Source organism: Oncorhynchus clarkii, chromosome 16 (assembly GCF_045791955.1).
Source record: "Oncorhynchus clarkii lewisi isolate Uvic-CL-2024 chromosome 16, UVic_Ocla_1.0, whole genome shotgun sequence".
NCBI classification, from domain to species: Eukaryota; Metazoa; Chordata; class Actinopteri; order Salmoniformes; family Salmonidae; genus Oncorhynchus; species Oncorhynchus clarkii.
In genome coordinates, this window is record NC_092162.1 from 16,247,318 (window position 1) to 16,313,823 (window position 66,506).

General features: G+C 42.5%; 3 protein-coding genes across 4 annotated transcripts; 2 read left to right on the forward strand and 1 right to left on the reverse strand.

Annotated features, from left to right (window-relative positions):
- Positions 1-28,960: 28,960 nt before the first annotated feature.
- On the forward strand, positions 28,961-30,888 carry LOC139367470 (gamma-crystallin M2-like). Its single transcript, XM_071105687.1, has 3 exons — positions 28,961-29,018; positions 29,892-30,134; positions 30,562-30,888. The coding sequence occupies exons 1-3, from the start codon at positions 29,010-29,012 to the stop codon at positions 30,835-30,837; spliced, it is 528 nt and encodes a 175-aa protein (XP_070961788.1). The 5' UTR covers positions 28,961-29,009; the 3' UTR covers positions 30,838-30,888.
- A 1,109-nt stretch (positions 30,889-31,997) lies between these two features.
- LOC139368039 (gamma-crystallin M2-like) lies at positions 31,998-36,526 on the forward strand. The gene is made up of 3 exons (XM_071106570.1): positions 31,998-32,041; positions 35,331-35,573; positions 35,904-36,526. The coding sequence occupies exons 1-3, from the start codon at positions 32,033-32,035 to the stop codon at positions 36,177-36,179; spliced, it is 528 nt and encodes a 175-aa protein (XP_070962671.1). The 5' UTR covers positions 31,998-32,032; the 3' UTR covers positions 36,180-36,526.
- Positions 36,527-38,127: 1,601 nt separating this feature from the next.
- Positions 38,128-53,861, reverse strand: LOC139368038 (delta-1-pyrroline-5-carboxylate synthase-like). Of its 2 annotated transcripts, XM_071106567.1 has the most exons (18): positions 53,815-53,861; positions 53,482-53,616; positions 52,046-52,197; positions 51,725-51,874; positions 51,443-51,547; positions 51,179-51,337; positions 50,522-50,612; positions 49,840-49,964; positions 47,379-47,523; positions 46,551-46,624; positions 45,118-45,217; positions 44,653-44,873; positions 42,840-42,977; positions 42,412-42,607; positions 41,444-41,565; positions 40,271-40,457; positions 39,536-39,631; positions 38,128-39,446 (listed from the first exon to the last, which is right to left on the reverse strand). In XM_071106567.1, exons 2-18 carry the CDS (start codon positions 53,579-53,581, stop codon positions 39,241-39,243), a joined length of 2,367 nt encoding a protein of 788 aa, XP_070962668.1. In that variant the 5' UTR covers positions 53,582-53,616; positions 53,815-53,861; the 3' UTR covers positions 38,128-39,240. The 2 variants fall into 2 exon arrangements, with proteins under 2 accessions (XP_070962668.1, XP_070962670.1); XM_071106569.1 differs by lacking the exon at positions 53,815-53,861 and having other exon boundaries at positions 51,185-51,337; positions 53,482-53,610.
- Between the last annotated feature and the right edge of the window lie 12,645 nt (positions 53,862-66,506).

Consider the following 66,506-nt stretch of genomic DNA (forward strand, 5'->3'; position numbering starts at 1 on the left):
TAAGTTCCCCCCCCCCCCCCCCCCCCCCCCCCTGTTGCATCGCTGCCGGCACATCTGGTGTTGGATCGCTGCCAAGGTAAACTTAATACTTGAAAACTTTGTGGCATAAAAATATGGGGTCTATAAAAGCGGCACTAAATACTGTATCTGTATCTGACAGACGAAACTCTTTGCCGATGCTGGGGGTAGTACGGCAAAGAGTAGGCAGCTATAAGTCATAGATCACTGTCAGGATTTGGCCAGGAGAGAACATTCTACATGGTTTTTCATTCATAGCGTGGTGGGAAAAGGCTTGCGCTCTCTGCATGGCTGAAACATCTGTAAGCAGTTTCAGAGAGGGGAGCCCAGAGGAAAACATTTACCTAACAGAATACTAATTCTTTCAGGCCCTCGTGTCAGCACTTTGTAAATAAACAGGCACATATGTTCTGTTTTTTTTTTCAAGGCAGGTCTGGGAGAGCCATTTTGCCGTGGCAACCTGCTGTATCGACACATGGTCTTTTTGAGTGACATTACAACACTCTGTCTCCCTTTTTCTGCCTCCCTCTCTAACTCCCCTTAATCACTCCGTCTCCCTCTAGCGCCCCCGTCTCCTCTCTTCTCCTCCATGTCTTTGTATCAGGTCTTCGGTCTTCCCCATTCCAGCCCTCTGCCCTCCTTCAAGCATCTGTTCCTGTGTCTGTCCCTCAGTAAGCATACCCCTTTTCCATATCGTTTTTTGCCTCTGTTTCCAGACACGGTGTTAAACCTGTGCTAAATTGCCACACTTGTTACAAAACTGCTAGTATTATAAAAAAAACAAGCCTGATTTGAACATGTTAACGTCTGTTAACTGATTTGAACATGTTAACAGCAGTGGGCTAAATCAGGGTCACATAGAGTGATTCTTGGTAGTCTTCCACAAATCTAATTTGAAACAAAAGTATACACACACATGGATATGTGCTTAAAGAAAAGAAGACACCTGTACCATGTCAGATATAGAGTTGATATGTAATACATTTTGAGTTTGCTTCCAAATATTACACTTTATGTACATCACAGAAGACTGAAATATATGTTTTTTTAAACGTTTGACATAAAAACACCAGAATTTTGGCATTTAAAAAATGAACAATGTTAATTAATGATGAAATTATGAATAATATTAACATACCACCCATGAGTCCACTAGAGGGCGATATGGTCGTTTGACTGCAGGAAAGGGGTCTACACAAAAATATGATCAGCCTAGATGCTGGTACAGTTTGACATATATACTGCCAGACATTTTATCTGAATTCAACCAGACGTGAAATACAACCCCATCCCTCCCAACACTTTCCTGTCACCTAACAACAAAACATTTTTTAACGATGAATAAACATGTATGTTCACTTGCCTATAAAGTCAACAACCTCCCTCTGAGCTACACTTTACAAGCGTAAAGGAGCACAAGAAGTCTTCAGTGGCTATGAACCTCGGCCCTCTAGCACCTCCCTCTTTAACTCACCACAAAGGGCTTTTATGTTTCTGCAATGAGTATCTGTGCACCTTTTTTTAGGATAGCTGTCCTATATTTATAAGCCTGTCAGACACCACTACCCCTCTATTTTTCCAAAAACCCAGGCTTCTTATTTTGCATCTTGCATTGGGGAATTATTCTTGCTGGGATGCTTAAGTGTATAATACAATAGTGGGAGTTGGTGCAGGAATGTGCCTTCGTCCCACCCTTGTTGTAGCACGTTTTATGGTGCCTGATGGAATCCAAAGGGCATTACAATAAACTGAAATGAACCAAAGAGGATTTCCCTTAAATCACAGGTAACTGGACAATTGTCTTAATTCATCTACATGTAATTCATGCCAAAACGAAAACGGACATACAGTCGACCCTGGTTGATATTCCTTGAAATGAAGTGATAATACTGGACATATATAACACTGAACATACACAGTGGCATCTACTGTGAGGCACAAACCCAACACCCAAGCTGTTCACTTATACTCCGCCACGACAGGAGCCCAGTGAGGTCATACGTAAATTAAGACTGAAAATGGACATATGCAGTGATATTGGTACTATTGCTACTCTGACAGACAAAGGATGCATAATTCAGTGGGTTTTAAACTGGACCCGTATTTCAGAAGGGAGAGTAACTCTGTCTCCACATCACTTCTGGAGGCTGACATCTCTTTCACAGCGGTGTGATGGGGAGGAAGAGAAAGCAGTGCCGTGCGTACAGGTGAACCCACCAATAGGAAGGCAGCCCTCTCATGAATAAACGATTGCGACACGCGGCAATAATTTGCATCTGTGTAAAAAGTGACACATCAGCGCTTTTGTCTACAGTCTATCTAGGGGTGTTTTTTTTATATTTTTACATTGTTATTTTATTATTTAATAAAATAAAATGGCTTTCATTAACAGTGGCATTACAAAAGGTGTCGACTGACTCTGACTTGTCATGTCAAGCCAATCACAGTCTGTTCTCTGCTCATTTGTTTGTTACTGTAAGTCTATGCAGCGTACATCATAACAAATGCTGAAACAGTTTTGTCCTTGCCTCATCTGGGGTACTCATTTTTGAGGTTATTATGCAAATCAATACGGTTTTCAAACATGAAAGCTGACACGCCGTTTTTGATCTGCAGCAGAAATAGCATCGGTTATCAATAGCTAAAGCCTGGCTCGGCAGGTGTCATGTCAATAACGACCCGATCGATATGCGCTAGTCTGAGGGGGATTGAAACAGCAGGACTTGTGTAGGGGACTTTTTTGTATGAAGATTCTGAGGCGCCCTGCATTCAATGCCAAATCTCATCATTAACTGGGCTTTGCAGATGGACTACGCCACTGAAATGCCACTCACATTACAACAGGCTGACGTCATGTCTCAGCAAGGCAAATTCTTTTAGCTTTTGTATTGTTTTATTGTCATCATGTTCCTAGGAAAGTTAGGGCCTTTCCCAAGAGTGATGAACAGAAACAGACACAGAAGAAATTAAGCGCAGGCTTTCTCTATGCTTTCTCATTTCAACAATTGCATGCCATCAACTTAAAAACAGTATGTTTCTAGTGCCTGGGGCATGTTAATGAGAGAATCAAAGTATCTAAACATTTCATGAAAACACCAGAAAAGGCATTTTACATATCCCATTTAAATGTGTAATTTATTCCTTTTTCCTTTACTACGAAGCAATCTCTGGTTTTCTCTGGGGATTTATTTATTCATCCATTTATTTGAAAATTCTTTCTCCAGCTCTCTGGCACCTGACCTTTGCTCCATCAGCCTTCTCTTCTTGCAGAGATAGAGGATGAACGCTCCCTTAAGAGTGAAGGATTGTGGGTCAGAGACAGAGTTTGCAGAGGGCACTGTGAAAGAGCTGGGGGGGGGGGGCGATTTGAACAATGCAGAAGTGTTCACCAGGCAATCACACTGCGATAGCGCTCGTTTCTTGGGGTGATGAATGCTTATGAATGTTAAGGAGGGTTGTTACAAAGGGCTCCAAAATTACCCTGGAATCAAACATTGACCTTGTTGTGGTACTGGACCTTATTCAGAAGATGAGCATTATCTGCATTGAGTGCTGCTTGACTTTTTCCTTTTGCTCTCCTTTGAGAGGCCTTAATACAAATGTTGTTACTAGGGGCATAGGCACGGGTGAGGATGGGTGGGCCCAGGTCCACTCAATCATATTGAGAAATTATTATCATTTTATATATATTTTTAATGCTCTACTTGTCAGTGTTCCAAACGGAACATTTTGGTCCCCCTCTGGCTCGTGGGGTGGAGGAGATATTAGTGGGCTATACTCAGCCCTGTTTCAGGATAGTAAGTTGGTGGTTTGTTGATATCCCTCTAGTGGTGTGGGGGCCGTGCTTTGGCAAATTGGGTGGGGTTATATCCTGCCTGGTTGGCCCTGTCCGGGTGTATCGTTGGACAGGGCCACCATGTCCCCCGACCCCCCCCCTGTCTCAGCCTCCAGTATCTATGCTGCAATAGTCTATGTGCCGGGGGGTTAGGGTCTGGAGTATTTCTCCTGTCTTATCTGGTGTCCTGTGTGATTTTAAGTACGCTCCATCTAATTCTCTCTTTCTCCCGCTCTCCCTCCCCTCCCGGAGGACCTGAGCCCTAGGACCATGCTTTAGGATTACCTGGCCCGATGACTCCTGGCTGTCCCCAGTCCACCTGGTCGTGCTGCTGCTCCAGTTTCAACTGTTCTGCCTGCAGCTATGGAACCCTGACCTGTTCACCGGACATGCTAACTTGTCCCGGACCTGCTGTTTCCGACTCTCTCTCTCTCTCTCTCTCTCTCTCTCTCTCTCTCTCTCTCTCTCTCTCTCTCTCTCTCTCTCTCTCTCTCTCTCTCTCTCTCTACAACCACCGTGATTATTATTTGACCGGTTTGAACGTTTAGACATCTTGAATAACAATCTGGCCTATATGGCCATGTACTCTTATAATGTACTCCAGGCACAGCCAGAAGAGGACTGTTCACCCCTCAGAGCCTGGTTCCTCTCTAGGTTTCTTCCTAGGCTCCTGTCTTTCTAGGGAGTTTTTCCTAGCCACCATGCTTCTTCATCTGCATTGCTTGCTGTTTGGGGTTTTAGACTGGGTTTCTGTATAAACACTTTGCTGATGTAAAAGGGCTTTATGAATAAATTAGATTTGAACATTATTTGTCTTTTTACCTAAACACAGTACTTGACTTGAATTGAGTACCGGTGCTGAAATGTTATTCTGCTTGAGTTCCTGCACCTCCTATAGAATAGTATCTCAAAAGTATTGAGGAGTTCCTGAACAGAAATATAAACAGTACTGGCACCCAAAATGAGTACTGGCACATATTTCAGTCCAAGTCAAGCACTGGCCTAAACATGCATACACCATCAGATAGTAGTCATAGTGAGCAGGTGGGAGGGGGTGGGAAATATATATATATATATATTGATAATAATAATGATAATAATAGTAATACATTTCAAATTAAAATTATGCCTAAAATCTAGTGTTGAACCTATGTAATGAAGTTGAATTATGCTTGATTATTTACCAGGAAAAACAATAAAAACTAATTGTAAAAAATAAAATAAATAAATAAAATAAACAATCAGCTTATCAATTTCAAAATAATGTGCGGGTTCTGGCACGTGTCACTCCGCACTGATACCATGTGCAGTAAACAGTAGCTATCGCTGTATAGGCTAGGCTACACTGTGTAGGCTATTCACCATTAGCTAGCTAGCTATGACTCACCAGGCAACTTGGCTAACAAAAACAAGTAAAATGGTCAAACAAAGCTCACTGTTACATTTTTGTATTTGTTATTTGATATCAGTGATTCCACGACGAAGGGCCTCCAGTCCCCACTATATCAATCACTGATTACTGATCTAATCAAGGGCCTTAAAGGGATACTTCAGGATTTTAGCAAGAAAGCTCTTTATCTACTTCCCCAGAGTCAAATGAACTCGCGTATACCATGTTTATGTCTCTGCGTGCAGTTTGAAGGAGGACAGTTTTATTTGATTCAAAGACAATTCTAAAGATGATTGCAATAAAATCATTAAGCTTACAGATGATTTGATGGTCCAAAATAAAATCCACAACTGGGATGTTAGCTACTGTACGAGTTCCCGAAACAAAAAGCTGCCCAGCAAGGTTTGGGGGACTTGCATGCTACATCTACAGCGGGGAAAGCAGACCCCGTTAGGAGCAAGTCGGATTTACAGGCATTATGGAATGAGATATTGGACATACAATTTATGGAACTCAACAGTATTTTCAAAACGATTCATACTGGTCAATGAAGAAGGTCCCAGGTGCCTGTCTGCCCTGTTTGGACTCATTTGGTCAAATGACAGCGATACAGTCATCCAAGTACCCATTATGGCATTTCGGTGGAGGACGCAGAACTAACTATTTTTGAACAGCAGCTTAAACAAAAGGTACAAGAAGGTTGGTCGCTCAGTCAATAAAGCTGGCAATTTTTATTATTAGCCTATTCGCTAATAATGCGATAGGTGAACTTGATTCAACTGCCCTGCATGCCGGGTAGGCGAAGTGTTTTAAACCTTTTTATTTTTTCCGAAGATACATACTCCCCCCAGAGAGCTAGATCAAGTGTACCTGTAGGCATACCGCTGGCCAATCGGATAGCTTAGATCACCATGTCTACAGCAGCTTCTGCTACACAGCAATGTTCATAGTGACAGTAGAGCAGGCTACTGTAAGACTTCAAAACCATGCTTAGAGAGAGATTGTCAAAGAATACAGCGAAGGGGACAATGTTTTTATTCGACACCTTTAGAAATCATGAAACACGCTTCTCCACTTCGAGTCGCACTCTCTCCCTCCTTCCGCTGAGACTGACCATCAGTCCAGTAAAATATATATATATATATATATATATATACATTTATGCTCTGATGTGCCTCACAAGTAGTAGGCTACAACGACTGACCCATTACCAGTGTTATCATACAGCCTAGCTTCTTATTATGTATGAAATTAGGCAAATGCATGAAACATTATTTCCAGTCAACGTAAATAGCCTGTCATTTTTAGGAAGTACATTTTTTGGGGAAATAGAACTTTGCCCTGTGCTTCTCCACCCATGTACTATAGTTAGGCCCTATAGGGTATTGATCAATGAACAGAAATCACATAAAGCATTGCAGGCACACTTGATCTCCTGCGCCCAGCAGAGAATAGCACTCGGCTTGCAATTTGACTCAGAAAGTGATCTGGACTAAGAAAAGGTTGGTGACCACTCTTCGAGTCTATGTAGACTATGACCTATTACCATATGTATTAGCATACCGTTAGGTCTCCTTTGATGATGTTTAATATGCAGCGTGTATCCTAATGCAAACCTGATCGACTTTGATTGGCCTCCATGCCAGTGATTAACACAAAAAAAGCCTTATTGGACCCCCCCCCTTCAGGCCAATGATGTTTCTTTTTTAAGTCAACATTCTACATTAATTCTGCCAAAAAGTTATACTTTGAAAAAACACTCAAGGGGTACTTTTTGAGAGTTTGGCAAGGATAGGTGTTTTGGAAACTGCAGAATCTGCTCTTTCCGATACTATACAGACATCAAAAGTCTAACCTGCCTGTGACTGTAGGAGGATTTGCAAAAGTCTCTTTTTGGCACTCTGTTTCGTTTCCCTGCCTCTGTGTCAATTCCAAACTGTGCTGTTCATCAGATTCTTCACACACAATTTTACCATTGATACTATTGTTACCCATCAGACTTTTTTCAATTTTGTCTTTAGGCTAAACCTATTATTATATGTGTGAAATGTATTTTTTAAATATAGTTTAGTTGAAGTTTTGATGGGCCATCATCAGCTGCACAGGTCTACACTCTTCAAACAGCTTATAACACCAATTATGTTCCTGACATTAAGATTCTAACAACCACAGTGTGGTTGATAGACATATTAACGAGAAGTCAAGGAGAAGCGGGGAGGTGACATGACTTTAAAATGGCAGAGTAATTAAACAAATGAATTTGTTTTGAGTCAATATGAGCCTCTCTTGTGGGCCGTACGGACTACCCTCTGTAGTGCCTTGTGGTCGGAAGCCGTGCAGTTGCCGTACCAGCCAGGGATGCAACCAACCATGCTCTCGATGTTACAGCTGTAGAACGTTTTGAGGATCTGAGGACCCATGCCAAATCTTTTTAGTTTCCTGAGGGGGAATAGGCTTTGTCATGCCCTCTTCACGACTGTCTTGGTGTGTTTGGACAATTCTAGTTTGTTGGTGATGTGGACACCAAGGAACTTGAAGCTCTCAACTTGCTTCACTACAGCCCTGTCGATGAGAATGGGGCTGTGCTCGGTCCTCCTTTTCCTGTAGTCCACAATCATCTCCTTAGTCCTGATTACGTTGAGAGATAGGTTGTTATTCTGGCACCACCCGGCCAGGTCTCTGACCTCTTCCCTATAGGCTGTCTCGTCGTTGTCGGTGATCAGTCCTACCACTGTTGTGTCGTCTGTCAACTTAATGATGGTGTGGATTTGTGCCTGGCTACACAGTCGTGGGTGAACAGGGAGTACAGGAGGGGACTGAGCACTCACCCCTGAGGGGCTTCAGTGTTGAGGATCAGCGTGGCGGATGTGTTGCTACCTACGCTCACCACCTGGGGGCAGCCCTTAAGGAAGTCCTGGATCCAGTTGCAGAGGTAGGTGTTTAGTCCTAGGATCCTTAGCTTAGTGATGAGCTTTGAGGGCACTATGGTGTTGAACGCTGAGCTGTAGTCAATGAATAGCATTGTCACATAGGTGTTCCTTTTGTCCAGGTGGGAAAGGGCAGTGTGGAGTGCAATAGAGATTGCATCATCTGTGCATCTGTTTGGGCGGTATGCAAATTGTAGTTGGGCTAGGGTTTCTGGGATAATGGTGTTAATGTGAGTCATTACCAGCCTTTCAAAGCACTTCATGGCTATGGATGTGAGTGCTACGGGTCTGTAGTCATTTAGGCAGGTTACCTTAGTGTTCTTGGGCACAGGGACTTTTGGTGGTCTTCTTGAATCATGTTGGTATTACAGACTCAATTAGGGACAGGTTGAAAATATCAGTGAAGACACATTGGTCAGCACATGCCCGGAGCACATGTCCTGGTAATCTGTCTATGAATGTTGTCCTGTTTAAAGGTCTTACTCACGTCGGAACAGCTGATGCTCAGTGCCTCAGTGCATGCCTCAGTGTTGCTTGCCTCGAAGCGAGCATAGATGTGACTTAGCTCGTCCTGCAGGCTTGTGTCACTGGGCAGCTTGCGGCTGTGCTTCCCTTTGTAGTCTGTAATAGTTTGCAGGCCCTGCCATATAAGTCGGAGCTCGTCTTATATGCAAAAACCAAGCCATGGGGTCAAAGGAATTTTCCATAGAGCTCCGAGACAGGATTGTGTCGAGGCACAGAACAGGGGAAGGGTACCAAAACATTTATGCAGCATTGAAGGTCCCCAAGAACACAATGACCTCCATCATTCTTAAATGGAAGAAGTTTGGAACCACCAAGACTCTTTCTAGAGCTGGCCACCTGGCCAAAATGAGCAATCGGGGGAGAAGGGCCTTTGTCAGGGGGGTAATCAGGAACCCAATGGTCACTCTGACAAAGCTCCAGAGTTCCTCTGTGGAGGTGGGAGAACCTTCCAAACTGTCAACCGTCTCTACAGCACTCCAACAATCAGGCCTTTATGGGTGGAGTGGCCAGACAGAAGCCATTCCTTAGTAAAATGCACAAAATCGCGCTTGGAGTTTGCCAAAAGGCATATAAAAGACTCTCAGACCATAAGAAACAAGATTCTCTGGTCTGATGAAACCAAGATTGAACTCTTTGGCCTAAATACCAAGCGCCACGTCTGGAGGAAACCTGGCAAACGGCCCTAAGCACACAGCCAAGACAACGCAGGAGTGTCTGTCTCCTGACCCCTCCTGTCTCAGCCTCCAGTATTTATGCTACAGTAGTTTATGTGTCGGGCAGCTAGGGTCAGTTTGTTATATCTGGAGTACTTCTCCTATCTTATCCGATGTCCTGTGTGAATTTAAGTATGCTCTCTCTAATTCTCTCTTTCTTTCTCTCTCTCGGAGGACCTGAGCCCTAGGACCATGCCTCAGGACTACCTGGCATGATGACTCCTTGCTGTCCCCAGTCCACCTGGCCGTGCTGCTGCTCCAGTTTCAACTGTTCTGCCTGTGATTATTATTTTTTTGACCATGCTGGTAATTTATGAACATTTTAACATCTTGGCCATGTTCTGTTATAATCTCCACGTGGCACAGCCAGAAGAGGACTGGCCACCCCTCATAGCCTGGTTCCTCTCTAGGTTTCTTCCTAGGTTTTGGCCTTTCTAGGGAGTTTTTCCTAGCCACCGTGCTTCTACACCTGCATTGTTGGCTGTTTGGGGTTTTAGGCTGGGTTTCTGTACAGCACTTTGAGATATCAGCTGATGTACGAAGGGCTACATAAATACATTTGATTTGATTTGATTTGATTCTTCGGGACAAGTCTCTGAATGTCCTTCAGTGGCTCAGCCAGAGCCCGGACAGCAAACACAGATTGAAATGCAGGACTGCACCACAGACCTTGGTGCTGCTCATCATTCAAAAGGGATTTAGTGACATAGAACTGTAACAGCAGACCACCGGGTGAGTTCACACTCATCTAGTCCACATGCCCTGTCTACTATAAGTCCAATGTGCTTAATAACACTATGTGTGCCTTACCAAGTGGCTGAAATAATCAAAATAAGGAACTTGGCCCATCTTTAAAATCTACTTGAGCAGGTCAGCTTCTTTTCCAACAATATCAGCATCCCTTCAGATACTGTTCTACTACTGAGGTTTGAAATTTGGGAAAACACAAGTCTACAGCAAGAAGAAGACTAACACTTTTCTGCGAACTCAACCAAACACAGATCCAAGGAGTTCAGCTCCTTATCAAAGTGTGGAATAACTGTTGAAACAGGTGTAACTGTGGAAGTGTTTGCGTGCTCCCTCTGTGTTCTGGTCCCTAAAATCAACCTCCGCCTCTGTCTCCATCTTACAAGTCTTTCCATGGGCGCAACTTTGGTTTTAGAAGTGGGGGGGACATAATTGTATATATTTTTAATCCAGTCGGATGAACACTCCAAACAGCCTACCCGACCGCTCAGAAGCGTCCGCATGGTCCTATGGCACACCGTTGCCTCATTTTGTATCACATTACAATCATAAAACTGGGGGCAACAAAAAATGCAATTTCAGAATGTGGGAGGGACATGTCTCGTCCCCCGCCCCCCCGTCCCCCATCCCCAGTAAAAGATACGCCCCTGAGTCTTTCAAACAACCTTGGTGGGATTTTTTTTTACAAAGCACTCCGCCCGCCTCTCAAGGTGCACTCGAGAGCCAGTGAGAAGATGGGAGAAGAAAAACAGCTCTAATTATGCAAGAACAAGAGACTTTGTGGAAGATAAAGTTGGGTGACACATGGGTAACATCGAGGGACACCGTCACTTTAGGGGGGTTTTCAACGTGGGAAGCACAAATGGATGTTTGTGCTAAGTTATCGCCGCTAATTGGTACAAACTTAATAAATGCAGGGTGTTGTGTGGCGACAGATGCTTTGTGCAATGTGGCAGATTTCAGTGGCTGTGCGTCTCTCTCCTTCCTCGGCACATCAAGAAGGAGAGAACATTTGGCAGGTCACGGAATTATGTGAGGAGAAGGGGAAGGCCGAGAAGAGTAAAAAATGAAAACAGTTGTGTGTTTATTCGTGTGTTAATTTATGTGTGAGTGAGTGTGCATAAATATGTATATGTATGTGTGTGTGTGTGTGTGTGTGTGTGTGTGTGTGTGTGTGTGTGTGTGTGTGTGTGTGTGTGTGTGTGTGTGTGTGTGTGTGTGTGTGTGTGTGTTAGCTCTTGAGCGCTTGTCTGTTTGTTTGGGCCATTCTCTTTTGTTTGGGTTTTCTTGCCTTGCCAGCTCTCTGGCTTGCAATTAGCGTGCAACCCTCAGGGACCTAATTAACCAGTTCAATGAATCAAGGATTTTCATAAAAATCCCATACAAGTCACCCTGACATTTGTCAGCCAGTCAGGAGGTGTGTGTGTGTGTGTGTGTGTGTGTGTGTGTGTGTGTGTGTGTGTGTGTGTGTGTGTGTGTGTGTGTGTGTGTGTGTGTGTGTGTGTGTGTGTGTGTGTGTGTGTGTGTGTGTGTGTGTGTGTGTGTGTGTGTGTGTGTGTGAGAGAGAGCAGAGACAGATGATTAGCTTGTTTGCTTATCCCCCAGGTGGCTGAGGCAATGGCAGGGAATGGGGCGGGGAGGACAGCGGTGTGTGTGTGTGTGTGTGCGTGTGTGTGCGTGTGTGTGTGTGTGGAGGAGCGTCTAGAGAGAGGAAGAGAGGGCTTACTCCCAGAGCTGGACCCCACAGCAGAGGAGGGCTACCGTGACCTTTTATTGAGCAGCCGATCGATAACTTGTGAGCGGTCATCCCTTTGAGTTGTAGCCTATGCCCGGGCCAGAAGTAACAGCGGGGCTGGAGGGGGCAAGGAGTCCTTGGGGGGAAGGGAGGGTCGTTAACTGTCTCAGGTCATTGACTCATTATGATGTCTTCCTTTAGGTTTAAGAGGGAGCGGCTGTGGGGAAGCATTTGTGCCCCCCCCCATTGGCTACCACAGAACGAGACCTTTCTTTTGTCTGTCTGTGCAAGCATCTCGGATTTGTCATCACACTCGATGATGAAGGAGCTAAACACCCTGGCTATTTTCACATTAGAATCTCATTTAGTCAAGACATATTGAATCTATCTGGTCCTACGCTGAATGGGGATGTATTTTTTTCTATGGCTGGATGTAACATATATTCCCTTGTGGGCATGATGGGACAGAAGCACTTGTTTAATTTGTAGCATAATCTCCAAATGGTGACATTACAGGATCTTCTTGTCACCGCAAAGTGCCACGTTGATGGATCTGACTGTGTACCAGTGTTCATTAAACACACACCAAACAGCCTCCATTACAGGCTGCTCTCTGTTCTACAGTAGAGAAGGCTCACCATTTCCTACTATCAAATGCTCTTCAAGCATATGTGTGGGGCTTGAAAAGTGTTTTCTTTCTGAAATGCCAGTTAGAAGTCAATCACTGGATATCAAAGCGCCCGGGTAGAGTACAAGAAAAGCTAACAATAAAACATAATCGCTGTGAATTCAGACTGCTTTTCATATTGGCCACCGTGGGCTGATTCTACACTGTGCTTTAAGCGGGTCACTATCTGTCTGTACATATTACATTAAGGAATATGATTATAGTTGGGGTCAAATTAGGATGAATTTGATGTCATAAATGTGTAGCAAAAGCCCAGAGACGAAGAGTTTAAAGACTTGGCTGACCCAGCAGCCCACAGTGACTGGGAGATAAGAAGTGATCATATTTACCCATTTCATTTCGACACACTGATCTTCTGAGAAAAGCCCACGCAGGTTGATTCTTTCTCTACTGCAGCATGATGCATGTTGACGGACAAAATGTTTAAATTGTGTTTGCAAATAGCCCAACGTACAATTTCAAGATTGTGTGAGTTAAAATATGTAACGCTAGGTTCGATGTATTTCTCAATAGACATGGTCCAAAGATACCCCAGTGGAACGATAATATGAAGTATGGAGAGAGGGAACAACTCAAAGACTGATTCAAAGACGGAGAGATGGATGGAGAAGGAGAGAAATAAGAAGGACCATGTTTGTTGTTCCCAGTCAGGTTTGACTGAGGCCTGGCCTTTTCTAGGGTGACTCTGCACTACACACACTACACGCACTACAAGCCCCCCTGAGAAAACTCAGCGAAACCCAACTGCCTCCGCTTTGAAGCAAAAGGGGTTATTGTGTAAATATTCTGCGCAAGTGTTTGTGCGTCTTAATCTTCCATTGGGTGATCTTTGGAAAGGAGGAACGCCTGGGTGCCAATGTTCAGAAGAGCCCCCGGTTGGAGAAAGACAGAGAGAGAGAAAGAGGGAGAGAGAGAGAGGGTCTCTGTACTTGCGAGAGCGCTGGGAGCTAAAGTTCACTACGGGGGCGTAAGTGTGTCAAGAAGAACGCTTTTCCCCACCATCCGCAAGCCCGGGGCCCTCTCGAAAACATTAAAAAGCATAAACAGTCAATACTGAATGTAACTCGGAGTGAGAGAGAGAGTGTGAAAAAGAGCGAGAAGTACGAGGAACGCAAAGATTTTTCAAGTGTTACACAACAGAGTGAGATCAGACAGAGAGGTAGAAGCTTGGCTGTAGTGTATGGTTGGTTGTGATCCTTTCTGATGGAGGGGGGGGGGGGCTTCCAAGTGAATCATTCATTGCGGGTGGCGGGGGTGGGTATCAGGGGAGGAGGGAAAGGGATCAAGGAAATCTACACCTGGTGCAAGACAGGGGTCAGAGTAGTCCCAGACAAAAAGGACAGGAAGAGTTGTTCAGAATCCTCTGTTTAGAAAGAGGCAATATCTCTATCATCCAGTGCACTCATCCAAACAAGAGCACATGAAATATGTAAGCACATATAGTGATAGAGGAGCGCACTGAAAGCCGCCTTTCATGCCGATAAGAGCAAAAACACTGCAGATGATAAAATATCAAAACGTACACATTTGAGACTTCTCGTTTGAGATGTGAAGGTTTGTTGATCTGTAGCGCATTGTTCTTACTCCTAACCGGTCTGTCTGGGAGGGATAAGAGTCTTTCACTCGCTCAGTCTCCCTTTTCCACTCCCTCTCACTCTCTCTCACCAGAATTTCAAATGATCTCTCCCAAACACTCGACACCTGGCTGACTTTAGAGTCTGTGATAAGTGGAAGTTGGCACGTCTCTCTCTCGCTGTCTTTTTTAATCAAATCTTCAGTCACACCTCACATGATGCACAAGCCCGCATTCAGACAAACTCTCTCTATTGACAGGGTAGATAGAAAGAGTTACAGACAGAGTGATAGTGTGAAATTGGCTGTGGGTGTGTGCATGCGTCAGACCTACGTTCAAATACATGTATAATTGAGTATTTGTTATTTCAATACTTTTTTCCTGTGTATTTGAGCACAAAACAAGTACTTTTATTTGAGTATTTATTTGTATAAAACAAACAGTTCACCAAATTATATTTGAAAGTATTTTAAAATACCTATTTCAAATACTATTTTCGAATACCTGGGTTAAATGTATGGGAGTTTCAAACACTTTCCAAGTGCATTTCGAAATACATTACAATTTTCAACTTGTTTTTTCAAAAAAGGGTTATCTCAATACTTGTTTTGAAATGTATTGAAATGTAATTGAAATACGGTACCTGAAATAATATTTCAACCCAGGTCTGGTGTGTGTGTTTGTGTTGAGTAAAAAAACTGCATACCAAAAAACTGTAGATTCAGTTCGCTTCTATTAGGTTGCATACAAAAGTGGCTTAAAAAACAACAGTCAGTCTTATATTGCTACAGCCTAATATTGCTCATATTGAGGGTGCACTTGAGTATCTTTGTCACGCGGGACTAGGTGAGTGAAGGAATCAGACGCAGAGAGTTCCACTGGGGTAAAGTGCTCTTTACTTCGGCACACAAAATGATAAGCCCAACAATACAGGGCGCGGACAACAACGTGACAACCCAAAAAACACAGGGTGCCAAGTTCAGAAAATAAATCCACCTCTTCCTAAACCGCACACATGTAACATAAAGACAAAACAAGGGCGGGTCTACCTAACAACAGAAACACAGGTGAAACTAATAAGACAAAACAAACAGATAAACAAAAAAGGGATCGGTGGCGGCTAGTAGGACGGTGACGACGACCGCCGAGCACCGCCCGAACAGGCAGGGGAGCCAACTTTGGCGGAAGTCGTGACAATCTTTTTCTCAATATTTCTCTCCACCATCCTTGAAACATATCGAATTGGTGCAGCCTTTTCTCAAATAATTGCGCCGGTTGTATACAATACTAGGCAACAACATATCATATTTTTACAGCACATTCCAGACATGGAATGTAATGCAATGTGCTTCACAGGAGAAAAAATAAAATAAAAAATAAAAAATGAAAATAAAACTGAAATATTTACTAGACCCTGCATATATAAGTAAGCACTTCCTGTAACCTCCAGATTCAAGGTTCCCAATCCTTTATAGAGTTTTAAAAGCAATCATTATCTCACGTTTTCTTCAACGAATAATGCTTTCTTAAACCAAGGACGCTGAGAGAATATCTTCCTCTCTTTCTGGGCAAACAAAAGTTGCTTCCATACTGTGTATTTGCACCATATTTTTTTCTGCCAGCACAGGTCCCAGACTCCATCGTTTGGAGGAGGGAACTATATCAGTGAGAATTTGACTTCCACTCCCCGGAATAGGCCGTTTCCTTTTGTTGTCAAACAGAATGACTAAACATGCTCATTCACATGATCCCAATGGTAGAGCGTTATTCATTTATTATTTTGGAGTTATCTGTGCTTTCACACACACGCCTGCCTAGATGAATGACAATTGTTAAATTTTGTTTGAATATGGCAGATATGAATAATGTAAGAGAGACTGGCGGCTTTGTTGCGTCCCCGTAGCCCACGCTCTCCTCCAAGATAATATACCGTAAATAATGTCCAGTAGGTCTAATTGTACGACTATATAGAAAGGATCTGGGGAAAATGACCCTCTGAGAATAAAAGCATTAAGCTCCAATACGGAATTAGTTGAGTTGAATCGTCAGGCCTCTGGTGAGAACGACGTCACTGCAACGTTCTTGCTACACTGGGAGAAGGTTAGGACGGAGAGAGAGTCAACCTGCCACCCTTTGACACTGGAAAGTGGGTCACTTCATTCCGTCAGGATTCAGCTCTGATGTTAGCGATGAGGTCTCAGAAGACTGGTTTAAGAGAGAAAAAATGAAATAAATCAAAAATAAAAGAAGTAAATAAAACAAGGATGGCAGTGCAGTATCTGATGTTGATCGGTGTGGTGAAGAGCTGCCTTTGATAGGCTTGAGGAGAGTGACAGGATGTTTTTTCCCCAAGTGCTACTCCTCGAGACGGGTAGCATAAAAAAAAAACAGTCAGCGCTGACTGATTGGTCTGAAAAGACTGTCAAATGTCAAGGAGTTATCAAACGGCAGACATGTTTTCTTTAGGAAAGATGCCGGGAGAAGGAAAAGCATTACCTTTCAGTGGGGGAGTGGAAGTCACTCTTCCTCCATCAAGTGCAGTCCTCTAGAATAGATTAGTAAAAACCTTCCTTTTTACCAGGCTCACACTTTCACCTCAAAATTTGAAATCTAAGGCTGTTGACGTAGGCTGCTGAGATGATTCAGTTGAGATGATTAAAGCCATGTGGACAAAAATTCCCCAAAAGGCATGCTTCTAAATTATAAAAGAAACTTGACTGGCTGGACTTGCTGCCTGGCAAAAACAATTATTTGTTTGGGGAGTAAATTATGAATTTCACCACAACAACAAAAAAGGAATGTTTTTTTTGCAAAGAAAGGATACCAAAAACAGACATTTTACTTAAATTGCCAAGTAAGAGTAAGTTCTCAGGAAGTTGTCAGACTATTCAACAACAGCCGTCTACATATTGTACGTTGTACCACTGGCAATGAGGGGTCTTACTGTAGTTATGCTGTCCCTGGATTGAGCCCAGACAGCCCCTCCTCTCCTCCTCAGCACTGATGGGGCTCAAGGCCCCCCCTGTCATCTCTGACACTCCAACGTAGCTCCCACATTATGTTTACATGTACATCCATCCCCCATGATGTCTGTAAAGAGGCTCTGTGTCTTCATCTGCCTGGACCGGCTGACAGGGACAACTTGTTCACCACTAAATCCCCAGCAAACGGCTGATTTAATTCTCAGGGCTGATGTTGGTTGGACTCCCCTCACAGTACAGAACACGTGTAAAGCGTGGGGAGATGGGATGATGTGGCTCAGCTTGACAAGATCAGCAGCAAGACTTGATGCAGAAGCAATCATCCAGTCCTTAGCTAGCATTATTCATGCCAGACAACCTACCCACTCCACTATTTAATCAAACAACTCCCCAACCAATAAACATGTATGTGTCTATGCCCACTCGTCACAAACGCAGACACTATCTAATCTGCCACAATAGCGCGTTCTATTTATGGTTAATGTCCAATTCGCTATGAAATGTTCATTCGAAAAGGTATTTTAAAGTGTACATGGAAGTCGTCACGTCTGCTTTGAATGGAATATTATGTCATGTTTTTATTATGAGAATGCCAGTTACATTTGTATAATTTGCCCGTTTTGGTTGCTACACGTGGCCATCCTTGTTGGTATGTTCCAGGGAGTGTCCTCTGGTATGAGCCTGATTTAGGTGAGCAATGTAAATAGATATGGACACTTCTGCACCGGAACCTTCTGCCGCCTGCTGAATCTCTGCCCTTACAAAATTACAATGCATGGCTGTCTTTGGGTGACTTTCTCTATCTTTTTGAAGACAAGTATATATTGAGCAATCAAGTTATGCTTGTTGTTGTGGCCCTCAATTCAATTGTCCAATAATACAAAAATAAAGACCATTGATTGATTATTTCTTAGCATGGGAAAGTGTCCATCATCATGTTCCTTGAAACTAGCCTTATATTTCTGTTTCCTAGTAACAGCTTTACATCCACAGCCCTTATCAAACTATTCAGCAGTCGCTCATTCAGACTTTAGCTCATATCTACAAAACGAGGTGACTCAATGGGCACGGATGTCATTTCAACGTCTAGTTTTGATTGACATTTTGTTGAGTTGTCAACTAACATGAAATGAGCTGAAATCAAAAAATTATTTCACCATGTCATTGGATTTAGGTAAACATTTGGGTGACAAAAATACGAAACTCCCTTAATTAACATTGAATATTTTTTTTGCAAATCCAAACCGTTTTCCACTTAAATATCTACCATTCCTATAAGCAACTCTTGCTGAGATCCGCTTGTGTCCTGGTGAGAGAGCTTCCGAGCAGTATACCATCAAACCAATACTAGATGAACAAAGGGGGAAAATATCAAGTGTATTCCTTAGTCTGCCTGCCTGCCTGCCTTAAGTTTAATCTAATTTGGTCTTTATTGAGCAATGTGTAAGAGCTGTTTTGTTTTATTCAGGCCTATGTGTGTTTTTTCCACCTCTGCTTTTTCCTTTGTTGCTTTTCCCTCAGCTGCCTCTGACAAAGACAGCTAGCCTGCCAAGCCTGGTGCTGATCTGGGACAAACCTGTCAATCACTCCTGACAACATGTATGTTAAAAATTCAAATGTGACTCAAAGCCGGTGCGTGACAGCCGAGCCTTTGAAAGTGGCTGCAGCGCTTGGCGACAGCCAGAGGAGTAGGAGTGGAAAACAAACTAAGAAAACAACACTGCGGTGAGTTAGAGAGAGAGAGAGAGAGAGAGAGAGAGAGAGAGAGAGAGAGAGGAGAGAGAGAGAGAGAGAGAGAGAGAGAGAGAGAGAGGGGGAGAGAGAGAGGGAGAGAGAGAGAGAGAGAGAGAGAGAGAGAGAGAGAGAGAGAGAGAGAGAGAGAGAGAGAGAGAGAGGGGGAGAGAGAGAGGAGAGAGAGAGAGAGAGAGAGAGAGAGAGAGAGAGAGAGAGAGAGAGAGAGAGAGAGAGAGAGAGAGAGAGAGAGAGAGAGAGAGAGAGAGGGAGAGAGAGAGAGAGAGAGAGAGGGAGAGAGTTATAAGCATAAGAGGAGGAATGTGGGTCTTGATGGGAATTGGCATTGGATTCTCTCTCGTTGTTGTATTGCTTTTCTAATTTGGTTGAAAGTCCCTAGTGAGTGAGTGGAGTGGTGGGTCTTCCAGGGATTGTGTTGAGGACCTCTATCCGCTGTAGGGATGGGAAGCGCTACTTTTAACTCCTCTGAGACCTCTCTCTCGCATGATATAATCAGGCTTCTCACGCATCTCACTACCATATCCACCGACACAAAACAACTGCACACACAAATGTTAATAGCAAACTGCTTGATTCCATCTAGCCGTCTTAAGGCACAACAATTGATTCCCACCTGAAAACACATGCAAATATCAATTTAATGTGCCTCTTTTTTAGGGAATGTACAGAAAACACTATACAAGAGAACAGGGATGTGCATTTTCAATACATCATAAGGGAACATGGAAGACTTCATTCAGATTCATCATGCGGTCCTAAATTACTATCACCCCGTAGCACTCACTTCTGTCATCATGAAGTGCTTTGAGAGGCTAGTTAATGATCATATCACCTCCACCTTACCCAACACCCTAGACCCACTACAATTTGCATACCGCCCCAACAGATCCACGGATTACGCAATCGCCATATCCCATCTGGACAAGAGGAATGGCGTTAATCTGATCTTCATCTAAGTCACAACAATAGACAGACACAGTGTGCTTAAACTAATAGCACACACATTATTGTATTTTTCTTGTCTATATTGAATACATCATTTAAACATTCACAGTGTAGGTTGGAAAAAGTATGTGAACCCCTAGGCGAATGACTTCTCCAAAAGCTTGTTGGAGTCAGGAGTCAGCAAACCTGGAGTCCAATCAATGAGACAAGATTGGAGATGTTGGTTAGAGCATTCTTGCCCTTTAAAATACACTCACGAAATTTGAGTTTGCTATTCACAAGAAGCATTGCCTGATGTGTCACGTTCTGACCTTAGTTCTGTTATTATATCTTTGTTTTATTATGGTCAGGGCGTGAGTTGGGTGGGCAGTCTATGTTTGTTTTTCTATGTTGGTTGTTGAGTTCGGCCTAGTATGGTTCTCAATCAGAGGCAGCTGTCAATTGTTGTCCCTGATTGAGAATCATACTTAGGTAGCCTGGGTTTCACTTTTGGATTGTGGGTGTTTGTCTTCCGTGTCAGTGTTTGTCGCCACACGGGACTGTTTTGTTCATTTCACGTTTATTGTTTTGTATTTCGTAGTGTTCAGTTTATGTAGTAAAATAAACATTATGGACACTTACCACGCTGCGTTTTGGTGCTCCGATCCTTCTCGCTTCTCCTCCTCCGAAGAGGAGGACGAGGTTCGTTACCTGATGTGAACCACGCCTCGAACAAAAGAGATCTCAGAAGACCTAAGATTAAGAATTGTTGACTAGCATAAAGCTGGAAAGGTTTACAAAATTATCTCTAAAAGCCTCGATGTTCATCAGTCAACGGTAAGACAAATTGTCTATAAATGGAGAAAGTTCAGCACTGTTGCTACTCTCTCTAGGAGTGGCCATCCTGCAAAGATGACTGCAAGAGCACAGCGCAGAATGCTCAATGAGGTTAAGAAGAATCCTAGAGTGTCAGCTAAAGACTTACAGACATCTTTGGAACATGCTAACATCTCTGTTGACGAGTCTAGGATAAGTAAAACACTAAACAAGAATGGTGTTCACGGGAGGACACCACGGAAGAAGGCACTGCTGTCCATAAAAAACATTGCTGCACGTCTGAAGTTTGCAAAAGTGCACCTGGATGTTCCACAGCGCTACAGGCAAAGTATTCTGTGGACAGATGAAACTACAGTTGAGTTGTTTGGAAGGTACACACACAGCACACCAACATCAAAACCTCATCCCAACTGTAAAGTATGGTGGAGGGAGCATCATGGTTTGGGACTGCTTTGCTGCCTCAGGGCCTGGACAGCTTGCTATCATCGACGGAAAAATGAATTTGCAATTTTATCAAGACATTTTTCAGGAGAGTGTTAGGCTATCTGTCCACCAATTGAAGCTCAACAGAAGTTGGGTGATGCAACAGGACAACAACCCAAAACACAGAAGTAAATCAACAACAGAATGGCTTCAACAGAATATAATACACCTTCTGGAGTGGCCCAGTCAGAGTTCTGACCTCAACCCAATTGAGATGCTGTGGTATGACCTCAAGAGACCAGTTCACACCAGACATCCCAAGAATATTGCTGAATATAAACAGTTTTGTGAAGAGGAATGGTCAAAAATTCCTCCTGACCGCTGTGCAGGTCTGATCCACAACTACAGAAAACATTTGGTTGAGGTTATCGCTGTCAAAGGAGAGTCAACCAGTTATTAAATCCAAGGGTTCACATACTTTTCCCACACTGCACTGTGAATGTTTACACGGTGTGTTCAATAAAGACATGAACAATTATAATTGTTTGTGTGTTATTAGTTTAAGCAGACTGTGTTTGTCCATTGTTGTGACCTAGATGAAGATCAAGTCAAATTTTATGAACAATTTATGCAGAAATCCAGGTATTTCCAAAGGGTTCACATACTTTTTCTTGCCAATGTATGTGTACACAACCAATAACATTGTATTTCATTTGAATGAGGCAGTAGAGTATACTAGCTACCCAGCTATTCCACATAAAAAAAATTGATTGAAAGCATATGGCACACAGTTTAAATGGCATGCTATGAGGACAGATAGACTGGTTTGAGGACATACTTTTGAATGATCAATTGGTCACACTGGTGCATTTGAGAGAGCAAAGCTAAATGAATAGAGTGAATGGTCAACAGAACAAAAGGCCTGCACAGAGCCCCTCCCAATGGGAGAACTGGCATCTCTGCAGTCCTGCAGGTATTCCACTCATCTCTCAGTCAGCATCCACATCCACTGAGCTACAAACTGGTACAAAGCCAACTGCCCATTGTTGTGTGTGTGTGTGCGTGCGTGCGTGTGTCACAATGGTGTGTCAATGTAGATATGTGAGCATGTACCATAGATAAACTAATTCTCGTGGCAGCCTGTTTGACATCAGCAGTACATGTATGTTTGTTATATTCTGTGTGACCGGTCACCTCTCTCTCAGTGGCTGCTTAAAACGACTTGGTGCCGCCTCCACTGGGCAAAACCCTGTGTCTGCACACACTGATAGGATTCAGTGCAGAGAGAGGGATCACAGATCCAGTAAACACAGATCTGTGCTGTGTGCCCCTGCATCTCCCCCTCAGCAAATATACATCTGTGACTGTGTCCCAAAGTCTCACTCTCTCTCAATAAACCTCCTCAGAGATACAGCATAAAGGCAGGAGACAGATTATCTGAGAAAGGCCTATGTTTTGGGTTCTAGCGCCCTCTGGCGGTAAAGAGTCGCCGTTCTAACACGTTGGAGCCACAGACGTACAACAAAGCATTGGAGTCTTGATAACACATAGATCCCAAATGGATAATGTCATTGAATTCTATCTACAAGGAGAAATAAAACGTTGACCAAAGGACTTCATTATTTTCAACTCATAAAAGAGCAGGTTGCATACAGATGCAGTCGGTAGTGTTTTTACTTAGTGCTGAGTACTGATTGAAACACGTGGTCTGGCTCATCCTTCATGTTCACAAAAAAAAGATAAATCCCAAAAAGCAATGTTATTACAGTATTCACTCGTCCATATAAACGGTTCCTGCTCGACAAATGATAGGAAAAAAAAGCAATGAGAGAAAGTGATGCCCACATCACATGGACTTTGAATTAATTAATTGGAGTCTATTCAAATTCAAGAGATTGAATAAATCTCATTAGTGGGAGGGCAATAGGGTCATGGCAAGAAGCGATCCAGCTTGTCAAATTAACGTCAAAAGTTTTGTTAATACATTTTAGGTAACCCTAACCTTTTTCCTAACCTTAATCTAATTATCCTAACCTGCTACGTTAATTATCCTAATCTGCTACGTTAATTCTCCTAACCTGTTACGATAAATCCCATATGACAAAAACTGTATCCTTCTAGTAAAAAACGGTCATCAGCAAGGTAAGAGAATCATCATTATGAAATCCACCTCTATTAAAAGTGATTGTAGCCTATCCTACATATTCAATGTTCCTCTTAAAATGAGACAACAAAAGCATTCTAAATGTTTATGGCGCTTTAAGAGAAAAAGTCTTCATCTAAAGAGACCTTTTTAATATCCTGTGCAATCAGACAATATTAGGCTACATTATCGAAACATAAATATCATATTTTGACAGGGCCTATGAAACATATTACTAAATAAATTATAGTAAATTAGCCTATTTGTCTAAAATAATAGAGTGAATTAAAAAGAAACAGGTTTATAATAATAAAGCCAAAAATTAAGTCTGTTTGCAACGTTTTCAAGTTTACCTCTTATCAAAGCATGACACCTATAGGCCTATACTTATGCTACTATTAGGCTATGTCTATAACGTAGCCTGACTACATTTACTATACTAATATTAGATATAATACAATACAACACAATTCAGTACAATAGTTTATCTGTTCAGATCACTATGCTACCTGAACTCATACCTGTGTTCGCAAAAGTAAAAAAAAAAAAAAAAGGTCTCTCTCTTGGGTTCTGACTATTAAAAACGTGTCTGAAATGATGGCCTCGCTGTAATTAGAACATTTTGAGATAAAAGATTCGTCGTCAGACGAGTAAATCTGGTGTAGTATTTCAGGCTTTTGTTTTTGACGGTTTCTATGAGGAAGAGATCTGAGACTGTTGTTTATAGCACATCCCCGTAAGCACCCGAGTGAGTCTGGACGCAGAATATGCGCACTGTTAATATGCTCTCTATCGTGTATTATTAATGCGGTACACAGGACGGGTTTTCAAACACACTTTCTAAAATAACGTATCAAGGTGGCATGCAGATGTTGCCTACTAAAAAGACAACCCGATGCTCCTGCGGAAATTTAACTTGTTTTCCACTCCCGGATGCACCAATATTATTTATTTCTCGCACATGTTCAAATGTGTTTACCCCCATTAAATTATAGCAACCTATTACTAGAATTCCGTTGTGAGTAACTTTTTTTAATGGAAAGCATTTTCCTTTCATTTCTAATATCGTAGAATCGTTTTCTTGTGACACTGCACGTTATTTCCCTCCTCTCTTTGTCTAGCTGCAGGTTACGCTACTCAATTTATTTGTAACGGATAGCCTAATTTATTAGGCCTGGGCTACTGTATTCAAAGTAAACGATTAATAATAATTCAAATTCAAATTTAAACTAAATTGAAGGATGAATTGTCACGTGGTATTTTCCGCACATATGGGTCTGTTGGAAATCAGGACATGAGTCCGAAATGAACTATAAATAAAGTCCAAGCTTTAGGCCTAAATGACAAACACTAACGCTTGGTTGGCCTATGGATTTTCATCAAGGTAATGTGGATATTCCTTTGAGGCTTTTCAGAATTTGAGCCCAAAATACACCCTTGCATATTACCAATGTGATCTAAATCAGTCTAATATGGATGTTTCCTCTTAACCATGCTTGTGTGTGTGCATGTGTGGCCTATGGGGGAGGGGGAGACACGTCAAAGCTATGATTATCTTGAGTGGCTTGGCCCAGTATTGTTACCTGCTGGGACAGCGACACAGCCCCTCTAAATAAATTGCAAGTGGCCTTGGGCAATAAGGGCCCTCCTTTGATCAGCCACACTAGCAAACGAGAAAATGTGCAGTCAGTCAATCAAACTCACAAGCCTTCACACAACAATGGGGCCGACCTTGGTTTCTTTTTTTGTTTTTAAATTCATGTATTTCATTAGCCTATAACAATACGTCTGCTGGTTGGTCGGGCGCGACGCGATCAATAATTGATAGCAAGCGCAACGGCTGATTTCCCGCCTCTCCTTTGGCGCGCTTGTCACTTACTGTTGTCAGAACACATTTGCTTTGATGACACATTTGAGGAAGTAAGAAATGGCATCACATGTGATTATAAATTTACGGATTGGTGAAAGTTAGAGCTCCTTCAAACTGAATTTCCCGTTTGTTCAGGGGCCTCAATTGAAGTCATCTACCGGGCTCTAAATGCATAAGCACGGCTGAGGTGAGGTGTAGCCTATCCTTGTAAGAGGAGATATGAAGAGGATTTGAACTTTTTTTTGTCATGTGTCAGTAAACAGAATGAATTGTTTAAAAGGTGCGTGGATCACAGGGTGAAAAGTTGCTCTTTATACTGAAACCTTTGGGGCATGGGAGACATAGAGTTTAAAGATGGGGAAACACTTTGAGACCAAGATCCATTTCAGATCTAGGCTACTCCCACATGTGAAATTGATGTAAATGTTTGGATAAGAAGAAGCGGGTTTACTATTTAGTAAGTTTAGTTTAAGGTGCAAGGTTCAGGCTATGTGTTTAGATTGTGGACTATGGTCTTTTCAAGTAGGCTAAATAGCAGGGTTATTTAATGAAAAATGCCTATAGGCAACATAGGCATATAGGCTGAATAGGCCTAAACGTAACCTCTGAAAAAGCATATTGGCTAAAATGTCCACCTGTGTGTTGTCTGCTGCATTCCTTGTGGGAGGGAGAGGGATTTGTACAAAATTCTAAGGTGAGAAAAGTTTTAAGCAAAGTCACAAATGAGGGAAAAACAACATGTATGAACGGCTTAAAATAAATGACAGCTGCATCCATTTGCCCCCCCCCCCCCTTCCCCTCCATCTCCTCCTCCGTTCTGTTCTTCCAGCACCATTTCCTCTTTTAATTATCCCCAAGCAAAAAGATGGAGCACATCAGACGCATCGCGGTAAATCCCAGCCCTGGCATGAGCTCATAGCAGTTCCCGCGTCTGCGTCTGGCAAACCCGATATAGAGCGCGCGCTGGCAGCGACAGAGAGAGAGGCCGCCTGGAGATTTTTAATGGAAGAATGGGGAGGATGATCTCTGAGCAAAACAGGTATTCACTCTATTCACGTGAGAGGCTTTGGCGAGCACAGAGCGATCACGCCGCGTTTTCAACACCAGATTAGCCAATTCTGAAGAGAAGCCTCCATCGAATTAATATATATATATATATATACAAACCCCTTGTTACACCCCAGAAGAGTCAGCAAGATAGTGTTCTTTAAATGACTGCTTATAATGGGCGACATTGGAGGCCTACTTGGTCCTATCTCTGCCTGCAATATTTTGGGGATATATTGTGATGGTTTTTGACAGTGAGTTTAAAGACATGGTTTGGAATTTAAAGCCATTTTCAGTTTTAGTGCAATTCAATGTCTCTTTGTTTTGACTGAAATCTGTTTGCAGGATGTTATAGGCTCAGTTTAATTAGGTAGCCTATCAAATATGTGGTATGGCTCTTTCTTTCCCAAGTGTGTAAAATTTAAAAAAGGTTGAGCGTTTCATCATTTCCTATGTGATTAGCCTACACATATTGCAGGATTGGGTAGGTTACTTTCTAAATGTAATTGGTTACCTATTCGAAATTGTAATCAGTACTGTAACTTTTGGATTACCTAAACTCAGAAACGTAATCTGATTACTCTCAGTTACTATGACACAGAAAGGTGTCATAGTGTATTTTTTCCCCCGGCAAACATCCTTTCTGAATTTAGAAGAGTATCCAAGAAGTATTTTTTTTCTGGCAAACATCCTTTCTAAATTTAAAAGTGATCCAAGAAGTAATCATCTAGTTTTTCCAAAGTATATGTAATCTGATTACAATATTTTTTCTGGTGACATACTGTACGTAACTGATTATAGTTCATTTTTATAAACAGATTACATGTAACTCCCCTGCACTATGTGTTCCTTGGATGACACAGAGATGGCTGCAATGTACCCCCCCTTTACATTCTCTCTCCCTCGCTCCATCTTTCTCATTCTAAGATGAAGAGTGGAATGCTCCACAGTGGCTGCTTTATTTCTCCTCTGGGGGGGACCAGAGATAACAGGCAGGGGCGTCTGTGATGTTGCTTTCCCTACAGGATGGGAAGGAGATGTCTTGTAGCACTGCTAAAGATGATAATTTGAGAGTTCTGAAATAAGGTTCTCCTTTGCAAAACACAGGGGCACACAGATGCTGCGATCAGATTTAATGAGTGGAAAGGTTAGAAACCATCCCAGAGGGTTAAAATGATGACAACAAAGATGGAGGTTGACTATGCTGTTATGATGAGTATGATAATAAAGATTCGGAACTAGAGTTTCAGCAAAGAACCTGAGATAATGATGAGGAGGAGGATGATGATAATTATGATGATGATGATGAGGAGGAGGATTATGGTGATGATGAGGATGAGGATGAGGAGGATGATTATGGTGATGATGAGGATGAGGATAGTGGTGTTAATGACAACGATGAATATGCAGTCCAAAAGCTTTAGCAAAAAAAATTAAGATGAGTGCAACTAGAATGATGAAGAGTCTAACGAAGAGTCTGATGAAGACTGAATCCTATTATACACCCAATACCTCAATATGGTCACATTTTCTACCCCCCCAAAATTCTCACAAGAACCTTTACAGAAGCAGACATCTGATAATTCAGATACAATTATACACTGCACAATGTGATAAAAGGATATCAATTATCTACTTATGTCACCGAAAAGAGAGCTGCTTAAAGAACAGTTGATAAGCTTTCATTTTTTGATAATGGTTGCCTTGAAATTCCCCTAGGCTTCTTTAGGTTTCATGTTTTAACTCACTCTGATAATGAGTCACATTTGGTTAGAAACGTTGCCAGAGTAGCAGGTTTTTGCCCAGGAACAGAATGGCTATTGTGTTTCAGAAAATATAGTCTTTCTACAGACTTGAAGCAGCAAAATGCAAAAGTAGAGAGAGGGAATGGGCTCTTATCCTCATGAAAGGCTAAAGGATGAGACTGAACTTTCTGGCATCAGCTGGGCTTTGGGAACAGAACACACAAGGGCAACTCTTTCTGGCCTTTTCCCTTCCGCTCTGGGGTATGTTTACAAGCCAAAGCACTATTACTTTTCAGATAGACTCAGACACAACTATGCCCTCCCTTTGACACACACACACACACACACACACACACACACACACATACACACACACACACACACACACACACACACACACACACACACACACACACGCACACACACACACACACACACACAGTTGTCTGTACATGACATCAGAGTAGGTCTGCAGGCTATGGAAGCAAAAAGAGACCAGATCACTCTAGATTACATCAACACAAGGGCTTGATTCAATCAATAACATCAGAATCACTTACACACACACACACACACACAGGTCTACGAAGGGAACACAACCACGATTCTGTGACCTGAGATCAGAGAGAGGGAAAATATGAACCCACACTGAAATAAACTATGATAATCCGTTTAACATTTTCATAACTTTTTCATATCAACGTTCAATCATTTTTTTTCACATCAACCCCAAGTATTTGTAGAATATTTGACTATATTTGACAGTCTAACCTCCTGCAAACGTTAAAAGCTCGGTTGTTCACACTACATACAGTACCTAAAGGCCTTTTGTGTGATGTTTCAATGGGCGCATCACCATGTCATGGCTGAACAAGGGTCGGTGTAAAGAACACAGAATGAGGTAGGCATATGGGGTGGAGGGGGAGGTTTTGTATTTGTATAGGTAAACTCCAGCACTTGCGGGTAAAGAGTAGCCTATGGTTTCAGAGACAATTGGAATGGTCCCTGACGTCTAAAAAGGTCACTTCTAATCACTACAATGTAGACACAGGTCTATTTTACTGTCAGTAGAAGAGTATAAAAAAGGGCCTGAGAGTCTGCTGAGGGCTACGGTGCAGACATCAAGCCCTCCAACCATGGGAAAGGTATGAGCTAACAGGTTTAGCTTACTTGTTCGATGATTGCTGATGTAATTAGGGAGATCACCAGATGCTGTTAGGCTTAAGGTATTGGGAAGCTATTTGGCAATGTAAGCTAGGCATACAATTTATGAAGCTGTGTCAAAGACTTCAGTTTTAAAACTACACTGAGCAGGAATATGAACGCAACATGCAACAATTTCTAGAATTGTACTGAGTTACAGCTCATATAAGGAAAATCTGTCAATTGAAATAAATAAATTAGGCCCTAATCTATGGTTTTCACATGACTGGGAATATAGATATGCATCTGAGTTGGTCACACATACCAAAAAAAAAAATTGGGGCGTGGATCAGAAAATCAGTCAGTATCTGGGGTGACCACCATTTGTCTCATGCAGCGTTACACATCTCCTTAGAGTTGATCAGGCTGTTGATTGTGGGAGATATCTGGGGTGTGCAGCGACCCTTTACAGACCAAATCAAGCATACATAGGCTTAGGCAGAATGCTTCTTAAGCTTGCCATAGTTTCAAATCAAATAGCATTTGTCGAGGGAGCTAGCTTGTCGAGGGAGCTAGCTTGTCGAGGGACCTAGCTTGTCGAGAGGGAGCTAGCTTGTCGAGGGAGCTAGCTTGCCGAGGGAGCTAGCTTGCCGAGGGAGCTAGCTTGCCGAGGGAGCTAGCTTTGCCGAGGGAGCTAGCTTGTCGAGGGAGCTAGCTTGTCGAGGGAGCTAGCTTGTCGAGGAGCTAGCTTGTTGAGGATCAACACTACGTCCATGAGTACGGCTTTCAGTCAAAAGTCATTTTACTATCATCATCGTCGACTCAGTATAAATTACTTTCCACATCCATATTTGATACATTTCTGTTCTTTTTAGATAATCTTTTACGAAGGCCACAACTTCCAGGGTCGACACTATGAGTGCAACAGTGACTGTGCTGACACGTTCAGACACTTCAACTGCTGTAACTCTATCAGGGTGACCGGCGGTCACTGGGTGGCCTACGAGAAGCCCAACTTCAACGGCTACCAGTACATCCTGAACCAGGGAGAGTACCCTGACCACCACCACTGGATGGGCTTCAACAACTGCATCCGTTCCTGCCAGATGTTCCCCCCCGTAAGTCAGTCAAACTGATGGATAGGGTTACTCCTGCCACACATCAAACGGCACTTTAGAAATCAGCGTCAATCACCAGCCTTTTGATGTCATTTATAGATACAGAGAGGAGTCAAAGCATCAAAGTCCACAAGGAGATCCAGTCATTTTTTAAAGGAATAGGAACGCACCCCAAAGACTTACCTTCTTCATTTTCATTCTATTCATCATCACTCAGTGTTTTTGGCAGTATTATACTTCTGCTTTGAGAGGTTTCTCCTCATTTGACTGAATATCTATTTCTGAAGCAAGTCTCTGGTATTAATCGACGTGTAGAAATTCTTAGATCGCCCAGTGTATAAAACTCTACTGTGACCTCTGTGATCATTTCGCCCCTAATCACTTCTTGTCCTCCCTATTCCCTCCTCTCTGTCTCTTCTACCAACAGTACAGAGGAGCCTACAGAATGAGAATCTACAACAGGCCTGAGATGTCTGGTCACATGATGGAGTTCATGGACGACTGCCCCAACGTGTATGAGCGTTTCCGCCACCGTGACATCTTCTCCTCCAACGTCATGGAAGGCTACTGGGTGTTCTACGAGCACCCCAACTACAGGGGTCGTCAGTACTTCCTCCGCCCCGGGGAGTACAGGGCCTGCAACGACTGGGCCTGCCACAACCCCATGGTGGGCTCCTTCAGGAGAATGAGGAGTGGCCTGTAAGCTTCTCACATCTGGACTGTAACAAAGTGATTAAAGGTGCTGGTTTTTAAATGTGGCTTCTCTGTGTGATTTTTTCCCCCCATCTCAAATCAATGGCAAAACAATAGCAAAGCTTTTGTGTAAATAATTAAGTTCCAGCAATTAAGGGAAAGGGGGATACCTAGTCAGTTGTACAACGGAATACCTTCAACTGAAATGTGTCTTCCGCATTTAACCCAACCCCTCTGAATTAGAGAGGTGCGGGGGGCTGCCTTAATCGACATCCACGTCTTCGGCGCCCGGGGGCATTAGTGTATGGTTATTAGACAGGAGAATTGCTGTGTACAGTATGTATACTATACCATAATCAACCCTAAAAGTTGTCTGCACCCTCATTAATGATTTATCCAGCTGTATTTCTGTATTTTGAAAGTTATATATCCTGAAAACTTAATAGCTGAGATGCACATTTTTGGGGAGTATATCAACAATGGACTAATGAAAAAATGCAAAAAGATAGTTTTTGGGTGGAGTTTTCCTTTAAGTTGGGCAGGGATGATGGCAGGGATGATACCAGTATCGCCATACTTGTTAGTTTCGTGGCAAGGAAAACAGTAAAACAGCCCTAATGTTGGAAACAAACATCATTATGTTGTCATCTAGAGTCACATTTATCTATTTTCCAAGCTATAGCACACAACATTATACATACAGCAGGTAAAGAGTTTGGTCTGCTTCCTGTTTTCATTTTTGCCAAGGAAAAAATATTGCTATACTTGTATGTCACAGTCTTAACATTAAGAATATTATTGATTAACTAACTGATTGAATGAATGACCTGCAAATCAGAAACTCATTGCAACAAGTTCAATTCATTATAAAGCTGTTAAGGATGGCTTAATATTTTTCTCTCTCTCTGGTAGTCTGTCTATACATTGCTAGCCTCAATGCCAATAAAGGCAGAGGTTGCAACTCTTATTGTGTGACTTCGGAAAGTGCCGTTGTACAGTATTTTCCATAGAGATAGAGAGCTTTTGACCGAGACAAAGAGCTGCTGCTGTGGGCCAGCCCTATAGTTTTCTGTAGCCCGTAGAGCACATTGTGCTGACACAACAAAGCTTTGTGTCACATTTACAAAGGCCTGATCCCTGCAGGGTCTATAAAGAGGTCCAGTACCGCTCACTACCCGGTCCGGTCCGAACTAAACACAGTCACAATGAGCAAGGTAAGCATGAACACACCATGAGTTTCATGGGGAAATACAGGAAAGAGGCTCATTTAACAATTGTCTGTGATAAACCGTGATACATCTTTCGTATTTGGATTCACTGGATAGTATTATAAATAACGAAATAGCTTGCAATTTACCTAGAAATGATTGGCCAGTAATGATATTGGAGGGGGATTTTAGGAGATGGTGAATAGAACGTGTTAAAGGCTCAAAGCTAATGTGCAAGTATGAATGGACTGGACGGAGAGGAGGGCAGCACCAATGCATTGTCTCAAAGGTAGGTTATTTTAGCAACACGGGTGTATTTGTTATCTAAAGCAGGGGCTGGTTTTCTATTCTACCTTATAATTAATTGGACACACCTGGTGTCCCAGGTCTAAATCAGTCCCTGATTAGAGGAGAACAGTTAAAAAATGCAGTGGAACTGGCCTCGAGCTCGAGTTGAGTTTGAGGGATCTAAAGGATTGTATTATTAAACAGACTAAATAAAAGTTATTCCTTTTTTGCCCACATATGGTGCACGTGCAGGACTTTTATTTTGACATGAGGTAAGCAGAGAGGAAGTGGGTCTACAACAGACTCATGTTTGAAAAGTCTATTTAATAATACGATCCTTTAGATATTTTTGTCTCAAATTCACTCTGTATTGGCCTAGGCCTACTACCCATCCATGACCAATCATCCTCTTCACTGCCTCAGCATATGACACCTTCTGTTCTACTCTCACCCTGGCAACCTCAACCTGTCTCTCTCGTACCGGGCACTTCTGATCCCCAGCAACATGGGCACACTCACAATTGACACAACACATTCCTTTGTCCCATGCCCTAAAGCAGGTATTCCCAAACGGTGGTATGCGCAATGCCGTAGGGGGTACGCCAAATATAAATGTGATTCACATTCTTCACATTTAAAAAAAAAAAAAAAAAAAGCCACGGGAGTTTTTTGAGCGAGAATTAAGACGACTTTCGAGTAGTAAGCAACAGATACCATTAATAAGAAGGGGCTAGATCGTCTTATATGGTGAGCTACCGAGTGGCTAAGACAGACAAGCCCCATACTATTGTGGAGGACTTAATTCTTCCTGTTGATGCGGATATGGCTGGGACAATGCTGGGGGAAAAGGCCCAAAAACTATACAGACAATGACTTCATCAAACAACACTTGACGCATCAATGACATGGCAGGAGATGTTTTGAAACAATTACTGCTTCGCATACAAGCCAGTGAATTATATGTGTTACAGCTGGATGAGTTAACAGACGTGGCGGGCCTGGCACAGCTACTGGTATATGTCCATTACGTTTATGGGGGGTCTGTTAAGGAAGACATCCTCTTCTGCAAACCACTGTAAACCAGGACAACATGAGAGGATATTTTAAAGTACTGGACAACTTTTGTGACATCAAATGGACTTTGATGGTCAAGATGTGTTGGTATCTGTACTGATGGCGCAAAAGCCATGACAGGGAGACATAGTGGAGTGGTAACATGCGTGCAAGCAGTTGCTCCAGACGCCACTTGGGTACACTGCAGCATCCACTGAGAGGCTCTTGCTGCCAAGGGAATGCCTGACAGCTAGAAAGACGTTTTGGACACTACAGTCAAAATGGTTAACTTTGTTAAAGCAAGGCCCCTGAACTCTTGTGTATTTTCTGCAGTATGCAATGATATGGGCAGCGACCATGTAACTATTTTACAACGTACAGAAGTGCGCTGGTTATCATGGGGCAAAGTATTGACACTTTTTTTTAAAATTGAGAGACAAGCTTAAAGTTTTCTTTACTGACCATCATTTTCACTTGTCTGACCACTTGCATGATGACGAGTTTCTCACACGACTGGCCTATCTGGGTGATGTTTTTTCTTGCCTGAGTGATCTGAATCTAGGATTACAGGGACTCTCTGCAACTATATTCAATGTGCGGGACACGATTGAGGCTATGATTAAGAAGTTGGAGCTCTTCTTTGTGTGCATCAACAAGGACAACACACAGGTCTTTCCATTATTGTATGATTCTTTTGTGTGCAAATGAACTCAAGCTTACGGACTATGTCAAATGTGATATAGCGAAGCACTTGAGTGAGTTGGGTGCTCAATTATGCAGGTACTTTCCCAAAAAGATGACACAAATAACTGGATTCTTTATTCCTTTCATGCCCTGCCTCCAGTCCACTTACCCATATCTGAACAAGAGAGCCTCATCGAAATTGCAACAAGCGGTTCTGTGAAAATTTAATTTAATCAGAAGCCACTGCCAGGTTTCTGGATTGGGCTGCGCTCTGAGTATCCTGCCTTGGCAAATCGCGCTGTTAAGACAATGATGCCCTTTGCAACCACATACCTATGTGAAAGTGGATTTTCGGCCCTCACAAGCATGAAAACTAAATACAGGCACACACTGTGTGTGGAAAATGATTTAAGACTGAGACTCTCTCCAATACAACCCAACATTGCAGAGTTATGTGCATCCTTTCAAGCATACCCTTCTCATTAACCTGTGGTGAGTTATTCACCATTTTTGATCAACAAATAAAGTTGTATATGTAAGATGGCTGAATAAAGAGCAAAATGATTGATTATTATTATTATTTGTGCCCTGGTCCTACAAGAGCTCTTTGTCACTTCCCACGAGCCGGGTTGTGACAAAAACTCACACTCATTCTTACGTTTAATAAATGTGTGTGTGGCAGGCTTACAATGATGGCAAAAAACAACATTTGAGAGTGTGCTGACCTTGGTGCTAGAAGGGGTATGCAGCTGGAGGTTGAATATTTGACAGGGTACTGGACTATAAAAGGTGTAGGAACCACTGCCCTAAAGGATGTGCATGTACCTCAGTGCGGTTTCTGGGATGTGAAAATGAGCCGTGGATCATTTCTTATTGTTCCAATGACACTCTCTTCTTCGACACATGTACTAAAAGTATATATTATAGGTAGGCTTGGCCTATTTCAATTCCATATCATAAATGGTGTACGTTGGATTGCAGTTCCTGATAATGAAAATGTAATTGTGTTTTTCATTCTGTGCTAGGTTATTTACATTTTTCAGAAGACAGCCAAAACTTTTCCCCAATATCTGTGTTATCATGTGTGCACCCACCCTTAGCGGTGTTGCCAACAACAGGATGCATCTGGCATTCAGGGATACAGTTCCTTCAACCTAGCTTCCGCTGGAAAGCGGATGTGGAAACTCTGCTCGGGTGTTTCTTTTACGTCTGCTACGTTAGCTTATCGTGTGTATCATTTTGATTTGAACTTTCCATCTCTCTTTTCTAGATTATATTCTATGAGGACAAGAACTTCCAGGGCCGCCATTATGAGTGCAGCAGCGACTGTGCTGAGATGCACAACCACTTCAGCCGCTGTAACTCCATAAAGGTGGACAATGGCTGTTGGGTGGCCTACGAGAAACCCAACTACACTGGCTACCAGTACATGCTGAACAAGGGCGAGTACCCCGACTACCAGCGTTGGGCTGGCTTCAACGACTGCATCCGCTCCTGCCGTATGGTGCCCCCTGTGAGTGTACCACATCGTGTGTCCTCAGTCCCACATTGTTTTCAGTCCCTTGAGCTGAGGGCTTCAGTGTCTACTGTTTTTTTTTCTTTCTTAGCATTTATTGTAATTACTTGGCTAGATTATTACTGACATTTGGCTGAGGTTATGACAAATAGATTCACAAATGCCAACCAACACCTTTTTTTAACACGGTCAATTTTTTCTTCACAAATGTCATGGTTCAAGTTATATTTCATTCTCCTAATAGTACACTTACATTAATGCCTATATACTGTCTGTGTATCATTTAATATATCCATTGTCCATTTTGTCTGTCTTCTTCTTTCCCAGTATCGAGGAAACTACAGGATGAAGATCTACGGGCGCTCTGACTTCAGGGGTCAGAACATGGAGATGATGGAGGACTGCCCCGACCTGCACGAGAGCTTCCACAGCCACGACATCTCCTCCGCCAACGTCATGGAGGGTTACTGGATCCTCCACGAGCACCCCCACTACAGGGGTCGTCAGTACTTCCTTCGCCCTGGCGAGTACAGGAGGCACAGCGAGTGGGGAAGCTCCAGCCCCACCATCGGCTCCCTGAGACGTGTCACAGAGACCCCCTGAAGGTCAATCGAGACCCCCCTCTTCCTCCCCTAATGCAGCCCAATTCTAAATTCTGTATTGAAGCCCTACCCTCTATTGCTAGCACTGTTTGACTATTGTGTATCTACTGTGGTCATCTGACCCTGAAATCACATTAATGTGATTGGGGGTTTTGTTCCATTTGGTGTTGGGTCTTCGCTGCTTTGCGTAGACTGGGAAAGTAGACCTCGGTGCTCAGGCGATGCTCGTATGGTAACGGTGATGGTCTCTCTAGCTTTGGTTGCTGCAGAGCAAAATGATGTGCTTTGCCAGTCCCCAACCCCCTGTCCCATAGGAACCAAAATAAATGAAAAGTTGATAAAAGTCAACCAAGGAGCCTTTTGTTTTTATTAACTACTGTCATTATCAAAATAGGTTACGGGAACAGTCTTGTTTTGCATACTTTGATTAAAGTTCATTATTTGGCATTTTAAACATAAGCCATGGAGTTGGATAGCCATAGACGCATACACATCAAGGTCCAACTCTGCAGACTGTTGTGACATCATCATCATCCCCCGATACACAAAGAAAAATGAACACGGAAACATTATTATGTTAAAGAACAAAAAAAGGGTATCTGAGGATGGGCATGTAGGAGTCTTTATGAGATCACATGGTGCCGAGCAGGGGCTTTGGGTCCATGAAAGAAGCCCGTATTAGACCCACATCACAGGGCTAGCGCCAACTCAAAGGGGAAGAGTCAATGTGTCCTGGTACTAGCCCCGAGCATCAAGCTCTCTCAGAACAAAAAAACTAAACCAAGTCTGCTTCCCTGCTCATGCATTTTTCAGCAGCCAGTGTGATAAGGAACCCTTTCAGAAATAAACATCAATTATTGAAATTGTTAATTAGAAGCCCATAATTGGTGAAGATACACATGAATAAATAACTTTGACAATTAATTATTGATTAAAAAAATTTAAGCCCAGCTGGGAACACTTTTGAGTCTCTTTAGATCAAACAAAACAAAAAATATAAGTTTTGGCCTTGAGTAATGTTCAATTAAAGAACGGTCGACTTTGCTGTAAAAGTCCAGTGACCTGCCCTGCGTCCTCTGATATATGTGGACTCCAATCCCCACGGTCGTCAGTGCGTCAACAGGGTGAAACATGGGATCTGGCTCTGCCTAAACGGGGAAACGTTCCACAAAAGATTCACAGGGTGCTTGGCGTCTGTCGTAAATGGAAGTTAATGCAGGGGGTCCTGACATGATTCAAATCTAGTATCAACCATGTACGTTATGTTTGTGTGTCTCAGTATGTTTACCTCTGTACACGCTACATGTAAAGAACATGCATACTACAGGCCCTACTTGGCCAGCCAAAAGCTGAATGATCCCTCATCAATAGACTATTCTAGAACAGCAAAATATCCATGTATCAGACTCTCTACCTCTGCAAGTCATTAATACAATACTTTCCATTACAAATATTAAGCTTCTTCCATAGAAGTACCAAAACAGTGAGATCTGACAATATCCTGTCTTTTCTTCATTTATTCTTCATCAATGTACCCTTTGGACTTGTGGAGAGCTGATTGAAGGGTAAGTAGTGCGTTTTGGAGGATGAATTCTTTAGCTGAGAAGAAGAACCACAGAAGAGCATACTATGTGATTCCATTATTAGTCTCAGTTCTCTCCCTCTTTCTTTTCATTTCTGATAGCTGGATAATTAAACCTCTGTAGTATTGTCTTCCATCTTCCATGCCCCACTTACGGAAAAGCCTTATTCCCAGATGAGAACCATTAAAAAGTCCCTTTTTTGACGTCTGTTTTCAGATCAGTATTCCTTCTTTGGTGCTAATTTGTTATTTGTGTTAGTAGAAAAGAGTGGTGGAAGGACAGAGACAAACATACATGTAAAGTCATTGGCATTCTTGAGTTATTCATCTCCTAATCAAAGGACCAGAGAAAAATGAAAATCCCATTGTTATTCACCAAAAAGTTTTATTCTACAATATGGTCTACAAATTACAACAAAAAAACCCAGAACTGATCTGTAGTGTGCGTCGCTTGACATCAGATATAAAGCTCATAAGCTGGAATGTAACAGCAGCGCTGTATCTCAAGGCAGTAGTCCCCTGAAGGAGACGGAAAGCAGCTCTTGTATCTGACAGAGGCTCTGGGCACTGTAAAGTCGACGTAAATAGACAGTCTGGAAAAAAAAGCAAAAGCAGGAGAATAAAGCATTTGCATTCAAAAGGACATAAAAAGTTTTGAGGAAAAGAGGAAAAAAAAAAGGACGTGCTTTCTTATAGAATTAAATCTAACTTGAATGCTTATGAATAAGATTGGGTCAAGAAATGTTTTATTCATCCATATCTATGACAAAACACATTTAAGGTTATTAAATATTGTTTATCCAATGGTTCATCACTGGTCATTTAACTGCATATAAATAAGGATTGTGTTGGTAGAACTGCAAAACGATGCAGTATTAATGTTAATAGCAATTCATACAATTTGTGGCCTTGAGGACTACAATTCAAGCCCAATTTAAATGACACACCAGTAACTTTCCTAACTTAGGTTGAGCTTTAAACCTAGCATCAACACTGTTTGGTTGTGCATTCATATCACCGAACCAATACTTTGAGGGTAAGGGTCTCATCTGATAGAGCACAGCACAACAGACCAATCGATAGGAACTAAAACCAAGAGGGGAGCCTCTTGATAGAGATAATAACACGGATGTAAACTAGCTTAAGCAAAAATTCCCTTTAAGTGTGGGTCCTGGAGAGCATATTTACCAAACTCATCACTACTGCGCATAAGATCTAGACCAATTCATGTCTAGACCAATGGTGTGAGACCTTCTACAGTCTAACAGGGTCAATGTAACCAATCATGAGTTGATTCACTGAATACTGAGTGAGGTAATCACTGCAATAAAACGTTTGAGAGCTGATGTAAAATTAATGAAACTCTGATCCAGATCGAATGAATATGACAATGGGATTGTTTCTTTGGTACCAGTGGAAAGCTTTTCTCTCATGAAGTGGTTAAGTGTGTTTAGGTGTGTCTCTAGTTGGAGGTCCTCTGTCATTCCTCACTCTGGGCAGCTATCTGTCTGGGCTGTGGCTGTGTGACTGGCAAATTCTCGTGGAGGTACTCCATGGTGCCCTGTTCAGAGAAGTCTGCAGCAGTGTGGCCGTCTCCTCTCAGGACCCACTTAGTGGTGAGGAGACCCTCCAGGCCCACGGGGCCCCGGGCATGGATACGAGCTGTGCTGATGCCCACCTCAGCACCTAGAGGAAGGAGGGAGACAGAATGAGCGAGTGAGTAGGGTAGTTGAACAGTAAGTGAGGTGATAAAAAAGTAAATAATGAATGCATACCCAGTCCGAAGCGGTATCCGTCTGCGAATCGCGAACTGACGTTCCAGAACACACAAGCACTGTCCAGCTGCTGCAGGAACCGCTCCGCTGTGTCCTCTGTAAGAATCATCATCATCATCCTCATCATCACAACAACTACCATCATCTTCATAGTCAAGTACCATCATTGTCACTGTCATCATCATTATACATCAACATCTCTCTTCAGCTGTATACAGTACATTTCTTCCATTACACAAAATGGAGAAATCAATGTGGTTCTACGTGTTGTACAATCTGTGGCCACTAGATGGTAGAACTGAGGCAGAAATGCTCTGTCTGAAGGGAACCGACTAAAAAAACATCTATAACCCAACCTATATTGGATATTGTCAGCAAAGTACTCAATCAAAATGAATTATCAAACTTGAGGGGACATTAACATTTAAGATAACGATAAATCATATAACTAAATATAAATTAATAACACTGTTCCCTTAGCAAAACCTGTTCTACATTCAAATCAGTTCTGTCCCCTTCAAAGTAGTCTCATAGGGAGGTTGTACACTGAGGCAAAAAGTCCTGTCATCACTTTGAGAAAGAAGTGGTAGGAAGATTGAAGGACAGGTCTCTCTTGAAAGAGAGATGTGGTCTCTCTCACCCAGACTAATCTGGGTGAATCAACGTGATAAAAAAAATGTAAAAAGATGAAAAAAAGAAACGTCTCACAACAATTACATAGACAGACAGCCCTACCGTTTTCAGTCACAATGACGTCGGTGTGGGAGCTGCCATATCTGTGGATATGGTCTATCGCTTCCTGCATACTGTCCACCACCTCGATGCAGCACTCCAGATCCCCGTACTCTGTCCTCAGAGACTTGACCTCTGATGGGCTGAAGGTCAGGTTGGAGGCAAACCTGGGGCCAGCGTGAATCTTCACCTAGAGGGGGTCACACATGGGAGGGGTCATCATTACATAAAACGAGCGGTCAATTAATCAATCAATCGGGGAGTTAAGATTGACTGATTGCTAAACTGGTTGAGTCAGACAACTTGCTTGGATCTAGGGTTACAAAGGGAGGGTATATTACCAGTAACTTTCAAAGTTTACCAGTAAACTGCTGGAACTTTGAAACATTCAAGGATTTGATGGAATTTTCCTAACATGTAAAATATATAAACTAATAAAATAAGATGATTCCATTTTTTCCCCTAAATAGAATAACATAGCTGTTCAACATTATCCTAAATATAGCCCATCAACTTTAATATGAGTGTTTCAGCATGGAATGTTCTTTATATGTTTTTACACACATGCATTTATTTTACTATGTCAATATGTCTTTGTTGGTAATGTTTTTACAGCAAACTGGTGGCAGTTGTGAAAAAAAGACAGTAGGTTGAAGAGTTGCAGAAATAATTCAAAATTATGTAATTGTTGATTAGATAAATTGTTCCTGTAAAAAAAAAAAAATCTTTAAAGTTGAAGTAGACCAAAGTTTCCATAGAGTGCAATAGATTGATCTGCTATTGTGAAACACAACCTAACTTTTAGTGATACTTGGTAGTCTTGTCTTCTTATTATGGTTATCATCAACTGCATAGTAAGCTGTTAAGTGTTCATTTTTGTGAATTTGGTTTTAGGAGCATAAATCATCAACAATGAGACATGATTAATGTGGTTAATCAGCACGTGTAAACCCATCCACCTCACCCCAACACCAGGGAAAGAAAAGGAATATTTGATAATAAGTTGTAGTAAAATGTACAAACCACATCACCAAACAACCAGTCAGTTAGTCATGATCTTATTTAACCAAGCCTTTGAGTGTTTTCAACCTGTATTTTAGTTGGAGAAAAGGAGAATAATATCACTTTATGTCAGTGTGTCTGTACCTGTGTATTTGTTTGTGTGTGTGGTCTTACCTGTTCGGTGCGGAGCATGTCTATGATCTGGTCAAACAGAGGAGTCCTGAGTATGTCCCTGTGAACCAACAGTGTTTCCATAGCATTGCAGGCCGCAGGATAGTCACATTTAGAGTCTCTGACTGGAGAGAGAAAATGTCAATCAATCACTTCCTTCTCCTTCATTGGTAGTAAAACAACCATTCAATCATGTGGGCGTGTCTGTGTCAGACCTGGGTTTAAATACCAGTTAAAAGGTAGTTCAATTACTTTCAAATACATTACATTAAGTATTTAGATATTTTTTCTTAGAAAATACATCAGGTAGTTGAATATTTGGAAAGGTATTGGCATCTCTTTGAAAATACAGACAGGTGTCACGACTTCCGCCGAAGTTGGTCCCTCTCCTTGTTCGGGCAGCATTCGGCGGTCGACGTCACCGGTTTTCTAGCCGCCACCGATCCACTTTCATTTTCCATTTGTTTTGTCTTCATTGTACACACCTGGTTTCCATTCCCATAATTATGTTCCTTATTTAACCCTCTGGTTCCCCCCATGGTTTTGTGCATGTTTGTTCTGTGTTAAGTGGTCGCTTATATTTGTGAGCTGGTATATTTTCCCTGCGTGGAATATTTTGCTGTTTTGTTGAGTAAAGTCCGTTTTTACTCATTCTCTGTGTCCTGCGCCTGACTCCGTCCCACCTGCTGCACATTGACTCTTATTAACAAGTATGTTTTCTAATACAAATATTTAAATACTCCCATACATTTGGACCAGGTCTGTTTAGTCATAGTCATACTTGAAATATACTCAAAAACAGTTTCAAATAGTATTTTTTTAAATATTTCGAAGTGGTAGCTGATTTGGCTACTTTATTTGAAAATACTAAAATACGCAGAAAATATGTTTTTAAAATACAAATAATTAAATAAGCATGTATTCGAATCCAGGTCTGGCCTATGTGCGTCTGTGTGTGTTGTCCCACTGACCGATCTTGATGGCCTTGTCGATGGCGGCCTCCGAGTCGATGTAGACGTGGCAGATGCCTTCACTGTGGCCCAGAACTGGGATGCCCTTGGCTGCGCTCTGAATGTTCTTGACCAGCTGGGATGAGCCTCGCGGGATGATCAGGTCTATCATCTCATCTAGTCTACACAGGTCCTCCACCTCCTCACGGGTACTCACCTGGAACACACATAGAATATGTACACACAGTTACACACACAAAATGTGTATGCATTCCAGAATCACTCACCTTAGTAAATGAGGAATGAAAGGTTGCTTTTGCATGATGTCTGACTGTATTTACTACCGGCAAAGTAACACAGAATTACTCAGATTTTAGCAAAGATTATGTTATTTAAATAACTTCCATGCTGTTTTTCTTAAATGGGATGTTTTTCCAGCTGATACTTACCAGCTGTACAGCCTCTTTGACCCAGTGGATATCCAGTGCTTCCTGGGTCAGCTCATGTAAGATGCGGTTGGTGTTGGCTGCTTCCTTGCCCCCCTTCGCCAGCAGAGCATTGCCGCTGGCTATGGCTAAAGCTGATACCTACACGCAAATGAGAGGAACAGCCTTTTAGCCACAGAATTACAGTAACAGTCAAAAGTTTGGACACACCTACTCATTCAAGAGTTTCTTTATTTGTACTGTTTTCAACATTGTAGAATAACAGCGAAGACATCAAAACTATGAAATAACACACATGGAATCATGTAGTAACCAAAAAAGTGTTAAACAAATCTAAATGTATTCTATATTTGAGATTCTTCAAAGTAGCCACCCTTTGCCTTGTTGACAGCTTTGCACACACTTGGCATTCTCTCAACCAGCTTCATGAGGTAGTCACCTGGAATACATTTCAATTAGCAGGTGTTCCTTGTTAAAAGTTAATTTGTGGAATTTATTTCCTTCTTAAATGCGTTTGAGCCAATCAGTTGTGTTGTGACAAGGTAGGGGTGGTATACAGAAGATAGCCCTATTTGGTAAAATACCAAGTCCATATAATGGCAAGAACAGCTCAAATAAGCAAAGACAAATGGCAGTCCATCATTACTTTAAGACATGAAGGTCAGTCAATCTGGAAAATGTCAAGAAATATAAATGTTCTTCAAGTGCAGTCGCAAAAACCATCAAGCGCTATGATGAAACTGTCTCTCATGAGGACCACCACAGGAAAGGAAGTCCCAGAGTTACCTCTGCTGCAGATGATAAATTCACAAGATTACCAGCCTCAGAATTTGCAGCCCAAATAAATGCTTCACGGTGTTCAAGTAATAGACACATCTCAATGTCAACTGTTCAGATGAGACTGCGTGAATCAGGCCTTCACGGTTGAATTGCTGCAGAGAAACCACTACTAAAGGACACCAATAATAAGAAGAGACTTGCTTGGGCCAAGAAACACAAGCAATAGACATTAGACCGGTGGAAATCTGTCCTTTGGTCTGATGAGTCCAAATTTGATATTTTTGGTTCCAAACGCCGTGTCTTTGTGAGCCGCAGAGTAGGTGAACGGTTGATCTCTGCATGTGTGGTTCCCACCGTGAAACATGGAGGAGGTGTGATGGTGACCAGCATGACTACCACAGCATTCTGCACCCATCTGGTTTGCGCTTAATGGGACTATCATTTGTTTTTCAACAGGACAATGACCCAACACACCTCCAGGCTGTGTAAGGGCTATTTGACCAAGAAGGAGAGTGATGGAGTGCTGCATCAGATGACCTGGCCTCCACAATCACCTGACCTCAACCCAATTGAGATGGCTTGGGATGAGTTGAACCGCAGAGTGAAGGAAAAGCAGCCAACACGTGCTCAGCATATGTCAGAACTCCTTCAAGCCTGTTGGAAAAGCATTCCAGGTGAAGCTGGTTGAGAGAATGCCAAGAGTGTGCAAAGCTGTCATTAAGGCAAAGGGTGGCTATTTCGAAGAATCTAAAATATATTTTGATTTGTTTAACACTTTTTTGGTTACTACATGATTCCAAGTGTTATTTCATAGTTTTGATATCTTCACTATTATTCTACAATGTAGAAAATAGCAAAACTAAAGAAAAACCCTTAGTAGGTGTGTAAAAAACGTTCACAGGTACTGAACATATAGCATGACCCCCAGCACGAACACCCCATCTTACCAAAAAAGGATCAGCAGTGCACAAACAGAACCCCAAACTCTCTCTCAAACACAGATGAGCCCAAACACACAGAAACGCACACAAATTACCTGTGGCAAGCAGTCGGGGCGGGCCTCGAAGATGACCAGCAGTACTCCTATGGGCACAGTGATCTGCTCTAGCTCTAAATTGTGGGCTACTCTGGTCCTACGCAGCACTCTGCCCACGCTGTCCCGAGAGGCCAGGGCTATCTGTCTCAGGCCTATAGCCAGGCTATTCAGCTTGGCCGGGGACAGGCTCAGACGGTTCAGCAAGGCTGACGACAACTGACCTGATAGGGGATGGAGACCACAAAGAATCCAATCCAGCAGAAAACACCGGACGATCACTTTGACTACTCAGTTAGAGCAGCTCGTATATACAGAACGTTTAAATGCAACCACACCCTCTAATTATCCACATCCTCACATAGTCACACAATGGGATGTTGTCAAGTAAATGTCCCTACAAGTATGAGCTGGTTTAACAAATACCATGAACCCATTCAGAGAGATAGACAAGATAGGAATAGTTACCTGCATTGACTGCTATGTCCATGTCCATCTTGTTAGCAGCAAGGATCTCCTCCTTCTTCTCAACCAGCAGGTTTGCCAGGTGACGGATGATCTCACCTCTCTGGGGTGGAGACAATTCAATAAAATTAAACAAACCGCAGTAAGAATAGTGCTACTGACACGCCTGGGATCAGGTATACTGTATACTGTAGAACTGTGTATGAGGGTCTGACTGTATACTGTAGAACTGTGTATGAGGGTCTGACTGTATACTGTAGAACTGTGTATGAGGGTCTGACTGTATACTGTAGAACTGTGTATGAGGGTCTGACTGTATACTGTAGAACTGTGTATGAGGGTCTGACTGTATACTGTAGAACTGTGTATGAGGGTCTGACTGTATACTGTAGAACTGAGTATGAGGGTCTGACTGTATACTGTAGAACTGTGTATGAGGGTCTGACTGTATACTGTAGAACTGTGTATGAGGGTCTGACTGTATACTGTAGAACTGTGTATGAGGGTCTGACTGTATACTGTAGAACTGAGTATGAGGGTCTGACTGTATACTGTAGAACTGTGTATGAGGGTCTGACTGTATACTGTAGAACTGTGTATGAGGGTCTGACTGTATACTGTAGAACTGTGTATGAGGGTCTGACTGTATACTGTAGAACTGTGTATGAGGGTCTGACTATATACTGTAGAACTGTGTATGAGGGTCTGACTGTATACTGTAGAACTGTGTATGAGGGTCTGACTGTATACTGTAGAACTGTGTATGAGGGTCTGACTGTATACTGTAGAACTGTGTATGAGGGTCTGACTGTATACTGTAGAACTGTGTATGAGGGTCTGACTGTATACTGTAGAACTGTGTATGAGGGTCTGACTGTATACTGTAGAACTGAGTATGAGGGTCTGACTGTATACTGTAGAACTGTGTATGAGGGTCTGACTGTATACTGTAGAACTGTGTATGAGGGTCTGACTGTATACTGTAGAACTGTGTATGAGGGTCTGACTGTATACTGTAGAACTGAGTATGAGGGTCTGACTGTATACTGTAGAACTGTGTATGAGGGTCTGACTGTATACTGTAGAACTGTGTATGAGGGTCTGACTGTATACTGTAGAACTGTGTATGAGGGTCTGACTGTATACTGTAGAACTGTGTATGAGGGTCTGACTGTATACTGTAGAACTGTGTATGAGGGTCTGACTATATACTGTAGAACTGTGTATGAGGGTCTGACTGTATACTGTAGAACTGTGTATGAGGGTCTGACTGTATACTGTAGAACTGTGTATGAGGGTCTGACTGTATACTGTAGAACTGTGTATGAGGGTCTGACTGCATACTGTAGAACTGTGTATGAGGGTCTGACTATATACTGTAGAACTGTGTATGAGGGTCTGACTGTATACTGTAGAACTGTGTATGAGGGTCTGACCTGTTCTGGATGAAGGGCTGCCAGGGTCCTGCCAGAGTTCCGGGCCATCTCAGTCTGCTGCTCCACGGTGGGGCCTGGAGATAGACACTACAGTGATGAACACAGGCAACACAAACCAACAACAAAAGGGACCAACATTCGCATGCATCATCATAACCATAGTCACGTGTAGCCATAGTCTGGATAATGTCGTGCTAGCCCAAACGACTAGAACGGTCGGCTGGATTCCAGAGGATCGGCTACATTTTGATTGGATGTTACATTTCAAGAACCCTCCCCGCACATGCCTATAGAAGGGCAGCACGTGTGTTATGTTCGTCACTGTTTTCCGAGTCGATGAAGGCAATGCAACTCTTCTGCTTGATCACTCAACAGACATTAGCCCATATCTACCTGCAGGATATGGTAAATGTTTAGAGTATCAAGCCGCGACAAACCCGGCATATATCAACATATTTTGATGGGGTTTTAATCTGCGATTTCCCAGCCATCTTCACACACTTTTGGGCTCCACTCAAGCAAGGCATTTGATTGGTTTGACGTGTTGCGAGGCGTCACTGGTTTCCACCCCTTTGTAGCTACTTTCTGCCATAGACTTCACCAGGCTTTACCGATTAGGGAAGCCTGGTTCTCGATGAGGCTACGGTGACCATAATTATCATCATCATTTAGAATAACAAACACCTTCTTCATCATAAGAACCACCATACTCATCATTGTGATCCTCACCATAATCACTATGCTCATTGTTGTCATGGTGATCATCATCAATCTAATAACCTTCATCATCAGTGTCTGTCACACAGAGATGACCCGGGGTGAACTCACCGGCAGGTTTGACCTCGGAGAAGAAGGTGCCCACTTTCTTGCCCTCCACGATGTCAGTGATGACGTGGCCCGTCACCTTGGGGTGGGTGCCGTTGGCAATGACTACCGACGTGCCCCCCTGTAGGGCCCACAGGGCCGCCTTTACCTGGAAGTAGAGGGGGGGGAACACTTTGACAATTTTCTATTCCCCACTTGTTTCTCAAGTAAAGATTTGGCCCCCAATGTAAAGACTTGATTAACAGTGGGTTGAAGCCAAATCTCAGTCTGACACACATTGACTTCAGAAGACTTTCACAAAACCTTATTACAGAGATGTAGACCTAGACACTCTGTAGTCCTCCACTCTTACATGTTTTGATCGACACACTTTCCTATTCTAATCTTCAGGTAACTGCAAAAATAATGCTAACACTTTAGTAAATGATGGATACAAAGTATATTGAAAACAGGTGCTTCCATAAAGGTGTGATTCCTGGGTTAATTAAGCAATTGACATCCCATCATGCTTAGGGTCAATGTATCAAAATGCTGGGCAAGCCACTATTTTGGCTACCATGGCTATCAATGCCCCTATCCACAGGGCACGAGGGGGTCACTGAATGGGTTGATGAGCATGAAAACGATGTAAACCATATGTCATGACCGTCAAAGTCACCAGATCTCAACCCAATTGAACACTTGTGGAAGATTCGGGAGCAGCGCCTGAGGCAGTGTTTTCCACCATCATCAACAAAACACAAAATTATGGAATTATGGACTTAGCATAGATTCTACAAGTTCCATAATAAGGTGCTTGAAGCTGTTCTGGTGGCTCGTTGGTGTTTCTGGTGGCTCCTTGGTGTTTCTGGTGGCTCCTTGGTGTTTCTGGTGGCTCCTTGGTGTTTCTGGTGGCTCGTTGGTGTTTCTGGTGGCTCGTTGGTGTTTCTGGTGGCTCGTTGGTGTTTCTGGTGGCTCGTTGGTGTTTCTTTTATTTATAAGGCTACGTATGTTTGCGCACATGGAGTTCAGTGATTTATGTTTACTATAGGTTAATGAGGCAATACAAATATGATGTTGTGTCTTTACTATCATTAAATTAAGACTTAGTTTTTATCAGATGACTCTCTGTAATTATTATTATGCAAATTAAACTGATTAATCATGTAACTGTAATTAACTAGGAAGTCAAGAGCACCAAGGAAACTATTCAGATTACAAAGTTATAATTTTCCTAATATAACTTTTCAGATATTTTAATATCTGATTAATAGTCTTCTGATTAATTAATTCTTCTTTACCTCACGTTAGTCTCATTCCAAACGTCGTAAATTGTTGGTTATCTGCACGAACCCAGTCTTCACTATGAGTCATCCATACATCAATTGTCTTAAAATCATTTATTTACTAACTAAGTAATATACAGAAATGCATTAACAAACAGTAGATAGTTACAAGGAAATTATAACGGAGTTTCCCCAGTGGGATAAACCGGCATCGCGGCTTGGTGTACAAAAGGGAAGTGAGGGTCGACTGAGTCAAGACAACACACAGTTGATAATTATAACAATTGAAATGCTAATCCTTTGCACATGAATGCTCACTCATTCGGGAACAATTGCAATCAATATATATATTTACGCTCAGTGTGTCGTCGGGGTCACTGTTTAAAAGTTTGTTTCTGTTGGAGAGTTTGTCCGCCCTCTCTGTCGTGGTTAGAATGGATAGTTATGAGTGACATTCATTGATGTCGTTATGGATAGATATTTCGGCGGTTGTCGGTCTTTGCGTTCAATGATACCGAATTCCTAGCTGCAGACTAGTAATTAATATAGTTAATACAGACTAGTAATTAATATCAAAGACTTCTTATTCTGTCGGTATCAATAGTCTAAGAGTTTAACCACATGGGATGGTTAAAGGATTCAGCAGTCTGGTCTCAAACCTTGGCCCTCTCGTTATCGAGGTAAGCTGGCCTGCAACCTTTGTCCTCTCGTAATTGAGAGCAATATGGTCTGGTGATAGAAAACCCAGGTGGGGTTTTATTCGGAACATCGAAAAGGGCTGTCTCAACAGTATCATCCTCACTCAATCATCTTATACAAGAATTAGATGTAAACCTCATATCTGAGGCTATTATATAAACAGCGTTATATAATCTTTTATACCTTCTCAGGAACATAAATGCTGTTCAGACCTGTGAAGTGGAAGAAATTCCTTTGTTCTCTATGAAAATTCACCGTCTCTATACTGTGGCCGTGAGGAGATAATCTCCTCCAGGAATGTATGACCTCTCTCTGACCACAGCAGCCTGGGTGTAGGAGACAGGGAGAGGGGGATGGGGCTTGCTGTACCCAAAGAGGGCAACGTCATGACAATGATGTGACTAAAATGAAAGGGTATTTAGTTGACTAAAATGGCCCACTATTTTCATCATTTTGAGAACAACTAGACTAAATCTAAACATTGACATCTGTGTACATACCTTGGCCTCCATGCCTCCTATCCCCACCCTGGATTTTGTGCCGTAAGTGATCGACAGCTGGTCACCAGGGTAGAAGATGTCAATGAGTTTGGCGTCATCCGTTCCAGGAGGGCTGTCGTACAGACCTACGAGAGATGGGAGGTAACTATGGTTACGTGATTGTTTACTTGCACAAAGATTACCTTCCAGTCCAATCCATCAGTGATATTTCCAAATACAACCAGGGTTGTGTTAATTAGGGCACGCAACGGAAAACGTTTTAAAACATTTTGCAATGGAAAATGTGTGTTTCCTATTGAACAAGTCCAGGTGGTCACTTCCTGTTTCAGTCTGTTTTCTTCCATTCTGTGCCTGACAAACACAACCCAAAATACCTGTAGTTCTCCCTCTTACATGAATTCTCCTAAATGAGCGTGTGTGGTTTTGACCCAGAGTGCTGGCAGATGGCGTGCTGCCTAACGGCAGGTAGCCTAGTGGTTAGAGCTTTGGGCCATTAACCAAAAGGTTGCTAGATCGAATCCCCGAGCTGATAAGGTAAAAATCTGTTGTTCTGCCCCTGAACACGGCAGTTAACACACTGTTTCTAGGCCGTCATTGTAAATAAGAATTGTTCTTAACCGACTTGCCAAGTTAAATAAAATGTTAAAAAAATAATAAATGTGTTGCTGTGTTAGCAGCGTACCTTCTACGTCAGAGAGAGCAATGAGGAGGTCTGCCTTCATCTCCACGGCCAGGCGTGCCGCCAGGCTGTCATTGTCCTTTATACTGATGACCTGCAGGGGAGGGAAAAAATGAGTTTATTGGGTCAAGGGTCAATGACCAGACTGTTTCTGATGTTTGTTATCCGTTGAAATTGAGGTCAGTGTATAAGAAAATACATAATTGAAATCGAAGCATTTCATGTTAAGCTATCGTTGATATTAGCTTGTCTACTGTGTGGTTTAGCAAAGCCACTGATACTACAATGTTTAGTCGTTTATTACTAGTAGTAGTGCGTTTTCAGCAGCAGAAGAACTTGTTAGTTCCGCCTGGGCTTGTGAACGGAGTATAGAAACGTGCTTCTACCTCCATTAGTCACCCCCAGACAGCCACACTTCTAGGCCCAGTCCGCCACCATCCAGAAGGGAACTAAAGCAGTGCATGCACCCCTCCCATCTCCTCTAACCCTCCCTGCATGCACATCTTTTTGGGGGAAAGGAGGGGTAGCGGGCGGGTAGAGCGAGGTGAGGCGGTGAAACATAATAGCTGTATGCTAGTATGCTAGCAGCTAACACTACTCCGCTATACACACCTCTCGCCCCTGTTCTTGCCCCTCCGTTCCCCCCGTGCCCTTACCCACGTTTACCCCCTGGAGGTCGCTGTTGGGCTCGGGCGGGGGCACCACGGCATCGTTGGTGTTGATAATGGGTACGATGTTCATGCGGAGCAGCTCCTGCAGCGTGCTGTTCAGGTTCCGCCGCTTCTGGTCGTCATGGAAGTCCAGGTTGGTGACCAGGACCTGGGATTACATCAGAGCAAATCCTGTTTCGATAAAACTTTATTGAGAGGTAATTGTGCTGGGTAACACAGTGTGATTTCAAATACATAGAGATAGCGTAGGTACCTGTGCAGTGCATGTGCTGTACTGGGTGAACATGGCCTCATACAGGGCCATCAGACCACTCTGTCCGGCTGCCGCACAGGCCCGCGCCTCCAAAACTGGTACTGACTGAAATCGACAGAGAGAGAGAGAGAGAAAGAGAGAAAGATTGAGAGAGGGAGGAATGTTTTGAGTTGATTTTATAATAAGTGATATCACCATGTTTTTTTTGCAGGTTGTATAAGACCTGGACTCATCATGTCTTTGCGCTGGTAAGGTTCTATAAGAACTGGACTGTTGTCTCACCATGTCTTTGATCTGGTTCTGTCCAGAGTGCAGGGCCTGTCTGACACTCTGGGACAGCAGGATCTCATGCCTCAGTCTCTGCTTGCCGAAGGCCACCGCTCCGCTGGTGACGATCATCATCTCTCTCCCCTGGTTCTGTAGCATGGCCACCTGCAACACAACACAACAAACTTTCTACCTCATTGAGCCACATCTAAAGCCTTTTAAGTATTCTTGCAACAATGAATAAACTACAATAAGCAGACAGTTGTTAAAAACACAAGCTTCAAGACATCTTGTGTGGAGGTCTTGTTATCCCGTCAGCCTTATGACCTTCCTCACCTGCTCTACTACCGAGGCCAGCCTGCCCAGCGCCAGACCGCACTCATCACCCCGGGTGACTACGGCGCTGCCCAGCTTGACCACAATCCTCTTGGCCTTGCGGAGCTCCCCGCGGTGGGTGAAGGAGTTACTTTTGGCACGCGCCAGACCCACTGTGAGAAAGAATACACAATTTGGTGCTTTATAGTGTGAGTCTGAAGTGGAGCCGGGCGATATGGACAAAAATCCATATTGCGCTAAATTACCTGAATTGATGCACTAACGATAAATAGAACGACCATTTACAACATGAATGTGCACCACAGTTGTTTTTCTGATGATCCTTTAAACTACTACTACTAGTTTGATGGTGGTAGCTATCAATTGTCCCATTAACAATCACTCAGCAAACGTATTACATTTTCAAACGTCACATTTCTCTAGTATAGGCTACTTATCGCAATGAACGACATCAGCAGAATGCTTACGATAAATGATTGGTATGGTCGCTGTCGAGCATTTCTGGTTTATCGTCCTAGCTCTAGTCAGAAGCCCTGTTCAAATGCTTTATACATGTATATTGCCCCCCTCCCTTATTTGGATGAAAGATGAATTAAAGCAAAGCCTAAATGGAGGAAGGAAGATATCAGATAACAGATCAGCTTCATGCACATTTCACATATGCTTACATTGTGCTGTGCACACACACCATGTTATCTTGAGACAATGTTCATAAACACTGTGCCTAACCAGCACACAACAGTACATCTCCTACCAGTAAGTGTGTGTGCTGGGTTCTGTTTTGGTCCATCACTGATTATATAAAGTGTTAGGCTAAGAGCAGCCAGGAACCCCCTTCACCCCCCCCCCCCCTCCTAAATTCCCTGGTATCCATGGAGATGGAAAATGACAGGGTGCAAACTGCCACATCAGCATGGCAACCTCCAAAAGCCAGCGCTGACTGCACACATCTCTCCACTAAAGAGCAGCCAACCGCATGAGCGAGACAGGGAGAGAGGGAGATAGAAACAGAGATGGGAGCAGAAAGAAAGACTGGGGTGCAGGGGTGAGGGGTAATAACAGAATCAGAGAGATAGATTGAGATGGACAAAAATGGATAGGCCTCCATTATCTTAAAGCTATCAATTTCATGTTAAGAATGGCCCAGGAGGATAAACAAGTATACACAAGTATGCAAGATGATATCATTGAATGATCTGGACTTGATGAATTTAGGGAACTAGGCTATCCTTCTTGCTTGGGGAAATTATCATGTTATTACTAAAAACTCAAGCTACTGAAATCATTGAAATTGTAATTACTGGAACAATAGCCTAGTATTTTCAACATTTATCCTACAGAGACATCTATACATCTCTTCAATTACTGATGCACGTAGGCCTATATTATGTGTGCGGGTATGTGAATGTATGTATACGTTTGACCCTCCCACTTGCCTTGTGTCAGTGCTTTGGCTAGACGAGGGAAGATGGTGGTGCGTTGAGTCCTGGGGCTCGGAGGGAGCCCGGCACGAAGAGACAGCCTCTGTAACAGCATGGTCAACTGACCCGAACTTTCAGCCGCTACAACAGCTAGAGGAGAGAGAGAGAGGTACATTAAATCACTGTCAAATCTTCAATGTTCTATCTCTCTTTTCATTTCTTGAACTTGCAGAATTCACATCACAGCTAAACACTTCAAAAAAGTCACAGAAGTTAGTATTCCACGTTTTATTGAATGACATAGTCTTTCTACACTTGGATAAAGGAAAGAAAAACTCACAGTGATACCTGCTTAGCATCCAAGTCCTGTTTATGTCTGTTATCCAGCCACGTCTATCAAGCCCATCTCCTTTGAAATGGGCTACTGTCCAACATTCCAGACAGTAAAAACAAGAACTGCCCTCAACCAATGGCAGAGTCGAAGCCGGCCTAAATCACAGAAACTCCTCCCCCTCATGTGCTTATATGAGGTAGCTGATGAAACTGTCCCTACTTGCAGGATCACTTATTACGTGCCCTTTCTTGATTAAAAAAAGCTGCTAATGTTCCCACACGGGCACAGTTTAACCTCTGAAAGTTTAAGCAGTGAGAAGGTTCTTGAAGGTATCCTTTAAGGGTTCTTGAAATTGAAACTGTGCAGGGAACCCCTAAAAGTTATTAGAAGAACCCTTGTCTATATTCATTCCATGGACTTGATTAATTTCTGAGAAGATCTGAAAAGATCATTTGCACACATTTGTATGCTAATAGATTTCAGTTTGTATTGACTGCTATGTAGGTTAAATGTACACTTCAAATGCTGCATTTAACCTACCAGAGTGATGGCTTTAACAGTGACCTTTCTACTGAATTTCAAAGATGGTGGTAAAAAACACTGGTTGGTTTCTTCATTGTATTTTCTTCTACCAGATCTATTGTGTTATATTCTCCTACATTCAATTCACATTTACACAAACTTCAGTGTTTCCTTTTAAATGGTACCAAGAATATGCATATCCTTGCTTCAGGGTCTGAACTACAGGCAGTTAGATTTGGGTATGTCATTTAGGTGAAGGGGGCTATCCCTAATAAAGAAACATAAACATATTTTTTTATAAATTTTTTGTAATGTTTAAGAAAATAATGATAATATACAAATAATATCACACAATAACAGAAAAACATCACAGAAAGTTCAGTTTGTTAACAATCATTAAATAAGAAATACAAATTCAGATATTTGCATAATAAGATAAAATGACAATAAATCAAATAGAAAAAGACAATAAATAACATAAACATATATTGGAAGGCTGCATTTAGTTGAACATTTAGTCCACTTTTTATAGAAAGTTTTCCAGGTGATACCGTCGCCTGGATCTCAAGCCTAACCTAGTCCTGACAGGCAACGCAGATATAATTGTCACGCCCTGATCTGTTTCACCTGTCCCTGTGATTGTCTTCACCCCCTCCAGGTGTCACTTATTTTCCCGACTGTATTTATCCCTGTGTTTCCTGTCTCTTTGTGCCACTTCATCTTGTATGTTTAGTCAAGTCAACCAGTGTGGTTTTCCCCGTACTCCTTTTCTATTCTCTTTTGCTAGTTCTCCTGGTTCTGACCCCTGCCTGACTCTGGACTACTTTCCTGCCTGCCTGATCATCCTGCCTGCCTGATCATACTGCCTGCCCTGACCTTGAATCTGCCTGCCCTTCAGTTCCTATTGGACTCTGAACTAGTTTTGACCTTTTGCCTCTACACAACCATTCTCTTGCCTACCCCTTTTTGGATGAATAAACATTGTAAGACTCCAACCATCTGCCTCCTGTGTCTGCGTCTGGGTCTCGCCTTGTGTCTGTTACGACTGTTGGTGGAAGAAGGTGAGGACCAAAGTGCAGCATGGAAATTGTTCATATTTAATGTTCACAAAAAAAAAACACTCAAACAAAATGACAAACGGCGAAAGCGTACAGTTCTGTCAGGGAAACAACCTAAACAGAAAACAATCACCCACAAAACACAGGTGGGAAAAGGCTACCTAAGTATGATTCTCAATCAGAGACAACGAACAACACCTGCCTCTGATTGAGAACCATACCAGGCCAAACACAAAACCACAACATAGAAAAAAGAGCATAGACTACCCACCCCAACTCACGCCCTGACCAAACTAAAACAAAGACATAACAAAGGAACTAAGGTCAGAACGTGACAGTGGCATGATAATAATCCTCTATTGATGGGATGGTTTTCATACAGGACTGGTGGAACCATCGTGGGCAGCGGTCACAACCAACCTGAAATGTATGATGAAAATTGTTAATATATTTAAAACATTAAATACATTTTCTTGAATTACAATTATTTCATTATCAGACAAAACGGATGATCCTACCTCTAGAAATATTACTGCTTATACAAATTCGTACTCCTAAAAATTCCTTTAGAAGTGAACAAGCAATTACCCTCATTACTGTCACAGTGGCACAGTTGGCTCAGGTCATCCAGCAAAACATAATGTCACGTAGTCAATATCTTTACATGTATTTTTCTCAGCAAACAGGGAACTAGGAAATAGTATAGGTTTCTTGTAACATAATTATTTAAATACATGTGTTTTAGTGGTCATCTAGTCAGAAGTTGGATCAAAGATAACCTTGAAAGAGCCATATAATTTTTTTTTTTAAATCTACAATTATATTAAATTAGAAGTTGAAGTTGAATATACCAGTGTTTTGGAGGAGAGTGATTGCTATTTCTTCTCTCATGATGTTAACAGCTTTGTTCGTATTTGAAAAGACTATCGACTCCTCCTTCAGAACATTAAAAAAAATTGATGAGTATTTCAGTTTTCCGCATACTCTCATACTTACTTTCAAGGCAAAGACCCCACAAGAAGTAACATCGTGTTGGCATGGGTGAGGAAGGGTACCCCACGCCCATCTGGAGATATTACACCCCTTCTCTCTCAGGAATGATCTGAACATAAACTAAGGCAAAAAAAGAAACGTCCTCTCACTGTCAACTGCGTTTATTTTCAGCAAACTTAACATGTGTAAATATTTGTATGAACACAATATTCAACAACTGAGACATAAGCGGAACAAGTTCCACAGACATGTGACTAACCAAAATGGAATAATGTGTCCCTGGGGGGGGGGTAACAGTCAGTATCTGATGTGGCTACCAGCTGCATTAAGTACTGCAGTGCATCTTCTCCTCATGGGCTGCACCAGATTTGCCAGTTCTTGCTGTCAGATGTTACCCCACTCTTCCATCAAGGCACCTGCAAGTTCCCGGACATTTCTGGGGGGAATGGCCTTAGCCCTCACCCTCCGATCCAACAGGTCCCAGATGTACTCAATGGGATTGAGATCCGGGCTCTTCGCTGTCCATGGCAGAACACTGACATTCCTGTCTTGCAGGAAATCATGGACACAACGAGAAGTATGGCTGGTGGCATTGACATGCTGGAGGGACATGTCAGGATGAGCCTGCAGGAAGGGTACCACATGAGGGAGGAGGATGTCTTCCCTGTAACGCACAGCGTTGAGATTGCCTGCAATGACAACAAGCTCAGTCCGATGATGCTGTGACACACCGCCACAGACCAAGATGGACCCTCCACCTCCAAATCGATCCCGCTCCAGAGTACAGGACTCGGTGTAACGCTCATTCCTTCGACGATAAACACGAATCCGACCATCACTTTTTGCCAGTCCTGTCTGGTCCAGCAACGGTAGATTTGTGCCCATAGGCGGCGTTGTTGCCGGTGATGTCTGGTGAGGACCTGCTTTACAACAGGCCTACAAGCCCTCAGTCTAGCATCTCTCAGCCTATTGCGGACAGTCTGAGAACTAATGGAGGGATTGTGCATTCCTGGTGTAACTGGGGCAGTTATTGTTGACATCCTGTACCTGTCCCGCAGGTGTGATGTTCGGATGTACCGATCCTGTGCAGGTGTTGTTACATGTGGTCGGCCACTGTGAGGATGATCAGCTGTCTGTCCTATCTCCCTGTAGCGCCCGCTGTCTTAGGCGTCTCACAGTACAGAAATGGCAATTTATTGCCCTGGCCACATCTGTAGTCCTCAAGCCTCCTTGCAGCATGCCTAAGGCACGTTCACACAGATGAACAGGGATCCTGGGCATCTTTCTTTTGGTGTTTTTCAGAGTCAGTAGAAAGGCTTCTTTAGTGTCCTAAGTTTTCATAACTGTGACCTTAATTGTCTACCGTCTGTAAGCTGTTAGTGTTTTAACGACCGTTCCACAGGTGCATGTTGATTAATTGTTTATGGTGCATTTAGCAAGCATGGGAAACGGTGTTTAAACCCTTTACAGGGAAGATCTGTGAAGTTATTAGGATTTTAATGAATTATCTTTGAAAGACAGGGTCATGAAAAAGGGACGTTTCTGAGAATGCAGGGATTCCAGCAGGGTGTGAGTTGAAGTAGTCAAATCTGGAGCTGACCAGGGCCGGAATGTAAATGACATGTGATCATCTCGGATTATCTCACATCTGAGAACGGGCAGGCATTCCCTCGGATGAAGAGCATCTCCGTCTTGCTGATTATGTGCTGTCATCCAGGTGGAAATGTCACCTGCATATCTGATGTAGGAAAGGAGATAGGAGATAAGTTGAGTTTCCTGTGAATATGTTTATGTATATGTACTGTACATGTGTGTGTATGTGTATGTATATCTTGGTATATATATATTTTATTTTCTATTATTATTATCATTATTGTGTTTTGTTGTTGAGGGGTGGGGGATGGGGGCGGGGGGAGGTTGATGGGGGTGTCCTATTGAGGGCGATGGGACCTATTGGGGAGAGGATTCTTCATGGAGGCACATTCAGTCATAGTTTTGTTTGTTATATTATTATGCATTTTTTTCTTATTTTGTTTCTATTATTATAACAGTTTTCTGTGATTATGGATATGCACTCATGTTGACTTATATATTTGAACTTTCTTTTTCGCCCAGAGTACATATTTTTGGATTTATTACTGTTAATATTATTGTTATTATTTCTAATGTACCTAAAAGCTTAAAAGCTAAATCAGAAAAAGTAAAACAAAAATGTAGGAAAAGCCATAAGAGGGAAAAGCACGATGGGATGGGGGATTGAGGAATGGGTAGAGAGAACAGTAGAGGGCTCTGAAAACGATTATTGTTGAAATAACCACTTCCTTTTGTGATTAGAGTCTAATACCTCCTGTGGCACACATCAGAGGGCATGATAGGTCACCAAAAACTATTCTGAAGTGTGCCAGGCCCTGCAATTCCAAGAGAGAAGGGGGTGGGGTGGGGGGTGGGGGGGTCAGCAGGCAAGAAAATAGCCTTGCCGAAATCCTCCCCCCTTCAAATTTCCTCAATTTTGAGTCAAAAACTTTGTGGCACACACTACTGGTCAACATGAGCTACCAAAATGATTCTGAAGTGTGCAATTCCAAGGCCTGGCACAGGCCCCCACCTGTGAACCCCACTTCCTAAGAAGTTATTTGAAGAACCTTTTGGGGCTGTTTTTCATTGCCAAGAACCCTAAGGTTCTTCGGGGATCTTTGAGGATCTTAGAAGAACTCCAGTTGAACCCCTAATTTTTAGAGTGTAGCTAACATATTAAATTATTTTAAGATGGTTGGATCATTTAGCTATTTGATTTTGAATTGTAGGACTCCTTTAGGTATATACATTTTTTGGGATAATATTTCAATTTAGCCCATAGAAACGCATTGAATAACCCATTCATAAATGGAGAAAAAAAGACAGTCAAAATGAAAAAGGTTTTGAAGTGTCTGTCTTATATCTAGGATATACACTGCTCAAAAAATAAAGGGAACACTTAAACAACACAATGTAACTCCAAGTCAATCACACTTCTGTGAAATCAAACTGTTCACTTAGGAAGCAACACTGATAAATAAATGTCACATGCTGTTATGCAAATGGTAGAGACATCAGGTGGAAATTATAGGCAATTAGCAAGACACCCCCAATAAAGGAGTGGTTCTGCAGGTGGTGACCACAGGCCACTTCTCAGTTCCTATGCTTCCTGGCTGATGTTTTGGTCACTTTTGAATGCTGCCGGTGCTTTCACTCTAGTGGTAGTATGAGACAGAGTCTACAACCCACACAAGTGGCTCAGGTAGTGCAGCTCATCCAGGATGGCACATCAATGCGAGCTGTGGCAAGAAGGTTTGCTGTGTCTGTCAGCGTAGTGTCCAGAGCATGGAGGTGCTACCAGGAGACAGGCCAGTACATCAGGAGATGTGGAGGAGGTCGTAGGAGGGCAACAACCCAGCAGCAGGACCGCTACCTCCGCCTTTGTGCAAGGAGGAGCAGGAGGAGCACTGCCAGAGCCCTGCAAAATGACCTCCAGCAGGCCACAAATGTGCATGTGTCTGCTCAAACGGTCAGAAACAGACTCCATGAGGGTGGTATGAGGGCCCTACGTCCACAGGTGGGGGTTGTGCTTACAGCCCAACACCGTGCAGGACATTTGGCATTTGCCAGAGAACACCAAGATCGGCAAATTCGCCACTGTGCTCTTCACAGATGAAAGCAGGTTCACACTAAGCACATGTGACAGACGTGACAGAGTCCGGAGACGCCGTGGAGAACGTTCTGCTGCCTGCAACATCCTCCAGCATGACCGGTTTGGCGGTGGGTCAGTCATGGTGTGGGGTGGCATTTCTTTGGGGGGCCGCACAGCCCTCCACGTGCTCGCCAGAGGTAGCCTGACTGCCATTAGGTACCGAGATGAGATCCTCAGACCCCTTGTGAGACCATATGCTGGTGCGGTTGGCCTTGGGTTCCTCCTAATGCAAGACAATGCTAGACCTCATGTGGCTGGAGTGTGTTAGCAATTCCTGCAAGAGGAAGGCATTGATGCTATGGACTGGCCCGTCCGTTCCCCAGACCTGAATCCAATTGAGCACATCTGGGACATCATGTCTCGCTCCATCCACCAACGCCACGTTGCATCACAGACTGTCCAGGAGTCGGCGGATGCTTTAATCCAGGTCTGGGAGGAGATCCCTCAGGAGACCATCCGCCACCTCATCAGGAGCATGCCCAGGCGTTGTAGGGAGGTCATACAGGCACGTGGAGGCCACACACACTACTGAGCCGCATTTTGACTTGTTTTAAGGACATTACATCAAAGTTGGATCAGCCTGTAGTATGGTTTTCCACTTTAATTTTGAGTGACTCCAAATCCAGACCTCCATGGGTTGATAAATTTGATTTCCATTGATATTTTTTGTGTGATTTTGTTGTCAGCACATTCAACTATGTAAAGAAAAAAGTATTTAATAAGAATATTTCATTCATTCAGATCTAGGATGTGTTATTTTAGTGTTCCCTTTATTTTTTTGAGCAGTGTATAAGAACGCTCATGGTCAAAACATTCAATGGTTGTAAAGATGGGTAGAGGTCTGTCCGTAATAAAGAGATGGTCTGATTTTTTTACCCCACAATCGAAAAAGCAAGTTCTGAAAGGCTCTAGTTTTGTCTTATCTTGATTATTATCCAGTCGTGCGGCCGAGTGCTGCAAGGAAAGACCTGGTTAAGCTTCAGCTGGCCCAGAACAGAGCGGCACGTCTTGCTCTTCATTGTAATCAGAGGGCTGATATAAATACTATGCAGGCCAGTCTCTCTTGGCTAAGAGTTGAGGAGAGACTAACTGCATCACTTCTTCTTTTTATAAGAAACATTAATGTGTTGAAAATCCCAAATTGTTTGCATAGTCAACTTACACACAGCTCTGACACACACACTTACCCCACCAGACATGCCACCAGGGGTCTTTTCACAGTCCCCAAATTCAAGAAAGCGTACAGTATTATATAGAGCTATTGTTGCATGGAACTCCGTTCCATCTCATATTGCTCAAATAAACAGCAAACCTGTTTCAAAAAACAGATAAAGCAACACCTCACGGCCCAGCACCTCTCCCCTAATTGACCTTGATAGTTTGTGTGCAGTGGTGTAAAGTACTACTTAAGTCGTTTTTTGGGGTATCTGTACTTCAACTATTTATATTTTTCACAACGTTTTCTTTTACTTCACTACATTCCTAAAGAAAATAATGTACTTTTTACATTTTCCCGACACCCAAAAGTACTCGTTACATTTTGAATGCTTAGCAGGACAGGAAAATGGTCTGATTCACACACTTGTCAAAACAACATGCCTGGTCCTCCCTACTTCCTGTAATCTGGTGGAGTCACTAAACATAAATGCTTTCTTTTGTAAATTATGTTTGAGTGTTGAAGTGTGCCCCTGGCAAGAAAATGGTTTGCTTAATATTAAGAATTTTAAATGATTTATACTTTAACGTTTTTTAAACGTAACCTTTATTTAACTAGGCAAGTCAGTTAAGAACAAATTCTTATTTACAATGACAGGAGAACAGTGGGTTAACTGTCTTGTTCAGGGGCTGAACGACAGATGTTTTGTCAGCTCCAGGATTCAATCCAGCAACCTTTTGGTTACTGGCCCAACGCTCTAGCCACTACTACTTACGTATATTTTTGCAATTACATTTATTATATTTCAAATTATATTTAAAACCAAATACTTTTAGACTTTTACTCAAGTAGTATTTTACTGAGTGACTCACTTTTACTTGAGTAATTTTCTATTACGGTATCTCCACTTTTACTCAAGTATGACAATTGGTTACTTTTTTCACCACTGTTTGTGTGTATGTATTTATATGGAGGCTATGTGTGCCTTTAAAAAAATTGGAAAATAACGGGATCTTAATAAAATACCAAATAGCAATAAATAGGTGTGGTTTATTATGTAACTCTTTATTTTCGTTGGCACAAAACTACCTCCATCCTTCGATTCATTTGTATGGGTTACCTCAGAGACTAGTGAGAATTAAACCATGACATTGTGTGTTGGGCGGTTCTCGGTTTAAACAGCTGTCAGAAGCTTTGTAAAACTATTTTGGGTGTTTTAGGTTCTCTTTCAGGCCGGCACGAGGGAAGGGCTTCAATAGCGGAGCGGAAACGGAAATCAGCTGTCGGCGAAGAATGGGCGCGTTCCAGGTCATCTTAATTTTAGCTGTGTCACGAAAGATTATCACCAAATAAATAAATAACCCCAAATAGTTAATCTATGTCGTTTTCAATGAAAGCTAATTAAAATAAAGCATGGTTGGCAGAACAAGCAAGGAGGGGGGCAGAGCCAAGCATGAGCTAGCGAGATCCTATTGGCGCATTCTAGTATGTATATTTCCGCTAGGGAATGCCTTCTCTGTGAAGTGCACTTGCGCAATATCTCACTTCGCCCTTGCACTCCTTGTAAACAACGCCATTTTAAGAAACTTTGGCAAAGGGTCACGTCTCTGTGCCGGCAGCTAGCTACTGTACCTAGCCAGCTAGCTATTGGCTAGACAGGTGGCTACAGGTGCGTTCACTCATCACCTGAATTCGTAACAAATTCTTGCAAACTCCGCCTGCCTCAACACACACACGTTACGCTCAGTGGTTTATTTTATTGAAATGCGAGCTGTTAGAAGCTTTTTAAAACAATTTTGGGTGTTCTCGATTCTCTTTCTGCCGGTAAGGGGGAGGGCTTCGATAGCGGAGCGGAAACGGAAGTAACGAACCATACACCTAACCAGTGATTGGTCAGAAGTCAGCTGTAGGCGAAGACTGGGCGCGTTCCAGGTCATCTTCATTTTAGCCCTGTTTTGAAAGATTATCACATAACTAACCCAAAATAGTTAATCTATTTTGTTTTCAATGGGAGCAAATGAAGCATAGTGGGCAGAACAAGCAAGGAGGTTGAAAGAGCCAAGCATGAGCTAGCGAGATCCTATTGGCACATTCTAGCATTTATTTTTCCATTAAGAAACACCTTCTCTATGATGTGCACTTGCGCAATAGCTCATTTTGCACTCCTTTTTATTGAATTTTTTATTTAACCAGGTAAGATGACTGAGAACACATTGTCATTTGCAGCAACGACCTGGGGAATAGTTACAGGGGAGAGGGATGAATGAGCCAATTGTAAATTGGGGATTATTAGGTGACTGTGATGGTTTGACGGCCAGATTGGGAATTTAGCCAGGACACCAGGATTAACACCCCTACTCTTACGATAAGTGCCATGGGATCTTTAACAACCTCAGAGAGTCAGGACACCCGTTTAACATCCCATCCGAATGACGACACCCTATACAGGACATTGGGATATTTTTTTAGACCAGAGGAAAGAGTGCCTCCTACTGACCCTCCAACACCACTTCCAGCAGCATCTGGTCTCCCATCCAGGAAATGACCAGGACCAACCCTGCTTAGCTTCAAAGCAAGCCAGCAGTGGTATGCAGGGTGGTATGCTGCTGGCTCTTGGTAAACAATGCAATTTTCAGAAACTTTGACAAAGGGTCATGCCTACATAACTTAGTGCACTATGTTCATAACAGATTATAGTTGTGGGAAGTGAAAACTGTATTGATATTGGGCTTTTCTTCAATTCGATTTTTTTGGATTCGATTTTTATTAGGATCCCCATTACAATTGACATACATTTTAAAACATTGACATGTAGTGTGTGTATTTGCATCTATCAGTTACACATACATTGTCAGTACCAAAATACACACAAAAAGTAGGACACATTGGGGAGATGCCTTGTGCCATGAGGTGTTGCTTTATTTGTTTTTTGAAACCAGTTTTGCTGTTCACTTGCGCTATATGATATGGAAGGGAGTTCCATGAAATCATGGCTCTGTATAATACTGTACATTTCCATAAATGTGTGTGTCAGTGCTGTGTGTAAGTAAACAATTTGGAATTTCCAAAACATTCATGTTTCTTAGAAAAACAAGAAGCGATACAGTAGTCAGTCTTTCCTCAACTCTTAGCTAAGAGAGACTGGCATGCATATTATTGATATTAGCCCTCTGATTACAATGAAGAGCAAAACATGCCACTCTGTTTTGGGCCAGCTGCAACTTTACTAGGTCCTTCTTTGCAACTCTTGACCATATGACTGGATAATAATTAAGATAAGATAAAACTAGAACCTGCAGGACTTGCTTTGTGGAGCGTGGTGTCAAAAAAGCAGAGCATCTCTTTATCACGGACAAACCTCTCCCCATCTTTACAACCATTGAATCAATATGTTTTGACAATGACGGCTTACTATCTTAGGTAACACCAAGTAATTTAGTCTCCTAAACTGGGTCAACAGCCACACCAGATTCAGCGGAGGTCTAGAACTTAGGGAATTATTTGTACCAAATAAAATGCTCTTAGTTTTAGAGATGTTCAGGACCAGTTTGTTACTGGCCACCCATTCTAAAACTGGCCACCCATTCTAAAACTGACAAAACACTTTGTTAAGGGTTGTAGTGATTTCACTAGCTGTCTTTCATCCCAATTACACTCAAACCAATTTGCCTACTGTGCCTCCAGGGGTGTTGATGATGCGTTACTGGTGATGCAGAACAATATCTACGAACATTTAGAAAAGGCAAATAGCCTAGTGAAAATTGTATTCATTGACTTCAGTAGCGCGTTTAAGATCATCCAACCACACCTACTGATGGATAAGCTGGTAAATCTGGGTGTCAACGCTCTACTGATCAAGTGGATTAATCGTTACCTTGTGAACTGTACTCAACAAGTGAAGTTTAACTCCACAATCTCTACATCTAGATCGGTGAATAAGGGAGCCTTTCAAGGTTGGGTACTTTCACCGATACTGTACACACTGTATACAAATGATTGTCAAGCCTTTGACGCAGCCCACACATTTTTTAATATGCAGATGACACAGCTGTTGTGGATTTTCTCCACCCAGACCAAGTCTCTCTTCAAGGTTTTGACATAGAAATGGTCAAATTCATCCAGTGGTGTGTTTGTCCAGAGGTAGATAACTTTCTTGAAATAAACGCTGAGAAAACAAAAGAGATGGAAATGGATTTCAGAAGGAACAGCACCACTAACCCCTACGAAGATCAATAGGGAATCCGTCATTAGAGTGACCACATATAAGTACCTGGTAATCTAAATAGACAATAAACTGAAATTCAATGATTGTGCCTTTGCAAAGATAAGGAAATTGCAACAGAGAATGTTTTTTTTTATGTTGACCGCCACATCTTACAAATGTTCTATAAATCTGTCCTGCAGAGTGTGCTGTCCTTTGGTCTGATATGCGTGTTTGGAAACACATGAGTCAAGACCAAGTCAAGCTTCAGCACTTGATTAAGACAACTGGAAGGATAATTGGTATAGATCAAGAATCAGCCACCAACATGTACACAAAACTCATCCTCCTAAAATTTAAAATCATTTTACAGGACAGTACTCATCCCGTGCACTCAAAACTCAGTCACAGCAGCAGCCGGACAAGGGGAAAGAGACTTCTTCAAAAGACAATTAAAACAGATAGATATGGGGACTCTTTTATTTCAACAGCCATTAGGCTGTATTAATACATAGTCTGTTGGTCCCTTGAGTATACACCATAATGCACGTTCACTTTAAGTGTGTAGCTGTGGCACTTTGATTGAATTTTGTTGTGTAGTTTCTGTGTTTTCATGGTTTATGTGCTGTCTTCTTGAGCACATTACCCAATGAATTTACCCCTGGTGGAATAATAAAATTGATCTGAATCTGTGGTTGCTGGCACGTATAGGGTTGAATCATCAGCATACCTTGACATACAGGCTTGTTTAATGCCAGTGGCAGGTCATTGGTAAATAGAAAAGAGTAGAGGGCCAAGAGAGCTGTCCTGCGATACACCACACTTTACATGTTTAACATTAGAGAAGCTTCCATAAAATAAAATCTTCTGTATCCTATTAGATAGATAGCTCTGAATCCACGATATGACAGAGGTTAAAAAGTCATAACACATTAAATCTGTAGAACGTCGGCCCAGTTCCATCTCGCTCCAAACTCTCTCACTGCCAGTCACTGGGCTTCCTCTCCTCACTATATTTGGTGGGGAATGGACATCCCAAACTGATGCTT

What these genes read in the sequence shown, in the direction of transcription:
- LOC139367470 (XM_071105687.1), top strand. An exon ending in CCTGCCAGATGTTCCCCCCC is followed by an intron (nt 30,135 to 30,561) that starts GTAAGTCAGTCA and finishes TTCTACCAACAG; the next exon opens with TACAGAGGAGCCTACAGAAT.
- LOC139368038 (XM_071106567.1), bottom strand. Translation starts at nt 53,581, where the DNA reads ATGCTGTTACAGAGGCTGTCTCTTCGTGCCGGGCTCCCTCCGAGCCCC. An exon ending in AGCCAAAGCACTGACACAAG is followed by an intron (nt 52,198 to 53,481) that starts GCAAGTGGGAGG and finishes TCTTTCTCACAG; the next exon opens with TGGGTCTGGCGCGTGCCAAA. An exon ending in CGACAAGGCCATCAAGATCG is followed by an intron (nt 41,566 to 42,411) that starts GTCAGTGGGACA and finishes TTCTCTCTCCAG; the next exon opens with TCAGAGACTCTAAATGTGAC.
- LOC139368039 (XM_071106570.1), top strand. An exon ending in CCTGCCGTATGGTGCCCCCT is followed by an intron (nt 35,574 to 35,903) that starts GTGAGTGTACCA and finishes CTTCTTTCCCAG; the next exon opens with TATCGAGGAAACTACAGGAT.